This window comes from Procambarus clarkii, chromosome 9, assembly GCF_040958095.1.
Source record: "Procambarus clarkii isolate CNS0578487 chromosome 9, FALCON_Pclarkii_2.0, whole genome shotgun sequence".
NCBI classification, from domain to species: Eukaryota; Metazoa; Arthropoda; class Malacostraca; order Decapoda; family Cambaridae; genus Procambarus; species Procambarus clarkii.
The window spans coordinates 17,855,268-17,915,557 of NC_091158.1; the positions used below are offsets into that span (position 1 = coordinate 17,855,268).

The following is a 60,290-nucleotide window of genomic DNA, read 5'->3' on the forward strand; positions in this document are numbered from 1 at the left end:
CGGCGGGGGTAACCCTTCCATTACTGGATCAATAAAATAAAGATATTTAGTTTTCTAAATTAAGAAAGGTGTTGCTTTCTGTTACCGGAGAGTTGCTGTCACAAACAAATGGCAGCAAAGCGGCCTAAATCCTGTCAAAGTTCCTATTGCACGAACCGTCTGCTGAAAACGTCTTTTCCAGAGTCAAAATGCTGTTGCACATGCCATGTGTTCAAAGTGAGTTTGATGTTAGATTCCTGTTACGTGGTCTGTTTGTTCAGTCATTGTGACACATGTTGGCGACGGTATCTTCCAATATTGTACTGATGTCACTTTGTGCAACCTTATTTTTTTTTCTGGGAAGTATTATTTTCTGATTGTATATGCCTCCAGACTATAGAAAATGGATATTATTCCCATCAAACCTATGCTTAGACAGCTTATGGAAGACGACTGGAAAGTACCCCGAAGGCTGCTGACGTAGGAAACTATGTCGAAGCTCTTGATACTGAATCGGCAGCTTCCCTAAGCTGTCTGAGAAAAACTTCAAAGCAAGGCTTGGGGTGAATAATAGCCATTTTCTAAATTTTGGAAGCATAAGCAAGGAACACAAATTAAGTTAAATTGTGTTATATTAAATGTTTCTACTATATGCTTAGGTTTCTTACCATATAATATGGTGTAACATGATATAAATATATGCACGTTAAAGAATTCAGTTTTATTGGTCAATATTCTTCTTACGGTATTAATTTACGCTGTATGATAACTGTAATCCTTAGTCTAAATAAATGACTGAAATCTCGTTTCGAAAAATAAATATTTTAAATGTAAAATAGCTGTGTATGTACTGTGTATTTATGATAATCAACACATCAACCATGGAACGGCCGCTCCGCTCCCAGCCCTGTCTTCTCAACCCGTCTCTCTCTTCACCACAACAACTGCTGGAGACTGTTTCTAGACAATAGATGGCGCTATTAAAGTAGTACTTGGCATCTGTTAGGAGGCACGCATTGAGGGTGTGGGAGAGGTAACGAGGTGGCCTGCTGCTGTTAACTAGTCAGTCTCTCTACTGTGCTTAGTAACTCGACTTGATCCTCTTAACTTAAAGGTGATTTAGTATGTTTTGTAAGGAAGTTTTGATATTGTGCACTGCAATAATTGGGTTATGGTAATAACTTTCTTAGTGTAGGTTTTTTTTTTATCAAGCGGTTTGCATGAGATTTTTAAGTTACTGAACGCATGGCGATCTGTGAAGGTCAAATGTTAAGGAAATCGGTTTAACATTTATCACAGGTGGCAAGATCTATGATATATTTTAAAGTAATTTTTGACTAAATGCTGATGTACTAGTTTTTCTCGCTTTACGTGACTTGCATTTTTTTTTTTTTTAACGTATCTAATATACTACCTAAAGTATTGCCTAATTTGATTTTACACTTATAAAAAAATAACTTTACCAATTTTTATCCCATATAATAATGCTAGAAAAATCTTGGATATTTAAAAAGGAATTTAAGCTTATTTACGCTGCGATGCGTGAATTTGGCTCAGTTGAGCATTTTCATTGACCATATACACTTTTTATTTGAACATGCAATAAAATATAACTAATATTCCTGAATTTCTCTCAAATGAATCTAAATTGATTCATATAAGCATTATTTTCATAAGGGCAACAAAACTTGCCTAGAGTGTAACATTTTTCTCTAACTTTCTTTAGGAACGGTCAACCAAGGCCCCTCCTACATACTATTACACATTACTAGTGGCCTAAAAGCGCCTTTTAGGCCTACGCCCAACCACTTTACCTGGACAGTCAACATTTTGAATTATTCAGCTGTGCGTAAATAACCTGACCATAAGTGACTGGATACTCTTCCATCCTATCTCAAACCCTTTATAATGAGCACTTAATCCTGAGTGCATGGCACTCGCAAAGTTCCGTTCCCTTCCCCAGGCCTAGTGGACAGTTTAACACTAAAACGCTAAATAAAATAGCACTTGTACATATTTAAAAGCTTTGAGGAAAAACATTTTAAGTCTTACCTTACTGCCATGACTAACTCCATTTCTTTTTTACAGATGGCTCTACTTCCCCTACTGTATCTTTTGTGCATTTTCTCGCAGGTAAAAAAAAAAAAATTTACTTTTTTAGTATAATTATATATAATATAATTTATATATATAATCTACTAAATTTTATTAATAAAATTTATTTAATAGATCCAGGGTCAAGGGTTCGTCCCTTACGGCACCCACGCGCCCCTCCCAGTTATCACTCCAACAACTTCTACAGTCACTGTTCAGGTATGTAATGTTTATTATATATACATACACCAGTTATTTTTAAACTGGTTCTGCCTAACTTTACTTATTCTCTCCAGACAACCCTGACCCACACTCTGCGAGAGACGACTACCTCTGACGTGTGGGTTACAGAGCAGACGGCGATCACCCTGACAGTCACCCAGACAACCACCCAATGGGACTTTGTTCCCCAGTATCCACAGACGGTGACCTCTGTGATAAGGGTCACCTCCACACCGGTAGTGGTTGAGACGGCTACGGTGGGGGTCAACCCAGTGAGCACAATGGTGTCCATCTACAGTCAGTTCGTCACCACCACAGATACTGTTAAATACTGGCAGACCATAACCCACGTCGCTGTCACTCACGAGGTAAGATAGTGCGAAATAATCGTATCTTGTGAGGCTACAGTTGATCTACTGCCTGGGATCTTTAGTCATTGATTTAACTATCTTATCTGATTGCAGATCCAGACGGTGCCTGTGGTAACTACTCAAGAATTGCTGCAGGAGATAGTAACTACGGTCACCCAGATAGTAACGACTACGGTTACCTCCACTACTGCCAGATATTATGCATAATGGAAACTATGAGATTTACTTCAGTTTTGTACCAAATAAATGTTTGAAGACTATGTAATAGATTTAATTTAAAAAATTCCAGACTTAAAATGGGATGTCTCTAGAGTACTAATATCAAATCTAGTAATTATCGGATGAATATTGCTAGTCTTCTAAATTACAAAGCCAGAAGAATTGGTGTCCTAAAATTTTCTAGTACATGATGTCTGTAAGGTGTTTTAGGCCATGAGATTTGATGCAGCCTCGTAAACTTTACCGTCAATGATGGTGTTAAGTATTTTGCGGATCTGGGGATCTACCTGTGCCTCTCCATAGTCTTGCTTCTATGCCTCCTCTAAAATCGGGGAAGGGGGACATAATTTTGATCAAAATTGTCATTGGCTAGAGTATTAAACTCTAGTTCTTGGGTGTTTTAGATAACTAACGGGAATTAGACCGAATAAAGCTTCCGAAGTTAATTGGCCTAATGGTTTCTACCTACAGCAGAGGTAGAGGGGCAAACGTTTGTAGACTTGCCTTGAAGGTATTCCCTTCATACCTTAAAACTAAAGTCTGTTTTGAACCGCACATGTTTACAAAGTGCACTGGGAAGTCTACCACCCCATATTTCTTACATAACGGTACATATAACGTGGAAACTAATACTTAATAAAATAAAAATCGGAGCAATTGACTAAAATGACTGGCATACCTGCTGAGACTTTTTGTATTTTACTCATTGGACTCATTGTGATCCTCATTCTGGCCGGAACATTCTCTAGCGGCAGATATTTACCCAACAGTAAAATGGGGAACCGGGTTAAGCGATTTGTGAGTTTGGTGGGGGGGGGGGGGGGGGTTACGTATTCCGGGAAACGTAGGATTAAGGATTTGCCAGAAACTATACGTGTGCTAGTGGTTGTACAAGAATGTAACAACTCCCGTAGAAATGAATAAAAAAATACAGTACCCATCTACGTGTTTTGAGGGTGTAGATGCCAGGACTTGATAATTTATTGCCAAACCGGCACGGTATTAGACGAAGAATTTTCGTAGGTAAAGATAGAGTTCATTGATACTGTGCCCACTGTTATAAAAACCCAGTCTCCACCCTATCATAGACAATCATAATCAACGCTGAATTAGAGAAGTTACCTAATGGGAAAACTTTTTAATATTCAGTGCCTACATGGTTACTGAAGTCTGAAAAATGGAAGGTTTTATGCCTATGTTAAGAGTGGCTAGCGTACTACGTTTGGTGGTCATTTTACATTGTGAATTTGCCAGTACATTATGGATAACCAGGGGGGAAAACTTCAATGTTATACCCATACAAACACAAGGATGACAGTCTGGATATGTAACAAAAACCCAATTGATAGTTGATAATCAACCTACACATCGTTTATGTACGTCCTTAACCATCATTAACTCGAGGACTTGAGAGGGGAAGATTTAGTGATGAAAAGTAGAATGGAGGGAGATGAAGGTAGAGATAAGATAAGAGTAAGAGCAGATAAGCTAAAAGGAAGGTAAGAAAGAAGAGTAAAGTTGAGAGTTATTTAAAGATCGAAGAATATCTTATTGTTCCACGTTAAAGCTTGTTTAATCTTCCAGCTTGTCACACAAGTTTGTAAAACTTTTCCTTGGACAAATGTGTGAGAAACAAGAATAATTATTATGAAACACAAGTGGTGTGCGAGAGCGCTCTGAATCTGGGACTTTCATTGAACATGTACAAAATCCTGAAAATAACACAATAAATCTGTGTTACACTGTCATATTCACAGAATAATATAGCTAATCTGTAGAAGATGAGTAATAGTGGCTGAAGATAAAGATATATATGAGATTAGTTATGATGACCAAACCACACACTAAAATATGAGGACACGACGTTTCGGTCCGTCAATGGACTTGATAAGGGTCCACAACGGACCGAAACGTCGTCGTCTCATCTTCTGGTGTGTGATTTGGTCAACATATTTCAGCCACGTTATTGTGACTCCTCGTCTGCATTTGGATATACTACATATTTCATACACATCGCAGGAAGCACTCCGTAGCGACTATCTAACTCCCTGGTATCTAGGTGAACAGTATCATCAGGTGAAAGAAGCTCTACCCAAGGCGATGATATGTGACAGTATATAGCCAGGTTATAGACTGTCTCGCATATGATATCAGTTCAAAGAGAAAAAAGTCAATATTCAGCACATAATGGTCAATTTGCCTCGTTCTCTCATAATTTAGGAATTTATTAGTATTATTGTTTAAATAAATAAAATATTATGTTATGTAGTCTGAGGTCAATATTACAGTACAACATTGCGGGCATGTAAGCATGACCTTGTATGTAGCAATGTGTCGTAATATCGAGGATAGCGACCAGGCCGCTGGTGTGAGGGAGGTGTTGACGTAGGCAGCGGCGACTGCAGTAGTCAGTTGCCTCCTGACCTTCACCGAGTTAACATCGTCAACTTGTCTACCGTTTAAAAAGTTTTAGGTCCCGTTTTACATTAATTGTAAGTTGGCGCAAGATTTTAACTGCTTGATAAGTGGGGTTATCGGATGATGTAATATAAGTACATAGAAATGTAACATGATCATTGGATTCTTACAGATGGGGTTGTTTACTGCAGTCTTGGGAGCGTTGGTTCTTTTGGTCGTCGATGTGTCTTGCCAGTATGGACCACTTCAAGTAAGTATTGACTAATATTTAATAATGGGTAATGTTTAGTACTTTCAGTAAACTATAGAAAATCTTAAAGACTTCGATCCCGATGTATCAAAACTAAATTTAGTATAAACTAAATATAACTTTTTTAGATTATCGCGAATATGAATATTCATTAAAGCGGCAATAGTTTCCACAATTGCTTTACCATCTTGAATTTTAATAATTTAACTTTTACTTGCACAACGGAAATAAACTTTGCAAACTTGTTGCATACAAATTTACTGGCAAGATAGGCATTGCCTAACGTAGCACGGGGATAATTTCTAGTCTGAATTGACAGCACATAATTCTCCATAACATCGGTAAATACTTAACTTGCTAATGTAAAAATTAATAAAATTAGTGTTCAAAAAAATCTTTAATTTAATGTATCTTATTTTCCAGAGACCAGACATAAGTTTAGCAGAAAGGCGGCCTTTTCTCGGCAGTACGCTGCACATCGACCAGTTTCCTAGCGAAAACTTTGTCTCTAGCAATTTTCCTGTAGGGCCTCATACCACACAAAGCGGGAGGGTCTCTTTACCCCAGAGAGTGCCTCTAAGTCAACAAATTCCACTTGCATTTCCTGGAGAATCTGGCACTAGTTTCCACACAGGTGGTGGTCAGGTGTCTGGAGCAGTCTTTGGCCAGGGCGTAGGTAGTGGTCAGGTGTCTGGAGCAGTCTTTGGCCAGGGCGTAGGTAGTGGTCAGGTGTCTGGAGCAGTCTTTGGCCAGGGCGTAGGTAGTAGTCAGGCGGCTGGAGAATTCTTTGGCCAGGGCCAAGCTGCAGTACTTGGCAGTGGCCGGTTTAGCCAGGTCAGTGTTCCTCGCGTGACTATTGGCAGCCCTGAAGTTAGAAGAGTGGACGCACTCCTCACCCCAACTGTCACCCAAGTTATCACCATCGACCGCTGCGTCACTGTCACCGACCAGGCCTTCAACAGCGTGGCCGTGACCCTGACTTCCTTCAGCGTGCAGACTGTCACCGTGGGAACACGAGCGGTAAGTGGACTCTGCGATACTGTGCTGACTGTGTGCTATTAATGCTAGAAATGAAATTAATAAAATTTCGTCACAGGTGTTGCAGACGCCCGTCGATGATCGCGTCGCTCTCCAGACATCGGTGTTTGTCCGGCCCGGGACCGTAACATTAACGGAGGTGAAGTCTGACTTCAGGATCGTAACGGAGACTTCTCTAACCCACGTGACCCTCGCCCACACGTCCTACGTCATCAGCCAGTACACCTTCACCACCACGGCCACCCAAGTGTAAGTTGGAAACTGAAGATGGGTTTAATATTGGTTTAAGGCCTAGTTTTAACTTTAAACATGTTATTTCGGTCTTTTAGAATGGCTTCTACTATATGTAATTCGTATTGGTTTTAATGTCTACAAATACCTGACTATTTAATATATATAGACAGGTAACTTCATAAAGTTTGATTACTTTAATTTCAGGATATCCTATACGGCGACTTTGGTGCGTACGAACATCAGCACCCAGAGGACTACCATCACAAACTACCAGACTGTCACCGACACTGTCTTCGTTAACAGCGCCTACGGCTACAGGGCACGATAATCTTTGTACTAGTTATTTATATTGACATAAATGATTTCGCAACAGTTAAAAATTTTATTACAAACCTTCGTTTCCTGGTATGACGCTTTAATTTATGGCCAAAGTGTAGATTGCAAAATGCAGCTGGAACTAGCTTATTATAGCACTCGTAACTTTAACTCTGTAATTTTATTCGGTATTGGCGGTCGGTAGTCTGAATAAATTTCACTAGTCCACCAAATTAGACCATTTACGAATTTTGTTAAATGGCTAAAAATAGTACATTTAGTATTAACGCCCCAATTTTCCTTTAAAGTTAAATAGTATCGGCAAGAGCAAAGTAGCTTATAGCTCGAAGTACTTGTACACGGAGCTCTCAGCAGGAAGATTCTTTCACTGGTTCAGAGCTCTCGTCACCTTGCCGTTGGTGTACGTAACGGGAAAGGTAATACAGCCGTGGTACGTTAATGGCACTATTACATTAAAAGAATGTAGTAGATAATGTCTGTGTGGATGCAAAGTAATTGGTAATATTCGGCAAACAGTACCTCTATGCAACAAACTTGAAACGGTTTTAACAGTATCGTAACTCTTGTTTAATGGACCCTTGACCCTTGTAACCTTGCATATTATTCGTCAATGTTTGTACATTTGAATTTTAAGTCTCTAATACAAATATGTTTTCTAAACAAAACTCCTAGTTTCCCCTTGACTGGCAAGTGATATCTCTAAGAATGCCACCCACAAGTGTATTGTAAATTGCCTGAAGTCACTGGATCTCCACTTCAAATTGCCTTTCTAGGTGAAATGACTTGCTATAAAACCTACAGTACGAAACTTGGGCAGAGGCAAACGCCTTGGTATATGGCAAACCCAGATCATTTGAGCAGAGGCCACCAGAAACTTTTTCAAATTTTCTAATGCAGATAAAGGGGGCAATGTTTTAAGTCGTATTCTCTCAAAATGGTATGGTATAACTTTAGTCTGGTATTTTTAGTTATTCTGGCAGTTGCCAATATTGAAAATGCAACATTTCTAGGAAATGCCAGGTATTAAAACATCGGTTTATACTACTGTAATATTATAGTAGCCATGGCGAATTAAGGCTCGCAAAGTGTAAAGGCATCGTGCACGGAAACTTTAATACAGGGTTTACGGTTTAACCTCTTGCAGTTACTAGGGCAACCACGGTAGCTTGCCGACTGTACTTTTGATCTGAACATTGTATTCGCTGAAACGCTGAACACTGCTTACATTTCTCAGTGTGAATATAATTAAAGTTGAACACCTGTATATCCATTAGAATACGGCAATAATGGAAGTGACCATGAAGTATAAGAATTATTGCTATGAAAATATAAATGAATGTGTAAAGTTTACAAATTTAGTTTATTGGCATTAAAAATCCCAAATTGACAATCGGATTGAAACAAATCAGAGCTACTGGAAGCTGGTCTTCTATAAGGGTTGGTGTCAAAGTTTGAGGCCAGACGCTTGGGGCTTCAAACCCTCAACAAAATTAGACAATTCGCTAGTGTATGATATGAACTTAAGCTGGTTGGGGTCACCAGAATTCAGAATTCAAAAGGTAACACCATGCTAGGGGTCACATATTGAAACCCCCCCCCCCCCCCACAAGTGTTTTGGCACTAGCCGCCAGTTTGAGTTCAAAACAATATTTTCTTACAGTAAAATTCACTTACTCGCTGATCTCAAATCATATTTAATGCTATGCATAATTTGGCCATACTAGCATAAAATACAATGAAAATCCTGAGCTAATAAGGTTTCTCTAGCCTCAAGGTAACTTTTTTTTTATATAGCCTTTCACGAAGCTAAGCTAAGCTTTCACCAGCGACCACCCACACATTAGACAATTGTTTTTTTTAAAGGAGACGAACAAACGCCCAAGTAGAAATATGGATTGATAAATGAATATTGAAATAGCTATATGGATGGATAGATAGATGTATTGAAAGACGTATATATAGATAGATTTATGCATGGATGGATAGATGGGCGGATAAATGGACAGATGTATTCACAGATGGATAGATTGATGGAGAGATGGGAGACAGACCCGGAATACGCCGGGTAACCCCTCGAGAGTGAATCGATAAACTAAAGGTATTTAGTGCTCTAAATACCTTAAAGGTGGTTCTTTATGATACCGGAGAGTTGGTCACAAACAAATGGCAGTGAAGCAGCCTAAATCCTGCAAAAGTTCCTATTGCACGAACTACGTAAAAACATCTGTTTCAGAGTCAAAATTCTGTTGTACATGCCATGTGTTCGAAGTGAGTTTGATGTTAAATTATTCTTACGTGGTCTGTTTGTTCAGTCATAGTGACACATGTTGGCGACGGTATCTTACTATAATTTACTGATCACACTTGGTGCAACCTTATTAATTTTTTTCTGGGAAGTATTATTTTCTGATTGTATATGCCTCTAGACTAAAGAAAATGGATATTATTTCCATCAAACTTTTCTTTGACAGCTTGGGGAAAACGTCTGGAAAGTACCCCGAAGGCTGCTGACGTAGGAAACAACATGTCAAAGCTCTTGATACTGAGTCGGCAGCTTCCCTAAGCTGTCTGAGGCAAAGCTCAAAGCAAGGCTTGGGGTGAATAATAGCCATTTTCTAAACTTTGGAAACATAAGCAAGGAACACAAATTGAGTTAAATTAGTGTTATAATGTTTCTACTATATGCTTAGGTTTCTTACCATATAATATGGTGTAACATGATATAAATATATGCACGTTAAAGAATTCAGTTTTATTGATCAATATTCCTCTTACGGTATTAATTTACGCTGTATGATAACTGTAATCCTTAGTCTAAATAAATGACTGAAATCTTGTTTTGAAAAATAATTAGAAATGTAAAACAGCTGTGTATGTTCTGTGTATTTATGATAATCAATAAATAAACCATAGAAAGGCCGCTCGCTCCCAGCCCTGTTTCTTCTCAACCCGTCCTCGACTCAAGGCCATTACATCCACTGGTCGACCCCACAGACGCATTCATAATTGTTAACATGCTGTTCATTCAAAACGGGAATTTTCTCAAATATAAATTAGTATTATAAAATATTAGAATATTGTGCATATATAGGCATAGGTTAGGTTAGGTGTTTAGATCCTGTTGGTGATTATTTGTATTTGTAGTACGTGGGTGAAGCATTTACAGCGTTGTGGTTCGAACAAAATTCGTCAGTTAAGGACTTTTTCCGGGAGTGTTCGAACGTAATCAGTCGTGAGTCGTGTGTAAACCGTTTTTCATTCATAAACTGGGAGTTTGGCGGGTGGATGGAATCACTTTTTTTTTGGGGGGGGGGGGGGCTTTGTTTGGAGGACAGGCTGCTTCTTTTCCCGTCCCTCTCCTCACCACAATAACTGCTGGTGCAGCCCGTTTTCGCATACAAAGATCCAAGCTCGTTAATCCAGCCGCCCAACCCCCTTGTTTATGAATGAAAAGCGACTTACACACGCCTTACAACTGATGACGTCCGAACACTTCCGGAACAAGTGCTTGGCTCACATCCTCTGTTCGAACCACAATTCTATAAATCCTTCACCCATGTACTTCAAATAGAAATAATCGTTAACATAACCTAACCAAACCAACGCTAAACTATTTTTATCTATAATAATACAAATTCATATATAAGAAGAAACCAATTTTTAGCACACAGAATGTTAAAATTAATGAACGCGTCTGGGGAGGACGACCGCTGCTTTAAACAGCCTGGTGTGAGGACAGGTTGGCTGGTGATTGTTTATAGACAATAGATGGCGTTATTAAAGTAGTACTTGGCATCTGTTAGGAGCCATGAATTTTGGGTATGGGAGAGGCAACGAGGTGGACTGCTGCTGTTCAGTCGTCAGTCTGTCTGCTGCGATTAGTAACTCGACTTCATCATTCTAATTTAAAGGTTAATATTTTGTTTTTTTTATTTGTGTTATTTTGTATGTTTTGGAGAAAAGTGGTATTAATCCACTGTAATAAGGGTATTATAGTAATATTAATGTAAGTTTGAAGAGATCTAGTTTTGGGCACTGTGGATATTCATTTTTTAAGTCTTAAGTTTAATTAACTGTAGAATCTTTTTTAACTAAAAGTTTTAGCGAACTATTTTTAACCCTTTCCCCCCCCCCCCCCCCTTTTACTAAATTTCTAAATGCGCTGTAGTAGAAAAGGATGGGAAGTTCTAATGGTTCCCTTTACAGGCCTACTGTACTTTTATTTTAAAATAAATGCTAGAAACTTTAGTCTTTACAATGTTTGTTTTCCGTCAATGCTGTAAACTTTTCTTAAAGCTTATTGCTATAGCTCGCTATTTTTTTTTCGCCTACAGATGGCTCTACTTCACCTACTTTACCTCGTGTGCTTGGTCTCTAGGGTAAGAACGCTTTAATTTAAATAAATACATACACTCTAAAATTGTTTCAATTTCCTAATATAAAATTTATCGAATAGATCCAGGGTCAGGGGTTCGTCCCTTACGGCACCCACGCTCCCCTCCCAGTCGTCACTCCAACAACTTCTACAGTCACCAGTCAGGTTCGTAAATCGTGTTTTAATCACTGCTTTACCTCCCTCGGTGTGACCTGTTAAACTTTTTTTTTTTTTTTCTCCCTGCAGACAACCCTGACCCACACTCTGCGGGAGACGACGACCTCTGACGTGTGGGTTACAGAGCAGACGGCGATCACCCTGACAGTCACCCAGACAACCACCCAATGGGACTTTGTTCCCCAGTATCCACAGACGGTGACCTCTGTGATAAGGGTCACCTCCACACCGGTAGTGGTTGAGACGGCTACGGTGGGGGTCAACCCAGTGAGCACAATGGTGTCCATCTACAGTCAGTTCGTCACCACCACAGATACTGTTAAATACTGGCAGACCATAACCCACGTCGCTGTCACTCACGAGGTAACTTAATCCTTGGAATAAATAGATTACCGTTAATTGTCAATGGCTAAGTTTTTGTCTAAACTATTTTTTTCTAAACTGCAGATCCAGACGGTGCCTGTAGTAACTACACAAGAACTGCTGCAGGAGATAGTAACTACGGTCACCCATATAGTAACTACTACAGTTACCTCCACCACTGCCAGATATTATGCATAATGAACTACATAGAAGTTAATTTGTACTGTATTAATAAAGAATAGGACGCATTTACTGCACAATTTAGTATTTTCCTTTGTGTAAATTTGTTTGGCCTGCATTGCTTCAGACTTGAGCGTGCACGTAACCTTCAGAAACATTGTTTACCAAGATTTAAGTAAAATTGAGTAACACTCTGCACGGTCCTGTCAAAAGCTACTTGAGATAGCTGGAATTTGCTAGACAAGAAATTGGTATTTCTGTAGCCTTAATATACAAAGCTAGTACCGTTGGTTATCGCAGATAAGTTTACAGGTTAAACATGGTATCGCCACCAAATCTGATATTTAAAGGCAAAGATTTCTCTGCCTGCTGATTTTTAAAGTGTCAAACGTCAATGTGGTGGCAACGCTTTTTTTTTTTTTTTTTTTTTTTTTTAACGGGCAATAAGAACTAATTTACCAAAAATACGGGCTAATACCATCCTGAAATCTAAACATTCTACTTGCTGCCTTCAATACATTAATTTAAAAATGCTGAAAGGTGCCTATCTGCCGGCCCCACCCTACCTCAGTTTGTTTTTGCAGTAATTTTATTGGGATGCAAAGGTGTTAACTTTACTTGGGATTTTTTTTTTAAATCTTTAGCAAAGTTTTCATTGCTTGGTGACTTGTAACAAATCACACGCCTGAAATCTTCTTGGTAGAACTTTACTCCGGTTGAGATCTGAGAAAAGGGCAACCATGAAAACAGGTTTTGGTAAATGCAGTGAATCAGTTGAGCAATAACCATAAATAGCCCCACCTGTAATTTAAAACATTAACATGGTAAAATTTAATGTTGCATGCTCTCTAATATACCAAGGTAGATTCTACGTGAACAGTGCGATGGTTATTAATTTTCCCTACAGATGTAGAACAGCACCTTGCCCTCGTTACACTCGCCGCATCAGAGCGCTCTAAATTATTGTGCGTCGGACATGTCCAGGTTCCAGAATCTAGATATATCTTCGGGAAACTCAACTTGTGAATTTCGGCAAATGCTAAACATTCAACTTTCAAAGACGTTTCCTGCTTTAACCGTTCGTAGACTTTGAGCTTATTCATTGCAGTAAGTACCAATGTGCTTGCTAAACACCATAAAACCTAATTTTATTCAGACTAATATCTAATGTGTTTAGCTTGATATACAATAGATTATCTAATGCATAATGTACAGCTTCGTGGTTAGTTTGAATTTTCTATTTGCTGGGTTCATTATTTCTAAATTACTCCGCACTGCGGTACTGTTTTCCTGAATAAAACTTAGGAACCCTATTACATAAGGAATACACAAATCGAACTTAAGACGTTAAACTTCCTGTACAAATTTTTATTCTTACTTAATTTTAAGCACCTGGAGAGTGTTGACCAAACCACACACTAAAGTCAAGGGACGACAACGTTTCGGTGGTCGTATCTCCTTTGTCATATACCGGGAGCATATAGGTCCACAAAACTTGTACGATAGACATTTTAGATGTGTTAACCGTGATTAGGGCTCCAGTGACTGGAGGTATTTGCCTTTAAGAACAGCGACAACTGCAGAAGGTATTTTGGTATACAAAAAAAATCTTCAATTCAAATTACAAAGATTTAAAAACTTTATTTAATCTCCGTGGGAAAGGAAGGAAAGAAACTGGGAACATTTTTTTTTTTTTTTTGGCATTATCATTCTTTTCTGAAATGATATTAAAGAATTGGTAATTAGCCCAGGGGGAATATATCAAAATAAATCAGTTATCACAAATACAAATAATTCATCAACAAATATAATTTGAATCTCTTGTAGATTGCTAGAAATATTCCGTGCACGACTACAGTGTACCGTAGCCGAGGCACCTTGTGAGCACGGTGTGTGTGACGGCCAGGAGGTCCGTCACCGTAGTCCCTTTCATGTTTACGTTCGTACGCACCAACGTCCTTGTGTACGACACTCTGTAACTAATTCACTTTTCACTCGAGGTAGACTATCAACGTATCATCAACACATTCATTATAAAACCTAAAAAAACTGAATATACAGTACACTCACCTGCATGGTGGTCGTCGTGTCAGTAGGCAGCATGATTACGTACGATGTGTAGGTTGTAGTTAGGTGATGTAGAGCAGTGTCCGTCACGAGGCTGAAGCTAGACTTCACGTGAGTGACGGCCAGTGATGTGGGTCTGGCAGTCAATGATGTTTGCAGAGTAACGTGATCATTAACTGCCGTCTCTACCACCTGTTGAGAACAAAGAAAATGTAGTTTACTCAAACTCAGAAACTCGTTAAGAATATCGTTGACCAGATTACACACTAAGAAGGTGAAGGGACGACGACGTTTCGGTCCGTTCTGGACCATTCTCAAGTCGATTGTGAAGATATTGGTTAAGAATATCTTTAAGCATACGTACCCGGCGTGTTCCAGTGGTGACAGTCTGAACGGTGAGGGAAGTGAGGGTGACAGCCACGCTCTGGAAAGCTTGGTCAGTGAGGGTGACGAAGCGGTCGACGGTGACAAGCTGGGTGACAGTGGGGTGGAAGACTGCGTCCACCCTGCTGACCTGAGGGCTGCCATACCTTGGACCAGCGTCAGAAGGCGGACTGCTACTGCTGCCCGCGGTGACGCGCGGTCCGCTATCAACATCCTTCCCACCAGAAACGTTAATAACTAGACCACTGGAACCAGTCTCTGGTCTGCGGCCAAGCCGGCCGCTGCTATCGCCGATCACGTTCATAGAAGCACCGCTGCCATTAGTTTTGCCGGACCTTACAACTGGACGAGGGCTGGAACGCGAAGTCGGACCGCCACCCCCGCCGCTGGAAGTGACGAAAGCATTCGAGCCGGTACGCAAGTAAGTCCCCTCCGTATGGTGGTCCGGTTGGCTGCTTGAAGCGAAACTATCAGTTGCTAGAGTGTCATTGGTGTCGTCCGAGCTCCTGCTTGGGCCACTGGAGATGCTACCGAGGTTCTGAAAAAGCAATGTGGTTAGTAAATTGTTATACGAACCCTAGTCGGTGCGTTTCAGAAGCTAATTACCAAAGTCTTACCGGTCTATTCCCGAGAAAATCTGGTAATCCTGCCGCAGTTTGGGACGCCAAGCTGCTAACCAGCATTACAAGTATAATGCAATTCATCTGTAATGAGCGAATTAAGCAATAAACTCTAAAACGATAAGAAGGGTGTCGAATAACAATGTTTAATTGCGATAATTAATAACATTTGATTTATTTTAAACAAATAATTTATTATTAGTTTAATTCCCATTATTTAATTCTTTACGGGGGAGTTTTGCGTCGTAGAATAAAAAAGGAATAAGAAAACCTACAGGAAAATTTTGCAGAGTTGGTCGAAATAAAAGTTGAAAAGGAGTAGAGGAGCACCAAGCGGCTGAAGTATTCATTCTCGCTTCGATAGTGTAGTTATGCTACGGCTTGCCGCAGACCTCGTTAGAACTGTGCCATGTTCGGTACCCCCTCTCCCCCTCCCCAGCCTTAACGCAGGTCAAACCCAAACTAGTAAATGTGGATATTTTATATACGTATATATGTCCGAATATGGGAACTCATACTGGGAATTCGCAATAAATCCTACTTTACACACCCAAATGCATAATTATGCCAAATGCCCGAAACGCTTTGCGTAATAGTGGCTTTAGGCATTGTATGTACTAGCTCTACCTATAAGTCAAACAATCCTTGTAAATATTTATTGTATGTATGTACCTTACCTAAATAAAATTGTATTGTATTGTATTGTATTAAAGATCAATATAGCAAAGGCCCAAACTTAACCATTTTTGAAAATAGAACAGCAGTGATTATCTGGGGGGAGACCTCAGACTCCTTCTCTATACCTTCCCTCCATCACTCCCTCCCACCATCCCATAATGACCCACCGCCTATCCACCACCCCCCCCCCCCTCCCTCCAAAAAAAAAACCGGCAAATTACAAAAGTACACACCGACTCTGTCTTCATCCGCTAATATTTTGTTCCTCTGTAAACCGTATGTTCATTCGTCGTAACAAAAAATCGAACAATCGTGTGTCAAGCATATCATTTGCCCATTCATACATTGCAAGGAAACGAACACAGGTTGCAGCAGCGACACCTGCTCATTAACAAGTCAAAGGCTGGTTACAAGCGGTAGTTACAGTCCACTTCATCGTTCCTTGTCCCGGCGATTTGGACCTAATCAGCAAGATTGTTGCAACTGGAGCGTAAATGCAATGATTTATCCTGCTTTAAATGATTCCAATGTTCACTGGAAGTTTTTTTTCCACGTAATTGATTAACATATTTTTTTATATATTTTCTTTTAAGATAGTTACTTTTTTTATTATTATTAGTCGGTCTTATATTATCTATATCGAATTTCTTTCACTTTCTTTGTATAAGAGTTCGTTTATCTCCGAATGTGAAACGAAGTTTTTAAACAGAAAGACATACAAGCGGAGGAAATGACAAGGAGGAGGAGCAGGAGGAGGAGAAAAAGGGATGAAAATGAGAAGGGGGGGGGGGGGAAAGAGAAGGAGAAAAAAGGTCAAACAAATTTTCTACTTTTCACCAGAATCAGCTGATAGGATATTTTTTTGTGAGAACTGGCCAACCGCAGTCAGAATTAGGCTTCTCGTTTGCTGCCTTCGAAGTTGCAACCCGTCCTTAGACAACCCGTCCTTAGACAACCCGTCCTTAGACAACCCGTCCTTAGACAATCCGTCCTTAGACAATCCGTCCTTAGACAATCCGTCCTAAGACAACCCGTCCTAAGACAACCCGTCCTAAGACAACCCGTCCTAAGACAACCCGTCCTAAGACAACCCGTCCTAAGACAACCCGTCCTAAGACAACCCGTCCTAAGACAACCCGTCCTAAGACAACCCGTCCTTAGACAACCCGTCCTTAGACAACCCGTCCTTAGACAACCCGTCCTTAGACAACCCGTCCTTAGACAACCCGTCCTTAGACAACCCGTCCTTAGACAACCCGTCCTTAGACAATCCGTCCTTAGACAACCCGTCCTTAGACAACCCGTCCTAAGGCAACCTGTCCTCACACCAGGCTGTTTAAAGCAGCGGTCGTCCTCCCCAGACGCATTCATCAATTTTAACATACTGTGTATTAAAAAACGGTTTGTTCTCATATATAAATTTATATTATTATACATAAAAATATATTATTATACATAGAATATACATATTCTATGTATAGTTAGGCATAGGTTAGGTTAGGTGTTTAGGTTCCGTTGTCGATTATTTGCATTTGAAGTATGTGCGTGAAGCCTTTATAGCAACCCGTCCTCGACTCAAATTCATTACATCCAGTGGTCGACCCCACAGACATATTCATAAATTTTATCATTCTGTTCATGCAGAGCAGGAATTTTCTCATATATAAATTAATATCAAAATATATTAGCATATTGTGCATATATAAGCATAGGTTAGGTTAGGTGATTAGGTTCTGTTGGCGATTATTTGTATTTGTAGTACGTGGGTGAAGCATTTATAGCGTTGTGGTTCGAACAAAATTCGTCAGTGAAGCACTTGTTCCGGAACTGTTCGAACGTCATTAGTTGTGAGTCGTGTGTAAACTGTTTTTCATTCATAAACAGGGGGTTTGGCGTGTGCATGGAATGGACTTTGATCTTCGTTTATGAGGACAGGCTGTCGGAATTGTGGTACTCGTTGCAAGGCTGCGAGTTCGTCTTACGTTCGTCTTATGTTCGATCGTGAACTTACGACTCGTTCACGAGTCGTAAACCAGCATGAAGAAACCTTTATAATTATTCTCTGCCTACAGTAAACATATATATTTATATATATTCATTATAATACTTTCACATAAAACACATATACCCATATATATATATATATATATATATATATATATATATATATATATATATATATATATATATATATATATATATACACGTGTGCACACTCACAGAAGCAATAACGTCTTAATTTACCTTAAATTTAAAAAGGCTGCTTTAATTGCATCAATTTATATTGTCGATTCATATGAATATAGCTGACTTTCCTTGGATGTATCACACTGCATTAATAGATTAGAATAGTTATGTATATTTTATCTTCGTCAGAGAGAGACGTTGAGCGAGAATCCTTCTCGTGCTTAAGTAAATCATTGCAAGTAAAGGCTGTTGTCTTGCCTCATTTAACCAAGAGAAAATGTATCAACCTCTCTCCCTCTCCTTTCTTGCCCTTTATGTCTCCCTTTTCATTCTTCCTGTTAATCTCTCTCTCTGTCTCTCTCTCTCTCTCTCTCTCTCTCTCTCTCTCTCTCTCTCTCTCTCTCTCTCTCTCTCTCTCTCTCTAATCCCTCCTTCAGAGAGAAACCTTAAATATTTAAATGTCGTCTGGAGGGATTAGAGACCCAGGCAAATGCCAAGGGAAAATATTTGCGTATCATATTGCCGGAGCTTTCTGCTTTATGCCCCGGCCGCCAGACCCATTGTGAGGCAGGGCGGGGGAACACACGCCAGCCTTAAACTGTGGTTGTGGTCTGTCTTGAAGAACTACGGCTGTAGTCAGCCTTGAGAAACTGTTGTTGTTGTTGGTCAGTCTTGAAGACCTGCAGTATACCTCGGTGAACACGGGAGGTGTGAATGTATACACATCTAACTGGGATTCCAGTGGTTGAGTTTGAGCTCTTGGGCCCCTGACTATAAACCTTCAGACGACTATCAACTTTCAAGCCTTTCATGACGTTTATTAATTGTTTTTATTTTCAAGTATGTTTCCTGATTGTTCATTGACAATCGCCGTGGTTTTTGAATTCCATATAGTTTGTTTTTCCTTAATTATTCCCACGAGGTTTGTATATATCTGAATCCTGTTTCAAGCTAGTTTCCAAATTCTAGTTTGCAAACAGTGTAGTTAATGTGTTGAACAAATTACCCGGTAACATAATAGATGTAGGGTCACTTGATAGTTTCAAGCGTAGGTTAGACGTGTATATATGAATGAGATTGGGTGGATATAAACAGGACCAGCCACGTATGGACCAATAGGCAATCTGAAATTTTCTTAATTCCTATGTTCGTGTTATCTTATATTCTTTACACGATGCATTTTTTTTTTTGGGGGGGGGGAGGGGGGACGATTAAACTGTCAAAAAATAGGTGTTAAGTGCAAATTAAAGCACTCTAATATTGACGTTTTCTAAGCATCGTTCCTACGTTAGCAAAAAATTGCATTTTTTACGTAATGTGAAAACCGTGAAAATGGGCTCTCTCTATATAGAACTTTGATTTCTCCGTTAAACCTCAAGCCTCTTAAAAACTATCACTTTTTTATTTTCCAATATACGCCTCTATGTCTTTATTCTGTAACAGACGCTTTCGAAACTTAGCCAGAGAACTCTCTATTTTTTTCTTTTTTGCCCTTTTCTCTCCATGGCCGAGTAAAGAAAAGTTGAAACTTGTCGAACTTGGAAGTTTCATTATTCAGTCCACACACGACCTAATGTAGCGTTACTCAAACTTTTCCCTGGTAACGAAGACAAAGTTGCATACGTGTCGGCACCTCTGTAAAGTTGGTGAAATAAAGAGACAGACGACTTTATTTTGTTTTAGGGGTGGGAGTAGAAGGAGAAGGATGGGGGTCGAGGGAGAAGGGGGGGGTGGGGAGAGGAGAGGGAGAGGAGTGGGAGAGGGAGGAGAAATGGAAAGGGGGGGGGAGGGAAGGAGGATTGTGGACCTGAGGTGGGGGGGGGGGGTTATTTTAAGACATGCGTACGCTCATACAACACACACACACACACACACACACACACACACACACACACACACACACACACATCTGAGTCACGACCAAAGACTGAGAAACTGCGACTCGTCACACTGAATTTAACGAGAGAAAACATGACAAAAAAATTCTTCTTCTTGACATAGAAGATTGCAAAATAAATTGAAAGACAAGACAAAGAAGCAATGTTTATTGCAAGGAACGGCAAGCAGGATGCAAATGTGTCACAGAGGCCCCCCCCCCCCCCCCGAAAAAAAGTATTTTTTTAGTGTAAAAGTTATAAATAATTGGAATGGATTAAAGAAGAGTTTGTGGGGCAGCACAATGCATAATTTGAAGAGTAAATAAAATAAGGACGCTGAAGGAACCGAGTCATTGCATTAAACTAAATGATGATCTGAATTATAAGCTTAAAGCTGATGCTTGGTCCTGCAAGCACAGCTTACTCATCTAGGTGAGACGTACTCACCTAGATGAGTACGTCTAGGTGAGTACACGCACTCTCATGAGTGCGTGTACTCATCTCAGCCATCTCATCACCAGGTCTTCACGACAGTCCTTGCACTCTTGTATATAATCTTCAAATATCCACTTGCAACATATATTTGAATATTGCAAATAAGATACCAATAATTCCTAATGAGCCACAAAGGGTAAATTTGTGTCAAGATGTTGAATTGATTTTTATGGCCGTGTAATTCAAAATTAGCCGCTTTGTAATATTTTTCTTGCAAGATAAGTTTGTGAACTTTGGATCGGAACCTTCAAAACTTTTTTTGACATTTTTTTAGAGAATAACACAAAGGTTCCAAAATTGTGAAAAGAAAAATGTAACATTGATCTGAGTGGAATAAAAATAATCTACCATATGGCAAAACTTGTTGAATACTTACAGTAACACAATTATTCTTTATGGAAACTTCAATTTACCGAAGATTTGCTTCAAACAAAATAGAAATAATTTTTCATAATTAAAATATTATTATTCTTACAAAATATTTAAAAAATATTTCAAAAAAATATTATCGTGTACATATTTATATATATTTAATATCAGAACAATTATTATTTGTAGAAATATTAGTATTAGTATTATTAATACAAATATTACTAATACACACACGAGAGATGGAGACCTAGCCAGTAGTGTTCCTGTCTGGCTTGTGTCGCCTCCAACTCCTTGTGCCTTGTTAAGTAAACTTATCTTCTGGGCGTGAGTTTGAAATGTAAGTTGGCATAATTCTTGCTACAACTTCGATTGGCAACTTATTCCAGGGAGGGGAAACGTGTGTGTGTGTGTGTGTGTGTGTGTGTGTGTGTGTGTGTGTTTCACGTATCAGCAGGACCGAACTGAAAGTTCTTGGGTTCCGCATCGCTAGCGGTCGCTTGTCTAGTGTACTAACTTCCGACCTATTTTGTTCTGTCATGTCACTCATACATACTCTCTCCCTCTCCCTCTCCCTCTCTCTCTCTCTCTCTCTCTCTCTCTCTCTCTCTCTCTCTCTCTCTCTCTCTCTCTCTCTCTCTCTCTCTCTCTCTCTCTCCCTCTCTCGTGAGAGTAGTGGGAAAATGGAATGCACTTAAGGAGCAGGTTGTGGAAGCAAATTCTATTCATAATTTTAAAACTAGGTATGTTAGGGAAATAGGACCGGAGTCATTGCTGTAAACAGCCGATGGCTCGAAAGGCGGGATCCAAGAGTCAGTGCTCGATCTGCAGACATAAATAGGTGAGTACACACACATACGCAGAGTTGGGTGATTGATAGTTGAGAGGCGGGACCAAAGAGCCAGAGCTCAAGCCCCCGCAAGCACAACTAGCTGAGTACAACTAGGTAAGGGGGTCCTTGCGGCCAAGCGGACAGCGTTCGGCATTCGCAATCCAGCGGCAATCAAGGCGCGCGCGCACTAGCTCGCGCGTGCTCAACAGTCTACAATCTCATCTATCCGGCTGCAACATTCGTCCTCCCTCACCATCCATCCTCACCATCTCCTCCACTCTCACCATCCCCCTCCGTCTCACAATACATTTGACGTAGGTTCGGAGTCTATCTAATATCTCTGTGGCAGACCAAAAGTCCTTAATAACTCCTTAGGAGCTTGTAAGATAGAGATTAATTACCTCCTTAATGAAGGTAATTATGGCAGTTTCATGGGAAGTAAATTGGCGTAAGAGCAAAATGAAGTCTCTTTGTTATGATCAGAGAAGACGGAGGAAGACAGACGGACCCACAGAAAGACAGAAATAGAGACAGAGAGACTGGCTAATATGAAAAGAAATAGAAAATGAGATTAAACGACAGGAATTTAAAAAAAAGGGGGATAATGTCTCAACTTGCCGGATAAAATTCACGAATATATTCGGATTTACGAAAAAATACAGATTGTGACATAAACAGACAGGTAGGCAAACAGACAGACAGACAGACAGACAGTACAGTCCGACAGATACGGTTAGATCCACCTGTCCACCATCTTCCTGTCACTACCCACTTCTCGAAGGCGTTAAGGAAGGATAAGCCGTCCGGTGACATAATGATCGTGTACTCACCAAGTTGTACTTGCGGGGGTTGAGCTCTGGCTCTTTGGTCCCGCCTCTCAGCCGTCAATCAACTGGTGTACAGGTGCCTGAGCCTACTGGGGTCTATCATATCTTCGCTTGAAACTATGTATGGAGTCTGCCTCCACCACATCACTACTGCCAAAGTGTTATGGTCTTGTGTTATGTACACGATAAAATCTAATCCTTTTTAATTTAAAGTTTTGTTTGAGCTCTCTCGTTCTGTCTCTCTCTCTCTCTCTCTCTCTCGTTCTGTCTCTCTCTCTCTCTCTCTCTCTCTCTCTCTCTCTCTCTCTCTCTCTCTCTCTCTCTCTCTCTCTCTCTCTCTCTCATCCTCTTTAACCCAGCTGGCCACTAAGAGATAATTACCAAGCAGTGTGGGAAGCAGGTGTGTGCGTCTCAAGGTATCAAGGTAAGCACTCAGACAACATAATATATGTCATGTATATATATACCTCCTGCTGACAGCCACAGTAATGGGAGAACTGTGCAGATGTATCGTACCAATTATATATTATATATCTTGGAGTCCCACGTCCAGCCCGAGAACAGTTCCGGAGCTGGACTTAAGTATCAAGTTGGTTTGTGATATCCATTAATTAATTTTTTTTTCCTTGTCGAGTAAGGTCCTTAATAGCTGTTTGCCTCACGGTAATTTAAGCCATAGGTTGTGGAGACTGAGGAGAGAGCCTTAGGCTTTTTATATTTTCATAACTTTTCTTTGGGTAGAATTCGTATCAGTACCAATTGTCAGAAAAAAAAGTCTTTGTCATCTGATGTTTGTAATGTACTATTAAGATATTTATTGTTTTACTTCCCTTTTCCTCTCTACTCTTTCCTCCCTCTTTTCTCTCCTCCTCCTTCACCCTAGACCCCCCTTTTCCATCTCCATCTTCCACTTCCTCATACTCACCCTGCTGCAATCCCATCCCATCTGTTCCTCCCATTCTTCAAGCTCTGCTCAACGCCCATTTCTATGCATTCCGACCCTTTAGTAAGCACGCATATACAGTAAATATTCCCAACGAATCATGGACGTTATTCACCACAAGACATATATATATATATATATATATATATATATATATATATATATATATATATATATATATATATATATATATATATATATATATATAATATATATAATATATATATATATTATATTGTTTACACCTCGAAGTTTATGTCATTAAAGTTCAATTGTTGTACCATCTGGAACTTCCATGCTGATTCTAACTCTGATTCACACGTTATTGCAGGGGACAACGACTAATGACTGATTAGTCGTTGAGATGTAATTCTCGACCTAACCACACACTCAGACCTTGAGAAAGCACTCAGGAGAGTACGAAAGACTTGGTGTAAATTTTTACATAAATTTCACAAATTACATAAGTGTCGGGTTTTTATCCTATGTTGTTATATCTGTGAGAAAACATTACCATTACTTAATAATAATCACAATGAAGGCGAAGGAGACGCCCAATACAGTTACACAAGTATTGAGTCTTTCAGTCACCTTCAATCATACACTTCGGAATGGTAGTTTCTTACTACTGCTTTGGAGTTGCCTCGTATGGGCCAATAGGCTCGCTGCAGTTCTTGTTATTACTACTATCCCCTCTACTACACCTTACTTTGCTCCTCAGCTCTCTCTTGCCTATTTATTGCCTGTCTCTACTTCATCACAATCGACTTGAGAATGGTCCAGGACGGACCGAAACGTCGTCGTCCCTTTACCTTCTAGTGTGTGTGGTCTGGTCAACTTACTTTAGCCACGTTATTGTAATTCATCGCCTGTATAAGTGATGTAGCTGGTCTGTGTATTTTCTACAGGAAAAAAAGACGATTTAATAATATCAAACTAAACCAATGTGGAAGAGAAGCTAGGTGGAGGGGCGGGCTTCTGGATTCTCTTCTTCAGGGCACCTCACAGCTGGGTGGACAGCGCTTCGGATTCGTAGTCCTGAGGTTCCGGGTTCGATCCCCGTTGGAGACGGAGACAAATGGGCAAAATGTTCCTTGCACCCTGATGTCCCTGTTACCTAGCAGTAAATAGGTACCTGGGAGTTAGACAGGTGCTACGGGCTGCTTCCTGGGGGGAGGGGGTTGTATCAATAAGGAGGCCTGGTCGAGGACCGGGCCACGGGGACGCTAAGTCCCGAAATCATCTCAAGATAACCTCTATAACTCTCTCCCTCAGTAATAAACGACCACGAAAGAGATTAACAATGTCAACACACAAAAAACTATGTTCTCTTTGGATGAACGCAAAGCTCTTAGCATTTTGTTATTTTTATTAATATTTGTATTATTATTTATATCATTATCTTCATCTTCATCATTATCATCATATTGAAGGTCGGGAGCTGGAAGAAGATTCCATTGTGTCCAACTCATCATTCATTTTTTTCCTTCAGTGTAATATGGGAAAAATGAGGTCGGAGCCCTTCCTCATTATCGGAACTTTATGAATCTTCCAACTTTTTTCATTTTTTCTTGTCATATTTCTTTTCAATACCACTAGGAAATTTGTACGGTAGAGAACCGCCGAAATCTCTCTCTATCTATCTCTCTCTCTCTCTCTGAAGTGACAAACTACGTTCATCTATTACTCGTCAGTGTCTAATCCCAATGAAAATTAGGAAACAAACTTCTGAAATGTCTGCCCACAATCGTTCCATAGTTCCACTAACGAAGGGAACGCAAATGACATTTCAGCAGTTCCATTCGGTAACTGATTAAAAGTATTATCTGTGGTAACGGCCGTGCCTAGAGGAAGGAATCTGGGGTCGCTTCCCGAGTAAAAATTTCAAAGTTTGTTTTTTTTTCTAAATGACTTTTTGATAATATCATCTAATTAAACTTGTGTCATTTGATTACGGAGTTAGATTATACATATATATGTATGTGCGTCTGGATAATGGAGATAATATTTCCAAATATATGGGTGAGACTGGAAATTAAGTAATTGAACTTTGATCTTCCTTTCTACGACATGCTATAAAACATTATGTTTTTGGATATACATTATAAAGTTTTCATCTGTATGTTGACCAGACCAAACACTAGAAGTTGAAGGTTTTCAACTTCTTTCAACAGAAGTTTTCATCTGTATCTATAAAAGGAAATGGCTATCTGTATTTCTGTTTGTACGAGGTTGGAAACTAGATGCCAGGGGATAGACTCACTCAGCTGTATTGCAGTTAGGCTGTCCTGGGCCACCCCCGGGTACCCATCTAGTGAATAAATGAATAATTATCTGTTCAAAACTATAAACAAGACTGGGAACAACACGGCTTGGATACTAAAGGAATCACGTTGACAACCCCATATTCCCTAAAAAGATCCACTTTACAAATAGTTAAACTACAGGCAAACGTAGATTCAGAAAAAAATCATCCCCTCTTTCATAAAGGAATTAAGCTAACTCGAGTGTCTTTTGATAATCATAAAATGTCCCCGAACCTCTCTTCTGTGAGTGATCTTGCCTCATCCCTCAATCATTCCCTGCATCCACTGCTTACACACACACCAGGTACTCTTCAAGAAATGTATCAATTCCAAAAGTGGGTTAGAGTAACCAAAATATTCTGAGCGGCTCAGGTTATAGTTACAAATGCTAGTGTCTGATCTACATCTCTTAAAAGAAGAGTTGACCTTCCTCAAAGTGGAGTTTTATCCCGTGAAAATGATCGAGTTTCATGCAAAGATATCATGACGTATATATAGTGAATCACCTAATGCTCATCTCTATATATTTATATTTGTCTTGGTGTGCAGTAAAGCAACTTCCTCAGAGTGTGTGTTGAGACTTCTTACGTTATAATTCACGTGATGGAATATATTGCCACGAGGAGCTGCGAAAGAGAGAGTATATATATGAAAAATGAGAGCTTGGAGAGACATAGAGAGAGAGAGAGAGAGAGAGAGAGAGAGAGGTGTGAAAGTGACGTCTCCTGCAGGAGTAGGGTCCTGTAGTGGAGTCCTGTCACGGAGTGTGGAGTTGGAGGGATAGTGACCCTTTTATGGAGTGGGAGGGATAGTCACTCCTGAATTCCTGAGTGTGGAATGAGTTAATTCCAGGAGAAGACTAGGAATGAACTGTGTTTGGAGACCGTTGTTTGAGGAGAGGACTCCATTGTAATTTGCTTAATGGACATTCACAAGAATTTAGTTTGAGCTGATCAGGGACCGAGGCTCCGTCTCCACAGCTGTGCGCGTGAATGTTTGTATCACTTATATCTATTTTCTAGGATAGCTTCAGCTCTTGAGCCCCGCCTCCCAGTCGCCAGCCGTCTCCTGAAATGGTTCTTGATTCTCTTGCTTCTTATCATTCCTATTCTTTAAGTTATGTATGGAGCAAGTTTCAATTTCATATGCATTTGGTTAATTACTCTTGCTCAGTATTTTGATATTGAATAAGAGCTTGTTTATATTACAATGGTTCGTCATAGCTTATAATCCATCAACATCCAGTATAATCGTCCTAGTCTATTTTATCTTAAAAATGTACTTCCCTTTTTAAAGTTTCAATTAATGTTTGTATGTTGTAATCACGACGCCTCCAATTCTTCCTTTGTTCCAGCTTGATAAGATTTATTTCCCATGAACCATTTCTAGTAGTTCAGCCCTCGTAGTTCGTAGACTACTCTTGTAGAAAGCCTCTCGACTCTAAAATTTTGTTCAATTTTTTTTATAATTTAGCATAGAGTGCAATAATATTCGTCTAACACAGACAGCGTTCAACTTCCTGAGAGTGTGAATATACAGGCAGGAGACTGTGAACATGTGAATGCTATGGCAATGTTCTCCACTATTGGGTTATCACATTTTTCTTGTTTGCAGTCGTTTGGAAAAGTTGTTCGAGATTGTAATTAGACAGGATTGTCCTACTGGGAGCGTTGCTTGGCCCCCATTGGTCATCTTGCAGGAAGAGGTTTAACACTTTCATGGTTATTGATTTTAGGAGTGCATCATAGTCTGTTAATTTTGGACTGTCGAAGGAGGGAGTACACCTTAAGAAATAGGTAAGCTTGGGCAAAGCCATCATAGCTTATATATATATATATATATATATATATATATATATATATATATATATATATATATATATATATATATATATATATAATAAAGCAGCTTACTCGTTGTAAAAACCAAAACTTTGAATATTCATAATAGATTTGTGCTCGCATTAATCATTTCACTCTTGCCCGTTTACATATATACATATATACTGAATTTGCCATGAGGAGTAATGTGTGATCCGGGGATAGCTTTTTTGAAGTCCGGGATCATGCGGCTTGCTACGGGTGTTGGGTAGAATGTTGCATGCAGGACAGTCACAATGACAAGCATTCAACTGATGAGCAAACTTTCTGTGTGCCTGGGTACATACACACACACACACACACACACACACACACACACACACACACACACACACACACACACACACACACACACACACACACACACACACACACAGGGACAGTCCCTTTTGCAGCTGAAGATTTCTATCAACAACACCTTCGCCATCGAACTGCGACTCCTTTCAACCCCCCTTCCCCTAATCCACCAACTACCCCCAATCCATCCATCTCGCTAATCTCCGAGTCCTCCCTCTCCCTTCCTGGCAGGGTACACTCTGATCTCTGCAAACAGGAAAAGGGATGAGATAGATTTATAATACAAACACACGCCTCCATCAGCGTGGGCCGGAGGTGTTTGCATGGCTGGTCCGGCGTAACGCGAGACTCGAACTGGTTAAATGCATTCCAGGAAGCGAGGTCGTGCTGATGGGCCAGTGGATGGGAATCTGAAGGAGGTAGCAAGGGAAGGAGGGGACTAGGGGACGAACCGTGGGCCACGTGGATTTGGGGACCCACACGAGTTGGATATGTTGCCTGCAATAAAGCTAGTTTATTAGGCCCGTGGGTCAGGTGGGGGTTGTACCCCTTAAGCTCAGTGGGTGTAAGAACATGGGTTTAGTGTGGGTAAGATCGTGGGGTCCAGGGGCTGTGAGAACGTGCGTTTAGTGGATGCAAATACTTGAGTTTAGGGAGGTATTGACAGCTCAGACTGGGTGAGATTAGGATAGGGGATGTGAGAACAGGGATTCTTAGTGTACTCCAAGCAACAGCCTGTTGGACCAAGCTATCACAAGTCAAGCCTGGCCTCGGTTCAGACTTGGGGAGTATAAGAACTCCTAGAACCACATCAAGCAGGTATCAAGCAGGTACTCCAAGTATCAGCTGCAGAGGGCAGGAGTTTGTGTAGGTCAAAGGGGTCGGTATATCTGTCATAGGAATAGGTGAAGGACACTATGAAGGGGTGAAGTGGCTATGAACTCGAAGTACTTGAAATTCTATGTAATAGACAGGAATCGACTGTAGGGATGAGTCTTTAGGAGTGGGTGGACTGGACGATAATTAAGCTACTTGTGTCAGCCATATTTAATGTACTCTGATAACGTCTGGATAAATGACGTTGTTGATGGCTTGCTGCCTGACAAGGACGTTCTCAAACGTTTGCTTCAAACCGGATTTATTGATCATAAAGAAACTTGAGAATCACCGAAATAAAATATATCTCGAGACGAGACTTGTATTCAATCTCTCTCTGTCTCTCTTCTATAATTAACAAGACGTGTATGTCAAACCCAAAATAATTTTCGCAATTTTTTTACATATTTAGAACTACACATGTCACACACATAATTAGCATATCAAAGAGAATTAGAAAAAGTAAATTATCTAATAATGGTTATATCACTTTAATGAATATTATACAAAATTTAGTTTATATTAGGTTATTTTCAGTAATTTGGCTTCTCAGTAAAACATTTTACTAGTGAACTATGGCCATATTAGTAGCTAGCGAGCATCAGTGAGAGAGCTAGCAGAAAAATAGCAGCCGGGGGGCCCCTGTGTAGTACTATTAATAACTTGGATTTGCATAGCTCTGCTCTTAGCTGTTTCAATGTTTGTTCTTATGCACTGATAGATACAATTATTTCAATAGACAAAATATGAAGTTTTATTATGTTCAGCTCAAACAAACTTAACAGCCTAACCGAGCTTAAAAATGCCGATTATTTAATAAGTACTGCCTAACATTAGCCAAAATTAAAGAAATAATAAATAATTACTTGGAAAATTATTTACTCATGTGCATATCTTTGTGTTTATTGACATAAGTATTCAATATTTTATACAGCGAACTTGTCATGTTTTATGGCTTAAGTATATATATACACACACACATATATATATATATATATCTTAAGATCGTTTCCTCTGTTAAATTATCTTTCTCCATTTCACCTTTCTATATTTATCTTCGCCTGTCTTCTTCTTTCAATCCATTCCTTTTCATTTTCACCTTTTTTATCCAAAACTTATTCTCATTCTTTCTTATTTATTGTTATTGTTCTCCCTATTTTTCCCTTCACTTCTTGCTCTCTCTCTCTCTCTCTCTCTCTCTCTCTCTCTCTCTCTCTCTCTCTCTCTCTCTCTCTCTCTCTCTCTCTCTCTCTCTCTCTCTCTCTCTCTCTCTCTCCGGCTGTCCAATATCAGGGTTGGGTACAGATGACGTCTTCCGTTTCTCCTATTGGTCGATTGACGACTCTGGGAGCATCCACACCTGCCGGCGGGTGTGTGAGGTGTAGGGGGGGGGAGGTGAGAAGGGATGGGAAGGAGAGAGAGAGAGAGAGAGAGAGAGAGAGAGAGAGAAAGAGAGAGAGAGAGAGAGAGAGAGAGAGAGAGAGAGAGAGAGAGAGAGAGAGAGAGAGAGAGAGAGAGAGAGAGAGAAAACACCTTATTTCCAGCTTTCGTATTGGCTTCAGCGATTGTGAAGTGGACATTTAGGGAGGGGTGGTGGTGTGCAGGAGAAAGGTTTGTGTGTGGGAGGGGTAAAAGGCCGTGACACCCTCTCTCATGTTCTACATGTTCGTTGTCTTGAAGGGGGCCCCCGGGTTCGATTCCCGATTTAGGGTTCTGGGTTTGTGTAAAAGAAGAAATTATCAAGCGCCAAGCCATTATGGCTATATAGCACATGGAAGGGGTCAGGATAAGGATCTGGGATGGGACGGGAGGAAGGAATGGTGTCCAACCACTTGTGGACGGTCGGGGATTGAACACCGACCTGCATGAAGCGAGACCGTCGCTTTACCGTTCAGCCCAAGTGGTTGGGCTGGGTTTGTGAGAGCATATTTGTAAATTTATCTTCATTCTGTTCTGTTAATCTCTCTTTTCCTGTCTGTTGCTATCCCTCTCTCTCTCTGTTTCATTTGGGAAAAATATTCTACTCTTGATACTATCGAACACATTGTGCAATATGAAACAAGAGAAGCAAAAATATAAAATTTTTGTCCAGAGGATCATGTCACCTTTAATATGTATAATGAACTAAATTAGTCCCCGCATTTATAACAAATCGACTGAGTCCTTACGGCGACAAAATAAGTCATAGAGAAAATTTATAGACAGTAAATAATGTGAACTTTGCAAACTACACAGGTTTATAGTTAAAAGTGTAATTTAAATATTAAATGCATGCATGGCGAAACAAAGACAGTCCACTAAACTCCCTTACAAACATCAACCTCAAACAGAGAAACAAAAACACTAACGCTTAACAGAGACACACACACACGCGCGCCTCTTACAAAGAAAACACACACTCGGATCCTTTACAAATAAACACTTTAACCCTTCACACACACACACACACACACCCAGTTACACAAACAAATGTTCTTCTAGTATACTCTCTATGACGTTTAGGCTACCGTCTCTCTCTCTCTCTCTCTCTCTCTCTCTCTCTCTCTCTCTCTCTCTCTCTCTCTCTCTCTCTCTCTCTCTCTCTCTCTCTCTCTCTCTCCGTAAGAAATGTCTACCATTAGTTCCCATTAATATTTTGCCAAGTTGCATTTTTCTGTGAGCGGCGTAATGGAAGATTCTTTAATGATTTCCTGATGGTGTGTCGCTGTATTGACTGTGGGAGGGATGTGGGGGGAGTGTGTGGGGGTGGGAAGGGGCTGTGGGAGGAATGTGCGATGCTTGTGGGGTGTAGGTGTGAGGTTGGGGGGCGAGGAGGCGGCGAGGAGTTGGATGTAGGATGCATGAGGGAGTGTAAGGATTGGTGTGAGGGGGGGATTGTGGGTAGGGTGTTGGGGTGCTTGAGAGGGGCGTAAGAATCAGTGTGAAGGGGGGTAGAAGTAACGATACACTTGGCAGTTTCGGTGATGAGGGTTGTCTATGGTTGTGGTAGTGGGTGTGAAATGGTGGTAGCTGTAGGGCTGATTGCGGTAGCAGAGGTGGTGGTAGTTTCTGAGGCCTCGATTGAGGAAAGGTAGCAGCTGAGAGTAGCTGCTACCTGTAGTTTAATCTGAGGACTGAGATTAAATGGGTGGTGCAGGAGGGGTTGTGATGGTGGATATTCGTGTCCACACCCCCACACGGCTGGACGCCCCACACACCTGCTCGCCCACACAGTAGCCCGCCAACCCCCCTATAAGCCGCCTACACCGGCGTCTACCGACCCTCCCACACACACGGTTGGGCACCCACATGTCTATAGCCACACATATGCATCGGAGCCCACGCCTCGTCCTCCCCACACCCGTCTACAACCGCGAGAACAGTTCCAAAGAGCACAGTAAACTGCACGCCGTTTAGTTTACGGTGGCGAGTTCCGCCGTACTGCGAGGAATTTAGCTTGTAGCGAAATGAAACGTGGATTTTCAGACGCCGAAGTAGCGATGGGTGCCTCTGTTCCTGCGCCAGAGTGGTCCCAATAGGATTGTTGGCGATATAGTATGCACTGGAAATTTTCCCCGCCGGGATAGGGTCCATATTCCTTGACTTTAAACACATAAAACTCTTTCAAACTGGCAATACGTCTATAAAATTCGACGAGATAAAGAGTGTAAAGGTATTGCTTAGAAAAGTAATATGTTTTACCCAGATTTCTGACAGCTCTCTCTCTCTCTCTCTCTCTCTCTCTCTCTCTCTCTCTCTCTCTCTCTCTCTCTCTCTCTCTCTCTCTCTCTCTCTCTCTCTCTCTCTCTCTCTCTTTCTCTCGCCAATCCCAAATTTCACACCGCTCCTCTTCTTTTGCCTCTCGCATCTTTCCATCACCGGGTTCGCCGCCCAAGGGAGGCATAAAACGCGATAAATATGAGGCACAGGACAGGGTGTGAAGGCCCCTCCAGTCCAGCTAGAAGCGTTTCGTTGGTGGGGGAGAGAAATATAGGTAGAGAGAGAGAGAGAGAGAGAGAGAGAGAGAGAGAGAGAGAGAGAGAGAGAGAGAGAGAGAGAGAGAGAGAGAGAGAAAAGGAAATATAATTATCAGGAGAAAGCGCGAAGCCATTACGAGTGAGAGAGACAGAGAGAGAAACTTTCAATTGTGCTTGAGAGAGAAAATTTGACTATTTTCCGAAGCCTCCACATGCTCCTGGCCTCCAGAATGTCCCGTTCAGTCTTCCCTATACTGTGTTAACTGCTTCTGTTACCGTCCCTCTCCTCCTGTCATTTTTACTCTGGTGTGTGTGCTTCTGTCCTCCTCCTTCCTTGCTTCAGCTTTGACTCTGTCCCATCGCCCGCCACAGATCGCATTCACAGTATTTCTCCCTGTCTAATCCTTCATCGAAATTGCATAATATTTTTCTCGTGTTACTGCATTTTGTGACGTCAAATTTAATTTCACAATGTGTCATACTTCCACGTTCTGCTTGCAGTAAAGTACTTTTTATTTATTTTATTATTTATTTTTAGAATGTAGTGCATAAGCAGACGATGAGTCACAATAACATGGCTGAAGATATGATGACTGAACCACACATCAAAAGTTGGAAAAACGGCGACGTTTCGGTCTGTCTAGGACCAATATAATATCGTATGTGATAATGGTCCAGGTAGGACCGAAACGTCGTCGCTTCTTCATCTTCTGATGTGTGGCCTGGTCACCATGTAGTACACAACCTTAGACCTTATTGATATCCTTATTCAAGTTATTTTCGTGTATTTTTTTGCATTTGCATAAGTGTATATGGTAGATCATATATATAAATATATATATATATATATATATATATATATATATATATATATATATATATATATATATATATATATATATATATATATATATATATAAAGAGAGAGAGAGAGAGAGAGAGAGAGAGAGAGAGAGAGAGAGAGAGAGAGAGAGAGAGAGAGAGAGAGAGAGAAATTGTGAGGCAAGATAGAGACTAAAAATATCACAGAAAGGAAAAATATCACATTTTATTTAAAAAGAGATGCCATTGTAGAAGTGCCAGAGTCAAAATAATAACTGCAATTAAAATAGCAGGCTTCAGAGCCAAACCAAATCAATTTAATTAAAACGAGAGGCATTTAGGGGCAACAACAAGAAAATTAAGCAGAAAAATTAAGAAAATATTTCATCACTTCAACAAAATCTATTTTGACATATATCAGTCATACGATGCTTTTTCTTTTTTTGTTTAATATCACCTCCTATTCTGAATGGTAGTAGTGGTTGGGAAGGTTTGATGAAACGGTAGAAAGGAAGGGATGGAATAAAATTGGTTGATGGTTGAGGTTGACCAGACCACACACTAGAAGGAATGGTCCTGGACCATTCTCAAGTCGATTGTGACTTGAGAATGGTCCAGGACGGACCGAAACGTGCATGGACGCATTCACATCTAGTGCAGGAGTCACAATCGACTTGAGAATGATCCAGGACGGACCGAAACGTCGTCGTCCCTTCACCTTCTAGTGGGTGGTCTGGTCAACTTACTTTAGCCACGTTAATGTGACTCATCGCCTGCACATGGTTGAGGTTGATGGTAAAGGAATGGTGGTTGAGAATCATAGTTGGAATGACGATTGAGAGAGAATGGTTGAGTATGGTAGCATAGGGTGACAGGTGGTAAACATCGATCACACTCCGTCACCCACACTCCTATCACACTTGATGACGTGTAAAATAAACCTCTTCACATACTTCAATACCATAAAAACCAATGTGGACACAGACATGCAATATTGAACATGCAAGATAAATCACAGTCGTAAATACTTATTTAAGTATTCAACCATCTAGCTATGTATACGTGTGTACACATATACTCACCTAGTTGTGCTTTCGGGGGTTGAGCATTGGCTCTTTGGTCCCGTCATTCAACTGTCAATCATCTGGTGTATAGATTCCTGAGCCTACTGGCCTCTATTATATCTACTTTTGAAACACCCTTGAATGCGAGTATATGTGTATATACATGAATCCCCATATGTGCGTCCATGCACGGGTAAGTGAATATGAATATACATGCATACATTTTCTCGGGACATATAGAGCCAGCGGTATAGAGTTAGGCCACCGCAGGGGGAAGAGCATTTAACTCTAACCCTCACTAATCGCTTCGCCGCAATGACAAATCCCACAATTTAGAGGGACTCTACAAACCTTGTCTATTGTTACTGATTGCATTTCACGTGCCCGTACGAACGGACAGCCGTACGCAGGCCCTAAATCACGAAAGGAAAGAAACAAAAGAGTGATCTAGTACAGGAAATCATCAACGAATGCATAGACGAGAAGAAATTCACGAACAAGTCAATTTCCTTAACAACTTTTCTTATTAAGGCCACTCTATAGCTCGGTCGATAGAGCTTCGGCTTCACACGCGTGGGGGTCCGCGGTTCAAGCCTCCTAGAGCAAACGGATTGTCACGAACAAGTGAAAACATTAAATAATTAAATAATTATTATTAAATAATAAAATAATTAAATTATATTTATTAAATTAAATAATAAAAGAGAACATTGTGTAATAGTTTATTTATTATGGTGAGGAACATGGCTCATTCCTAGTGATGATTCCTACAGACGATGAGCCACATTAACGTGGCTGAAGATATGATGACCAAACTATTCACCAGAAGACTTGGAGACGACGACGTTTCGGTCCGTCTTGGACTTGAAATTATAATGACATATTGATGCGTGCTTTTTGCGTCAGTAGCCATGTTACAAAAGAGAGAGAGAGAGAGAGAGAGAGAGAGAGAGAGAGAGAGAGAGAGAGAGAGAGAGAGAGAGAATACAGAGACATATCTGAGGGGATCGAGTTAGCCTCACAAGTACGTTATAGTTACAGTGATAATAGCAGTGTGTTGTGTGAATGGCTACACAGTTGTGAAGGTACTGTGTTGAGGAGACAGTTACTGTGATGAAGATCGTGTGTATTTGCAGATAATTACGCCTGAGGTGGTGAGTAGCCTGTATATGGCCTCAGTCTGGTATCTAAGCTCTAAACGTTTATTTGGGATTAAAAACTGTGAAGTAGTGTGATTAAAATGCAAACAGCTTAGAGAACTCTTATAAAAAGAAGCACACTTATTTTTACAACGTTAGTAAGAATTATGTACGTATATGAGAAGGGTTAAGCCCGGTGAAGCTGGATATTTACTAGAAAGTTATGTGGGTGGTGATTGTGTGGTGGATTGGTGGCGGTGGTTGTGTGTGGGGGGGGGGAGGAGGTAGTTGAGATGGTGTGGTTTTGATGTGGGGGTAATGGTGGTGTGGGAATATTGGTTGTGTGGTGTGGTAATGATGTGGTGTTGTAGTGATTGTGGTGGTGGGGATAGTGTGGTGGGGATGTGTGCAATTTGTGGTGGTGGTGATTATGGTGGTGGTGGAGATGATGGTGGTGGTGGTGTGCTGGTGGTAATGGTTACGGAATTGATGTGTTTATGGTGATGATGGGGGCGTGGTGGTAGTGGTGATGTTGTGGTAGTGGTGATGTGGTGGTGGTGATGTTGTGGTAGTGGTGGTGGCAGTGATGTGATGATTGTGTTGAGGATGTTGTTACAAGCAGAAAAACACTTGGTAGAGACTCTATTAAAGATCACATTTTGTATATTAGAGCTATAACAAATCTAAATAATAGAATTTTTACAAAATATAATTATCTTCAATTAAAACCCACTTTATGTTTTTTCAAACATCATTGTTTAACACTTTGTTCCTGTTGATATTTGTTTGTTATATTCTTAGTTGTTGTTCTAATTTTTATTTAATTATTACCATTATTGCTAAAATAATTATTTTTATTATTATTATTATTATTATTATCAATAGTAGTAGTATTTTTTTTAAATTGACAAGGCAAATTATCTGTCCTCTTGTATTGTGAAGAATTAAAGTAATTCGTTCAGTAAGTACGTATCAATTAAGTATGAAATACAGTAATCCGTTCATGTGTATACAATAACTGAATGTCAACTTGTATACAAACTAATTATACATGTGTTATATATATATACATACTAGATATACATGTAATAATACTTTCCCCTCTACGTATACTGTGTGTGAAGGCATTAACTTCAGCAACACCTGTCCGGTAGTGGATTGTGTTCATGTCATACGGATTGTGAGAGTGCTGTGTGTTATATCGGATCAGCCAACAATCACTGGTGCTGATTTTGGAATATGGTGTAAATGTTTCGGATTTAGTATATATATATATATATATATATATATATATATATATATATATATATATATATATATATATATATATATATATATATGTGTGTGTATATCACGAAAATAAACACGTGATTAAGAATGTGACAATGTCAGACCACGGAGGAAAAATGAAACAGGAAATTTCCTTAAGTACTTTCGTATATTAAATACATCTTCAGAAGGTTGTATTTAGACCTTCTGAAGATGTATTTAATATACGAAAGTACTTAAGGAAATTTCCTGTTTCATTTTTCCTCCGTGGTCTGACATTGTCATATATATATATATATATATATATATATATATATATATATATATATATATATATATATATATATATATATATATATATATATATATATTCAGTTTTTACTCACTTCATTTAACATCAAAACTGATTAGAAATGTTGAATTTCATCCTTGTTTGTGAGTCTGTGTAAGGAGATGTGTTTTTATTGTGTTTTTATTGTGTTTTTATTGTGTTTTTATTCACCATTTGTTTACATATGTTTAAATTTTTGTTCGTATATTTATTTCAAAGTTATTAGTAGTTAGTGAATACATAGGAAGGTGAGAAGGTACGGAGGAGAAAATTTAGGAGTAGAGTGGAACAGAACATTAAGAGAGAAATAGTGGAGAACATTAAGGGGAAAGGAAGTGAAGAACATTAAGGGGATAGGGAGTCAAGCAGAACGTTAAGGTGAGAGGTAATGGAGGAAAAGGACAGTGTGAAGGACAGGTTAAAACACAATCCTAGATCAAACAGCAGGAAAAAAAACATGGGACACAAAGTTAGTAGAGGTATTGGAAAGGAATTTCCAAACAAACAAAAGATCACTCAAAGCAAAAAGGAGAAGATACAATTAGCCTTATGAACGTAATGTTCATCTAAAATGAGAAGAAACTTTTGAACTTAGAGCATGAAACCCCATTAGGGGACATTGACCATTGCATCTCGGATACAGTTATTATTCAATTTACAATTGCACAAATTATCTGAAGGTATACTAGTAATTATGGTTAAAGGGAGAACAACGTAAAGTTCCAGTTTAAATTACTTCAATTTCCTGGTGTAAATTAGAAAAGTTCCAGGTGGATATTGAGTAAAGTTCCAGGTGTAAATTACGTAAAGCTCGATGAGCAAATTACATAAAGTTCCAGATATAAATTACTTAAAGTTCCAGGTACAAATTGCATGAAGTTTCAGATATAAATTACCTAAAATTCCTGGCGTAAATTACCTAAAAGTTCCAGGTACGAACAATTGAAGGCCAAACAAATTCGTCACATATTTTGTACGCAATCAATCAATCCATTAAAAATGTAACGTAATTAATACAAATGAAAGCAACTGAATATTGACGCTTTCGCTGCCACAGCCTCGATAAGTGGCATGGGAGGCACAACAGTTGCATTTTTTACGGAGTGGCAAACTGAGAGAACGGGGCTCGAACCACGCCCAATGTTCCTGGGCTCCGAACCCATTCAGTCTCTGTTATGTTAATTGCACTTTCCCGTTATGCAAATTAAATTACCAAACTTCCGTACACATTTATCTACGCCGAGGCTGTACCAGCAGTGTAATGGAGGTAGTGGGGTTTGGAGAGAACATTGTGGGAGAGAGAGAGAGAGAGAGAGAGAGAGAGAGAGAGAGAGAGAGAGAGAGAGAGAGAGAGAGAGAGAGAGAGAGAGGGGCACTGACAGACAGATATGCAGACAGAACATAATTATAGACCGTGAGTGACTACGGGCCAAGATCAGAGGGCATGTATACAGTAAGCCAAGAAAAGAGGTAGAAACGACAGCTTGGGTTCTTCTCACATGTCAAAAACGACCCTTTTTCTCTTTCTGAGTCGTCTAGTCGTCACCTAGCACGACTGACTCACAGACCTACCACTCTCGATTTCAGAACTTTACTGCGTTTTGTATCTTGTGTAACCTAAGAAATTATTATCAAAGAAAAACTTAATGTGAGCATTTCAAAGCAAAATTTGTTTTACATATAAACTAAATAACATATTGTGTGTATCCTGTTTAAACAGAATCGTTTAATTACGACACAAATCCCATTTAGTTAATTACCATCCTATGAATGATCAAGATATTTACTAAACCAAGAATCTGTTCACTTAAAGATATAATCAATGAAGCATTATCGAGAGACAGTAGTCTACACTAGCAACAAGTAAACTCACTGTGCAATAAACATCGTAAATACATCCGAGGGGGACAAATACAACACCTGAAGGTAAGGTGTTGATGAAACACCTACACAATCTAATAACTATAAGTCTCGTCTACTTTACTAATACACACGAAGGTATTTCACACATGTTTGATCCTCTATGTAGGATGGCTCAACTGCGGGTACAATGACTTATTTGTGAGTAGAATGACTCATTTGTGAGTAGAATGACTCACTTGTGTGTAGGGTGTATGAACTGTGGGATAAAAGAAGAGGGGGAGTAATGATTCGCCTGTAAATAGAATGACTCACCTGTGAATAGCATAATTCTACATGCGAGTGCTGTGACGTACCTGTGAGTACTGTAACTCATCTATATGAAGGTAATAACTCACTCGTGAAAGGACTCACATACTTGAGAGTAGAAGAACTCACCTACTAGCTATGATCTCCCGGGTACAGGCCTGACCCCCCACCCCCTACCCCCCCCCCACCCTCAATATCCATTACAATAAGCCTTTTCCACTAAAATCTAAGCTTAAGAGTTGGCGGAACAAGGCCTTATACACAGGAAAGGCTGTTCAATTATAACGAGCTACACATTTGTCAAAGGGAAGATCAAGAGGGTTTGAAAAGGATAGAGGGAAAACGGAACAGGAAAAACCGCACCCACACCTAAAGGAGAGAGAGAGAGAGAGAGAGAGAGAGAGAGAGAGAGAGAGAGAGAGAGAGAGAGAGAGAGAGAGAGAGAGAGAGGGGCAGAAACCGCATATATGAGAATAAAAAGGAGAAACTTTATTATTTGAAGATGACATTACAACCAAGACTAAGATCCAAGACAACCAAGACATGCACAGCCACATATGATTTTTTTTTTAAAGGTAAACGGATATATTTATCAGATAAATATGTGCGTGAAGTACTCAAGGAAAAGAGCCTAGGAAGGATGTATAAAAGAGCTAATACTTCCAATAAAGGATCTGAACTCAGCCTTTGGATAAGACGTAGACTGTGGGCCCCAGATGGCATATTTCATCGTGGGTAAGGAAAGAGTAAACTGGGAGGTCCTAAAACTACCCTTTGTAGTGCTCTTTAGGTCATCGCTTCGTACGAACGACCCTACCATGAACGAACGACCCCCATTACACACGAACGACGACGAGATAGGGAAGACAGCTCATACAGTCTCTGTATATAACATCGGAGGAAGATGGACAAGCTGAACTGCTCCCCAGTGTCATCAACAGCCAATTCCTACAAGGTGCTCAACAGGCTCAAGAGATGACAATTGCAACACTACGAAAGTATGTAATGTGTATAAAAGAAAAGCACTAATTTAGTGAAGGCAGATCAGAGAAGCAAAAATATATATATATATATATATATATATATATATATATATATATATATATATATATATATCGTCAGAAAGCGTTTGACAGTCTTACTTAAAAAAGTGTTGTACAGACTTGAGAAACCAGACTAGAAGGACTGGACAAGTTCTGGGTCTGGGGGTAAAAGTTGGAGAGCCGATTAACTACAGATAAAGTGCCTCGGGGAGCGGATTTTTTTATTTTTTGGACAGGAATCGGATTCGATTCCTGATATATGTCAACCATTTGACAGATGAAATTGAATCACACTTCACACTTACTCGTCAATGATGCTACGAGGCGTGTATCGAGAAATTAATCTCGTTCACAGTGCACACATATAGGTAAACACAATCAGGCAAGCACGCCCCCAATATGTATATACACACACACATGCAACGCATTAACAAAAACATAACTGAAAACACACATAAAAAACATGTAATAAGGCAGACAGGCAATAATAAAAGCACTCACAAAGACACACACACATGCCAACAAACACACAAAGTGCCAGAGGATCAGGTGTGGGGGAGAGGAGGCGTGTGGGGAGGGGGTTAAATTGTGTAAAAATCAAGTGCATATGTGTGGGTGGATCTTGTTAAACCCTTTAGGTTCCAGTGGCTAGCACGAGCATAGATGAGAGGAAAGATCGTGATCATTTTTGTCTGCGTGGGTGAATGTTTATATGAACGTGTTTCCATGGCAGTGAAAAGGTGAATTGTGTGTGTATGTGTGTGTGAGTGTGTGTGTGTGAGAGTGTGTGTGTGTGTGTGTGTGTGTGTGCGTGTGTGTGTGTGTGTGTGTGTGTGTGTGTGTGTGTGTGTGTGTGTGTGTTGCGGGTTTGCTTGCAATGGAAGGGAAGAGGCAGCTCATATTCGTGTTTCAATAAAAGAGGTAAGTTTTAAATGCGTGAGAATGTGGTAGAAGGGTTAATTAGTATCAACCTGGGGAATGGGACTGGTTAAAGATATTTTCTGAGTGCAATAAAGTCAATCTCATTTTCAAGAGTAGTAAAGTGGTTGATTTTTGTAAGGGATAATTTACGTAAATGTCAAATGGTCTCGCAAATATGAGTAGACTATGAAATATGTTATGAAGATTTACAGGTAAATTGTGCTCCCGCTGATGGAGAAAAGGTCTGGTTTCCTTGGAAGAGGAAGGCTATTCCCACAGGCTATTATGGAAAGGAAAAAAGTTATCTCTATTTTAAATAAAATAATGTTTAAATAGAGCTTCGGCCTTACATGGTTAGAGTCACCTAGAGCTCAGGTGAATCAAATTACCTCTATGTGGAATGGGGCTATTCAAGGCAGCTCCAATACAGGAGCTGTTACATATATATATATATATATATATATATATATATATATATATATATATATATATATATATATATATATATATATATATATATATATATATATATATATATATATTGTGTGGTATTTATTCTTATCTTTCAGTCGTGTTCATCTTACTAGCAGCCTGTATATCAATCTCAAATTATGCTCTCATAATCTCTCTCTCTCTCTCTCTCTCTCTCTCTCTCTCTCTCTCTCTCTCTCTCTCTCTCTCTCTCTCTCTAGGAGTCAAGTTCTGATTTCCGGGATCAGCTTTGCAATTCTTCTCTGCACATTTTCACAAGAATTATCTATCTATAGATATAGATATCTATAATCATCTATCCATCCTATCGCCGTCGTGCCTGTGGTGGACAAGTCATGGCGGCTCGTAAAAAGGGTCAATTCAACTTTGGTCATAAGGGGTCAACTCTGCTATCGTGGGAGGGAGTAAAACTGTTTTGCGTTGGAGAGTGTTAGCCTTGAGTGCATGGGAGTAAATGCTATTTGCGTGGGATGAACGAAGTCGAGAGTGCACGGGAAGAGTTTCGGATTCTATGCTTCCGATGCTGGAGCTAAGAGCGTGGGAGAGAAACATACTTGGAAGTTTTTATGTCTTTTAAGTGTTGGACGAGACTAAAATTTTAAAATGCTAGGGAAGGGAGTTCATAATGTCTTGAAACTATGCAGGCGATGAGTCACAATAACGTGGCTAAATTATGTTGACCAGACCACACACTAGAAGGTGAAGGGACGACGACGTTTCGGTCCGTCCTGGACCATTCTATGGTCCAGGACGGATCGACACAATCGACTTGAGAATAGTCCAGGACGGACCGAAACGTCGTCGTCCCTTCACCTGCTAGTTTGTGGTCTTGAAACTATATATATATGTAAAACACTTTGGCGGCTTTCGAGTGATAAAACGTTCGAACTTGCAAGGAAAATGAAAAGTATTTAAGTTCGGGTAAGTCGAATTTAAATAAGAGACGCTAAACCCTATTACTGTGGGAAGTACTAGGGGAAAACTACCCATTGGAAGACATGTATGAATGATCTCAATGAAACGAAAGTCGAGAACTATTCAATAGATAAATATATTCCGGAATATAGAATATGAACTACTTCTTTATCATTTTCTTAGAAAACTGAACCGTTTGCATATTACGAATAAGAAGTTTGTGTCTACGGGTATCATTAGTGTTGGGAGATGAGAGAGAGGCTAATGATACAGATTAGGATGCAAAAAAAGATTAATCATAGATATTAAATTTTGCTTTACCTAATTATCTATGGCACTACAATGTGAATGTCAAAATTTTGATTGTTTATTAAATTACATTAAGAGTTATCAGGCCTTTGCCTATACTGAGAGAGAGAGAGAGAGAGAGAGAGAGAGAGAGAGAGAGAGAGAGAGAGAGAGAGAGAGAGAGAGAGAGAGAGAGTAGTGTTCCAAGGATAACCGCACTTTACTCTTGTAAGCTATTTCTATTTCCTGTGACAACGATATTAAAACGACGAAATTCCTGGGTTGGTATTTTATTGCGAGTAAACACGCAAGGGCCACTTTTGACATTATATTTTGCGTTTAAAAGCAACAGTATTTTTAAAAATAAATTAGGAACAGGGAGTAACATTCAGAGAATATTTAGAACATTGATATAAAGCGGTCCCGCTCGAAATTAAGGTCCTATAAATTGTACGAACTTCAAAGATCAATAAAACTCAGAAGAGAGTTCAAGGAAATAATGCGATTAATAAACTTTGCTGTTTCCCAGATAATCTGGTAATTAGATCATGCTACTAAATTGTTGAATTGGATCTTTTTTGTATTCGAGGACTTGAACTGCCAGCACCTGGCCGTGTATTTGACACGAGGTGCGTTAAGCCCGAATTACGGATAAATATAGCACGTCAAAAGTGTAGATATTGATGCGAATGATTCTCTCTCTCTCTCTCTCTCTCTCTCTCTCTCTCTCTCTCTCTCTCTCTCTCTCTCTCTCTCTCTCTCTCTCTCTCTCTCTCTCTCTGTTCAATCCCCCAGCCATCAAAGTAGCGGTTGTACCATTCACTCCCTCCCGTCCCATCCCAAATCCTTATCCTGACCACTATCAAGTGCTATATAGTCGAAATGACTTACTCTTTCCTCGGGGCACCGCTCCTGTGCCAGGTAAGTCCACTACGGGCTCACCATAGCCCGTGCTACTTGGAACTTGTTCCGAGTAGCTGAATCTATAACAACAACTCTTTCCTCTGATAATTCCGTTCACTCTCATGTCGATTATAACTCTAGCATTATCGTCTATGAATATACATAATGGTGGATGCATACACTGGCGACTGTGGAATAACTTAGCTTATATTGCACTTATATAACCTCCCCCCCCCCTTAAGTCCAACCACTTGGGGTGGACGGTAGAGCGACGGTCTCGCTTCATGCAAGGTCGGCGTTCAATCCCCGACCGTCCAAGTGGTTGGGGCATCATTCCTTCCCACCGTCCCATCCCAAATCCGTATCCTGACCCCTTCCCAGTGCTATATTGTAGTAATGGCTTGGCGCTTTCCCCCCTGATAGTTCCCTTCCCTTCCCCCCCCCCTTAAGATTATCGCAAATATTGTCATAGTAAACAAAGACAATATCTCCCGAGTTATTATCAAAACACTGTTGATATTATTACTGTCAATACCACTTTGAATATTACCTCCCTCAGTCCTAGTTAATTTAACAGGAGCGTTATTGGTACCATTGCCAGCATCAGTACTGCCAGTATGTTAAATAACAGTACTACGACCATTATCAACAGTACTACCAACGCTTCAGGCTAAAACAACAGACAACAGAGTATTTCACCGACGTTTCTCTCAGCAGTTCTCAGACAAATCAGCTCATTGAACCCCGAAGTGCGTGTAATTCCCAATCTCATCGCTGGTGACTTTTTATTCCCCTGTGCCACAGCAATGGCGTTAGCAGGAACACTAACAAAGCTGTGTGATGGGGCTGCTTTGGTGTGTGTGTGTGTGTGTGTGTGTGTGTGTGTGTGTGTGTGTGTGTGTGTGTGTGTGTGTGTGTGTGTGTGTGTGTGCTTCACTCGAGGTAGAATGTGTATCCTAACCATCTTTTTTTTCCTCTCCTACACGTCAATTACTTCCAAATGTTTGGGGTGTCAATCGCAAGAAGGTAAAAGGAATATTTATTTCGCTCGTTGGATCATTTGGATAGATCATTTTGGCTGGATCGTTTCACGTTAATAGAGTTCATTGGTGACGTCACCAGATCCTGATTTTCATCCTGATTTTGACCTGATTCTCATCCCGATTCTGATGCAGATTCTGAACCTTTTTTTTTTACTGGAGCCTTATTTGGATAAACATCGTTTTGTATCTCGGTGTTGTATTTTGTGTTTTTATTTTGTTTTGTTGTGTTTATAAACACAAACACGTGTCCCTTTGCTTCACGCGAGAACTGTAATTCGTTAAAAAAAACACGGCTGCCTGAGGAACCTAATGCTGAAAGCTTGGAAATCAAGCTTTGAACTGTTTCGTTATTTTACTAGTGTGAGATCTGACTAGATTTTTTTGGGGGGGTGGGGGCCGGGGGGGCGGTCTAGTTCCAACAACCAGTCTATCCGACCCAAATCACTGCTCGTGTATGAAACTAAAACACATTTAGTCAATGCCTTTCGTCTGGCAATGACACCCATCTGTGTCATGGAGAGAGAGAGAGAGAGAGAGAGAGAGAGAGAGAGAGAGAGAGAGAGAGAGAGAGAGAGAGAGAGAGAGAGAGAGAGAGACTGACTGTCAGAAAGAGCAGCAAGGTAAACATCAAACACTCTGTTAACAAACTAACCAATCAGCTTCATTAGTACATTTTTGGGGGGCGAACAGACAAACACAAATAAACACTATCCAAAATATTATTACTAAAAGTTCAAAGTCTTGATAAACACACCACAGCAAATACCAATATATATGTATATTGGTATATGTTTATATTTTAATATGTATACTTGCAAATTAGATGCTCATGCAAATCGAGTCAACAGGCAGCCCACCTAACTTATCACAAGTGGGAGAGGAGGTTGACTGCTCCAAGGATGAGAAAGGCAACAGAGAGTGAAGGACGCTGGGTCAGCAGAGAGTGAATGATGTTGCTGAGTAAGCAGAGAGAGTGAATGTTGCTGAGTCAGCAGAGAGTGAATGGTGAAATGATAGAGAAAAGTAATAGTGATGAGCATAGATTTCCTGACTGTAGCCTCCAACGCTGCGGACCGCGAATCTATCCACTATTCTTAGCGTGTAAGATGCAAGTTAGTGAGCCACACCCTCCCTCCCCTCTTCAAGTTAGAGCCACACCACTGCTCTTCAAGTTAATGAGCCACACCACCGCTCCCCAAAAGTTATATTGAGCCAGACCATTTACATCCTCTTTTGTCGCCTTCCTGAAAGCATTTATCTGACCAGAAAGCTTAGCCATTGATTTAGAAGGTGGCCAGGGATGGCTTTATGTGTGAAGCAGTTGATCAAGACATCACTTAAGAAGAAAATGACCGATATCCTTTCTTCGGCTGTTTTAAAAACTTTGTTAAATATTTTATTGAGAGTGTGTTTTATTGAAAACATTTTATATATATATATATATATATATATATATATATATATATATATATATATATATATATATATATATATATATATATATATATATATATATATATATATGATGTTATATATATATATGATATTTCTGTATATATATATATATATATATATATATATATATATATATATACAGAAATTGCTTAGTTCTTGCTTGGAACAAGCACATGTAGCAAGCAGAAATAATAATAATAATAATAATAATAAAACTGAACATGAAGAAAAACCAGTTTTCCAAACAGGAAGGAAAAAAAAACAGAAAAAAATTCAACAAAAAATACAAAAACAAAAAAACAGAAACACATATATAGATAAACATTAAAAATAAAAAGTTATCGTCTAGTATGCATACCTATTTATACTTATCATTTTAACTCCAAGAAAATACCCCAAAAAAGAGAAAAAAGAGCCATGATTTTCCCACTAGTTTAACAAGAGAACGAGTCAGCACACAGTGATGACAGACGGTAAAAATCAGGGGATAAGAGAGAGAGCGAGCGAATCATGGATGCCAAATGCAATATATGTAGTCCCGACAGGCATTCAGAAACGGTAATATTCCACTTTGTCTGCTCGTGTCGGATATTTCATATTTTCAGCTGAAAACTCGAGCGACATTATGCAAACAGGAAATTTTATTTGGCAAACTGGGCAACTCTCTCTCTGTCTCTGTCTCTGTCTCTCTCTCTCTCTCTCTCTCTCTCTCTCTCTCTCTCTCTCTCTCTCTCTCTCTCTCTCTCTCTCTCTCTGTTCAATCCCCCAGCCATCAAAGTAGCGGTTGTACCATTCACTCCCTCCCGTCCCATCCCAAATCCTTATCCTGACCACTATCAAGTGCTATATAGTCGAAATGACTTACTCTTTCCTCGGGGCACCGCTCCTGTGCCAGGTAAGTCCACTACGGGCTCACCATAGCCCGTGCTACTTGGAACTTGTTCCGAGTAGCTGAATCTATAACAACAACTCTTTCCTCTGATAATTCCGTTCACTCTCATGTCGATTATAACTCTAGCATTATCGTCTATGAATATACATAATGGTGGATGCATACACTGGCGACTGTGGAATAACTTAGCTTATATTGCACTTATATAACCTCCCCCCCCCCTTAAGTCCAACCACTTGGGGTGGACGGTAGAGCGACGGTCTCGCTTCATGCAAGGTCGGCGTTCAATCCCCGACCGTCCAAGTGGTTGGGGCATCATTCCTTCCCACCGTCCCATCCCAAATCCGTATCCTGACCCCTTCCCAGTGCTATATTGTAGTAATGGCTTGGCGCTTTCCCCCCTGATAGTTCCCTTCCCTTCCCCCCCCCCTTAAGATTATCGCAAATATTGTCATAGTAAACAAAGACAATATCTCCCGAGTTATTATCAAAACACTGTTGATATTATTACTGTCAATACCACTTTGAATATTACCTCCCTCAGTCCTAGTTAATTTAACAGGAGCGTTATTGGTACCATTGCCAGCATCAGTACTGCCAGTATGTTAAATAACAGTACTACGACCATTATCAACAGTACTACCAACGCTTCAGGCTAAAACAACAGACAACAGAGTATTTCACCGACGTTTCTCTCAGCAGTTCTCAGACAAATCAGCTCATTGAACCCCGAAGTGCGTGTAATTCCCAATCTCATCGCTGGTGACTTTTTATTCCCCTGTGCCACAGCAATGGCGTTAGCAGGAACACTAACAAAGCTGTGTGATGGGGCTGCTTTGGTGTGTGTGTGTGTGTGTGTGTGTGTGTGTGTGTGTGTGTGTGTGTGTGTGTGTGTGTGTGTGTGTGTGTGTGTGTGTGTGTGTGTGTGTGTGTGTGTGCTTCACTCGAGGTAGAATGTGTATCCTAACCATCTTTTTTTTCCTCTCCTACACGTCAATTACTTCCAAATGTTTGGGGTGTCAATCGCAAGAAGGTAAAAGGAATATTTATTTCGCTCGTTGGATCATTTGGATAGATCATTTTGGCTGGATCGTTTCACGTTAATAGAGTTCATTGGTGACGTCACCAGATCCTGATTTTCATCCTGATTTTGACCTGATTCTCATCCCGATTCTGATGCAGATTCTGAACCTTTTTTTTTTACTGGAGCCTTATTTGGATAAACATCGTTTTGTATCTCGGTGTTGTATTTTGTGTTTTTATTTTGTTTTGTTGTGTTTATAAACACAAACACGTGTCCCTTTGCTTCACGCGAGAACTGTAATTCGTTAAAAAAAACACGGCTGCCTGAGGAACCTAATGCTGAAAGCTTGGAAATCAAGCTTTGAACTGTTTCGTTATTTTACTAGTGTGAGATCTGACTAGATTTTTTTGGGGGGGTGGGGGCCGGGGGGGCGGTCTAGTTCCAACAACCAGTCTATCCGACCCAAATCACTGCTCGTGTATGAAACTAAAACACATTTAGTCAATGCCTTTCGTCTGGCAATGACACCCATCTGTGTCATGGAGAGAGAGAGAGAGAGAGAGAGAGAGAGAGAGAGAGAGAGAGAGAGAGAGAGAGAGAGAGAGAGAGAGAGAGAGAGACTGACTGTCAGAAAGAGCAGCAAGGTAAACATCAAACACTCTGTTAACAAACTAACCAATCAGCTTCATTAGTACATTTTTGGGGGGCGAACAGACAAACACAAATAAACACTATCCAAAATATTATTACTAAAAGTTCAAAGTCTTGATAAACACACCACAGCAAATACCAATATATATGTATATTGGTATATGTTTATATTTTAATATGTATACTTGCAAATTAGATGCTCATGCAAATCGAGTCAACAGGCAGCCCACCTAACTTATCACAAGTGGGAGAGGAGGTTGACTGCTCCAAGGATGAGAAAGGCAACAGAGAGTGAAGGACGCTGGGTCAGCAGAGAGTGAATGATGTTGCTGAGTAAGCAGAGAGAGTGAATGTTGCTGAGTCAGCAGAGAGTGAATGGTGAAATGATAGAGAAAAGTAATAGTGATGAGCATAGATTTCCTGACTGTAGCCTCCAACGCTGCGGACCGCGAATCTATCCACTATTCTTAGCGTGTAAGATGCAAGTTAGTGAGCCACACCCTCCCCCCCCTCTCCAAGTTAGTGCCACACCACTGCTCTTCAAGTTAGTGAGCCACACCACCGCTCCCCAAAAGTTATATTGAGCCAGACCATTTACAACCTCTTTTGTCGCCTTCCTGAAAGCATTTATCTGACCAGAAAGCTTAGCCATTGATTTAGAAGGTGGCCAGGGATGGCTTTATGTGTGAAGCAGTTGATCAAGACATCACTTAAGAAGAAAATGACCGATATCCTTCCTTCGGCTGTTTTAAAAGCTTTGTTCAATATTTTATTGAGAATGTGTTTTATTGAAAACATATATATATATATATATATATATATATATATATATATATATATATATATATATATATATATATATATATATATATATATATATATACAGAAATTGCTTAGTTCTTGCTTGGAACAAGCACATGTAGCAAGCAGAAATAATAATAATAATAATAATAAAACTGAACATGAAGAAAAACCAGTTTTCCAAACAGGAAGGAAAAAAAAACAGAAAAAAATTAAACAAAAAATACAAAAACAAAAAAACAGAAACACATATATAGATAAACATTAAAAATAAAAAGTTATCGTCTAGTATGCATACCTATTTATACTTATCATTTTAACTCCAAGAAAATACCCCCAAAAAAGAGAAAAAAAGAGCCATGATTTTCCCACTAGTTTAACAAGAGAACGAGTCAGCACACAGTGATGACAGACGGTAAAAATCAGGGGATAAGAGAGAGAGCGAGCGAATCATGGATGCCAAATGCAATATATGTAGTCCCGACAGGCATTCAGAAACGGTAATATTCCACTTTGTCTGCTCGTGTCGGATATTTCATATTTTCAGCTGAAAACTCGAGCGACATTATGCAAACAGGAAATTTTATTTGGCAAACTGGGCAACTCTCTTTCTCACTCTTTCTCTGTCTCTGTCTCTCTCTCTCTCTCTCTCTCTCTCTCTCTCTCTCTCTCTCTCTCTCTCTCTCTCTCTCTCTCTCTCTCTCTCTCTCTCTCTCTCTCTCTCTTGGTAAAATTTAATACATCCTGTCTTCCTCTCTCATTCCCTTATTTCCTCCTTCCCATATTCATTCATTTATTCCCTATCTTGTTCCCCACCCATATTCACTCCTTCCCTCCCTTATTCACTCCTTTCCTTTCTTTGTTATTCCTTCCCTCCCTTATTAACTACCTCCTCCCTCTCTTATTCATTTTCTCCCCTCCACCCTTTCCTTTTCATTCCTTCCTTCCTTCCCTTCTTTTTCATTCCCTCCCTTCCTCCCTTTCTCTATTTGCCGCTTTATACCTTTAACACATCCATCTCTCCCTTCCTCACTCCATTCTTTCCCCCCTCTCTCATTCTTTCCATCCTTCTCTTCCTCACTTATTCCCCTCCCTCCTACGTTACCTCCCTACCTTCCTCCCTCAATCCCTATCTCTCCCTCCCTCTCTTAGTCAGTTCCCTCACACGGCTTAATAACCGTTCAGGACTGACCGAAACGTCCTCAATTCTTCATTTTTGTTTTTCAATTTTTCAACCTTCATCCACATTATTGTGACTTATTGTCTGTTCTCTTTTTGAGCTTCCTTCAATTTCCTTCTTTCGCCGCTCTCCCACAGCTCCCCCATCCACCTTTCCCTTTTTCTACTTTTCCATTGCCTTCTTTTCTCTTCTCTTTCCCCCTCTTTCAATGGTATCTGCCTCAGTCTCTTCCTCGTTCTCCTTTCAAGCTCTTCAACACAAATTTATATCCTTCTGTATTCATTTATTGATATCATTCTGGATTCAAACATTGATTTTATCCTCTTTGTGCACTTTGGAAATCTCGTATGTTTCCGTTTCTCGCCAAAGGCACAGATTCGGTCTCTTGATTCGTGTTTTAAAGCGTGGATCAAACCATTGGCTTCTGATCTGCGTCATGGAGTAGTACGTGGACTCCTTTCTTGCGTCGTGGACTAGCCTATGGACTCCTTTCCTGCGTCAAAACCTAGCCTCTGGAGTACATTCCTGTGTCATGAAGTAGTCTCTGAACTCCTTTCCTGCGTCATTGACTAGCTCATGGACTCCTTTCCTGCGTCATGAAGCAGTCCATGGACTCCTTTCCTGCGTCATGAAGCAGTCCATGGACTCCTTTCCTGCGTCATGAAGCAGCCTCTGGAGTACATTTCTGCGTCATGAAGCAGTCCCATGGACTCCTTTCCTGTGTCATGAAGCAGCCCCATGGACTCCTTTCCTGCGTCATGAACCAGCCCTATGGACTCCTTTCCTGCGTCATGAACCAGCCCCATGGACTCCTTTCCTGCATCATGAACCAGCCCCATGGACTCCTTTCCTGCGTCATGAACCAGCCCCATGGACTCCTTTCCTGCGTCATGAACCAGCCCCATGGACTTCTTTCCTGCGTCATGAACCAGCCCCATGGACTCCTTTCCTGCGTCATGAACCAGCCCCATGGACTTCTTACCTGAGCTATGGACTAGTCCATGAACTTTTTACCGGCGTCATTCCAGTATCAAGCGATGCAACGCACCGTTGTTGGGTGTGCATTCTCCGTTCTCAATGTTCCCTGCTCTCGTATTTGCAACGGAACTAATGCCGAAGTTGCTTCCGTTGATGTGGGATTTTGTTATGTATATTTGTTGAATGCTGGAGGTTGTTGTGGATCGAGGCGGGAGGAGAGTTATTTATTTTTTATTTATTTTTTTTTTATTTTATTATTTTCTACCACAGACGTGGCCACACATTTACAATGCTAACCAGCATATATACATTTGAGAGTGGAGGAGAGTGGATGTCTTGTGTGTGTGTGTGTGTGTGTGTGTGTGTGTGTGTGTGTGTGTGTGTGTGTGTGTGTGTGTGTGTGTGTGTGTGTGCGTGTGTGTGTGAGTGTGTGTGTGTGTGTGTGTGTGTGTGTGTGTGTGTGTGTGTGTGTGTGTGTGTGCGTGTGCGTGTGCGTGTGCGTGTGAGTGTGAGTGTGAGTGTGAGTGTGAGTGTGTGTGTGTGTGTGTGTGTGTGTGTGTGTGTGTGTGTGTGTGTTGGTAACGTTTTTACTCTCATTTTGGTTTTTATGTTTTTTTGGTTTAATGGTGAATATGCCTCAGTGGTGATGGACTCAGGTGAGGTGTTTGTGTGTATTTGTTTGTTTGTGTGTGTTGCTTATTAAAATGCATGTGTTGAAGTTTGTCCTTTTACTTCTCGTGTGTTTGTGTTTGTGTGTGTGTGCGTGTGCGCGCGTGTGAGCGCGTGTGTGTGTGTCTTTGGTAAATTTCTTTTCAAGTTTTTTTTTTTCATTTCTTTCCTTCTGAAAGTTGATGTTTTCTTAAAGATGCTGATGTTTATGGATATCCATGAAGAATGGACTGGACGGTAGAGCGTAGGTCTTGTATTGTACAGAGTCGGCGTTCTATCTCTCCGATGGTCCAGTAAGTGGTTGGGCAACGTTCTCTTTGCCCTCCTTCTCATATCCCAGCTTCTTGTTCTCGTATCTCAGCTTTTAGTCCTCATATTCCAGCTCCTTGTCCTCATATCTCTGCTCCTTTTCTTCATATCCCAGCTCCTTGTCCTCGTATCCCTTTCATTTGCTATATAGTCACATTGATAGTTTTATCCTGTTAATTATCTACCTATTCCGAATGGCATTTTCTGAAAGGCTTTTTAAAATTCTCATAAGTAACCACCAGTCTCGAATCTTCAAAGAAGAGATCAAAAAAATTCTTTCGAAATTCACCAAGATGTCTTACTCTCTCTCCAAAAATGTTTTTCGCCTCTCTAAAGTGGGAGGGGGGGGGCCAGCTTACCCTCGGCTGACTTTCACATTTCCTCCAACAGATGGCAGCACTCCACAGGCTCCCAGGCAAGCCGGAGTGACCTCATCAAGAGGTCTCATTTCTCCAGCAAATGACCTCAGTTTCTCTAGCGGGTGACAGACCCCAGCCCTTAGGGTTGACAACTTTCTTTGGTTTAATCTAATCTATGTAAGTTGAAGAAGGGTTCCGATACTGGCAAGTAAATTAAGGCGGCACAGGCTAATGACATTATGTCTTGAATATCTTCATCTGAAAGTATAAGACCCGATGATTATTTTATGCAATCCATATATTATTTTTAGAGTCCATGGATGATTCTTAAGTCTGAAAGAGAAAGGGGGGATTGGGTAATATTCAGAATGTACTATATTCACTTCTCATTCATGCTTATACTCGTTTTCGTGCAGTGAAAAAGGTTCTGTAGGAACTTTCCGTCAGTAGGTCACTAGAGTTGTTTTTACGAGTGCAAAACACTCTTACATTCGAGTAAGTCTTACACTCGCTTCCTTCTACTTACCACTCAATTTCCTCCTCATTCTTATACATTTCCCAGTCCATTACTCTCTTTTCCTTTCCCCCCTTTCCCTATCACTCTCATTTTCCCTTCACTCCTTCCGGATTCCTTTTCTCCCTTCTGCCTATTCTTTTACTCATAATTTCTCTCTTTCCTCTCCGAGAAAAAACAAGAGAGTAATTATCACCAAGAAATTTATAAAATCAAATTACAAATACAAATAAAAATCTCTGATACAGAGATTTTCATTTGTAATGTTTTCAGAATCACTACAACTAATTTCAGGTGTGTGAAGGCTGTTATTAACTGTATCTTGGTTGATACGCAACCAAAAAAAAAAATACATTAATATCTTTTTCTTCCTATGGTCACCTTTTCAATAGATATTTTCTTTATCTTCCTACGACCATATTTTTATCTACATTAGCTGTCTCTTCCATTGTTTTTTATAGCCATCTTGGGTTTTCTCTCTCTCTTTCTCTCTCTCTTTCTGTCTCTCTCTCTCTCTCTCTCTCTCTCTCTCTCTCTCTCTCTCTCTCTCTCTCTCTCTCTCTCTCTCTCTGGTAATGTGTTAGAGAAGGGTAAGACTTGGAGGAGAAGGTGATAAATTCTCCGAGACAAGTCTGTCTTCCCAGCCTCGAACTAGGGCCAGGTAAGCAGTCCTGAGAGGACGATGCACTGAAACACCTGCGATTGTGTTTCCGACTCACGAGACAACGGTCTGTAAAGCTTGAAGGAGGGGGGGGGGAGGAGCTGGCTTTTCTTAGCACTGCAAGATGGTGTTTATATTGTCATGTGAGACTATACACATGTTAATATGTGATACTGTATGTACGCTCTTACATGACACTGAACTCAGAGTTTTATATGACACTGCACTCACTACTACACGTCATTGAACTCACATTATGATATGACACAGTACTCACATCATGACATGACACAGTACTCACATCATGACATGACACAGTACTCATATTCTTATATGACACTGTACTCATGCTGTTACGTGACACTGTACTCAAAATATTATATGACAGTGCACTCACAATCTTTCCGAACTCCTGTATATGCACACTATTACATAACACAATATTCACATAAGTTACAACATCTTTAAAAACCTTTTAACATGCAAAGCTGTTTAAAAAAAATGCAGTTTTAATGATTGATGAAGTGCCATTCAGATAATTTTATCTTAATAACACCTCCAAAGTGAGGAATGAGGTAACTTCTGTTTGTTATTTAAATACAATACGTTAAAACAAATTGCTAGGGGCAAGAGAGGGGTAAGAGCGTGCAGGCATTTTAATACTAACAGGTTCGATACCCGGAGAAAAATGCTCGTCATCAACGGGGATTATCCGGAAAATGCATCAAGCGTATCGGATGCGACTCTCATATCCGATACGATATATGAGAGTTCCTCAGACTAGGCCGTAACTCGCCTGGGAAATTAGCGTTCTATATAACGTGATTAATGGGATTAACAGCGAGGCGTCAGCCTGTTGTGTTGTTCCGTGGGTGTGTTCCCTTAGTTCTACCTACATGGGTTGCTCTTACCTGGTCGAGCTTGGTCGAAAGACCTTGTAGACCCACAACTCAGTCGTTCAGTGCAGTGGGTGTTTTTTTCACTCTTTTTTTTTCGTATATTTACTTTAAAAACTGTGTATCAAACTTCAACTTCCTCGTTAAGTAAGTTAACGAGGAAGTTTACTTAATTTAAATCAAAAATTTAAGCCCTCTTGTTGGCGAATCTTAGACGGAAACCCTTTGGCATCTGTTTAGCTTGTCTGTGTTCCCTATTATGTCCCATCGTTCAACTGTGCCTTACCTTTGAAGTTGATGGTATAGATAGTGTAGAAGGTGGTGTGTAGTGGTAGTGGTGGTACAGACAGATGGTGAGTAGTGGTGATGGTGATATAGATGGTCTTGAAGATGGTGTGTAGTGATGGTGGTGAATTAGATGGTGTTGAAGATGCAGATTACGTACATGGATGTGTTTACAGAGTCTTTCTCTCTCTCTCTCTCTCTCTCTCTCTCTCTCTCTCTCTCTCTCTCTCTCTCTCTCTCTCTCTCTCTCTCTCTCTCTCTCTCTCTCTCTCTTCTATATTTGCTAATATTTTGAATAGAGTTTTTCCACATCAAACTGAATATAAAACTTCGTTGAGGCGCACACAATTTCATATATAAATTTTGCAGCTGCATACATTTCAATATTTAATTATCCATTATTCATTCCATATAAATTGTTTCATATTCGCTTAACATGTTAACTGAATATATTTTCTTAAACGATCCATTCCAATAATATATATATATATATATATATATATATATATATATATATATATATATATATATATATATATATATATATATATATATATATAATATATATATATATATATATATATATATATATATATATATATATATATATATATATATATATATATATATATATATTTTAAGACTGTGGCACTCAGCTGGGTTGTAATAAATCTGTTCAGGATCCAGATGGCCATTGATGGTATATTGCAGAAGCCGCCAACCCCGCGACTGTAACACAAATTGGAAGGAAAGAGAGAGATATGGAGCACTAAATATCCCGTTTAATCTATTATCCAACTTTATTTTTGTTTTCTAGCTCGGCTGGATATTGGTCTATAAAATGTCTAGATTTGTGCTATCTTCTCTCGGTTTTTATTTACATGTTCCATCCCATTTTGGTGCTTCTCTTTGTTGTGTAAACATCTTGGATATATCAATAGCTTCCGGTTAACTTCACACGTTCAAACATTATGGCTATTTACTCTTGCAATTGCCAATTAATTTAGAGAATGAGATGTAATGCTTATCACTCAGAGGGAACCTGAGTAATTGGTGAGTCTAAACAGAGATTTTTAGGGTCACCCATCCGGTTATTCCTCACTTAATGCCGGTCTCTCTTGGCTGGTTCAGCTTCTCAGCCACCTCTTAAGATTTTTTTTAAGTGTTATTTTCAATTAAGCTTTGTGTAAAGATCTTTAACACTCGATTGAGCAGGTTTCAAATACATTTATATAATATATTATATGTATTTATTAACATATATTATTTTTTTTTTAAATGTTATTATAAAAATATATCTGTCTGTCTGTCTGTCTTTCTTTCTCTCTCTCTCTCTCTCTCTCTCTCTCTCTCTCTCTCTCTCTCTCTCTCTCTCTCTCTCTCTCTCTCTCTCTCTCTCTTAGAGAAAATTCTCCATAATCACATTTGCATTAATCGTTCTGTCATCCCAACCATCAAATAGGATTTCAGAGTCTCATAAGTTCATTACGAGCCGAGATAAGCAGGATATGCTTTTCATATCTAGAAGTGAGGAGAGAGAGAGAGAGAGAGAGAGAGAGAGAGAGAGAGAGAGAGAGAGAGAGAGAGAAAGAGAGAGAGAGAGAGAGAGGACAAAATGACTGTTGAGTGGTGACCTTGTGTGACTTTATATCACCTTTAATACACATGTTTTTTCCAAAGCGTTATCCATATTTTTTAACGTCTGCATTTTCCAGTATCACAACACCGCCAGAGTGTCTGACGTGTCTCAGATGCTGGAGTCTGACGTCTTCTCCAGCCTCCAGCATCACCAGATCCTCTGCCACATCTCAAATGATGGAGTCTGACATCTTCACCAGCTTCCAGCATCATCAGAGCGTCTGCCACATCTCAAATGATGGAGTCTGACATCTTCACCAGCTTCCAGCATCATCAGAGCGTCTGCCACATCTCAAATGATGGAGTCTGACATCTTCACCAGCTTCCAGCATCATCAGAGCGTCTGCCATCTGGATTAGATTAAAGACCCTCCCTGATGAACATGTAATAAAAATATTATCTCCCCTTGGCAAGATTAAACTCATTATCTCGCTACGGGTCAGTTAGTGTTGATAGATGACACATGGTAGGCAAGTGAGGGGAAGGAGGGGATGTGAGGGGAGAACAGCAAGGTTAGGTAAGTAATGAGAGAGCAAGGAGACTAGGAAAGTAAGGGGGAGGAAAATGATGAAAGGAGAATAAGAGATAATAAGGAAAGAAACAGAAGGGATTGGAATGATTACACCTGAACTACAGCTGTAACAAAGGCGAAGAATAATCCTAGACAGCTGTATTTTTAACGGACTCGACCAATGCGTAATAAAGTGCGACGTATCAGCACAAATTAAAGCGTCGTAATATTGACTTTTTTGATGCATCGGTCTCGAAAGGATAAGTTGGTTGCTTTGGATCGCACGTTCCCGGTTGGATTTTTTTTTTACGGTGGTAAAACGGGTTTAGGATTTAAGGGAGGAAGATATAGTTTAGGCATAAATAATCCCGAACTTCTAAAGCAGAGAGCACCAAAAATCTAAGCAAATTCTAGTAGAGATTCATCAGATACTCGATCGTAAAGAGACTGAACCCAAGAGCTATGGTCTCATTAGTAAATTAAGCACTAATCGATTAGCGCACAAATTCTCATTTATCCACACTACAATACACACACCCGCTCCCGCCCCCCCTCCTAACCCCTCTCGCGCCTATCCTTACTCTCTATCCTCTATCCATGCTATGCTAATCACTCAACTATCCTATGACGACTTTACTCTTCCGACCCGTCCTATCCAAGCCCCGGCTCACTTAACCTGTTTCCAGAAAATTAGATTTCGCCGCACCTCGGCCCCCGACCAGCTTTTATCATCGCAAACCCCGGCAATACCGACGTAATCAACTCCCTCCACTACCCCAGGCGGGGTTTTTTTCCGGGTGGAAGATTACGGCAATTACTCCGACCGTAATTGTTGTTCCTCCTTTCCCACCTACCCCCCTCTCCCTTCCCTTCTCCCCCTTCCCTTGTTCCCCTTCTCTCTCTCTCTCTCACTCTTCCTTCTACCCCTTCTCTCTCTCTCTCCCTTTTCATTCGTGCTGTATAGTCGTAATGGCTGGGCGCTTACCTCCTGATAATTCACTCCCCATCCCTTTTCATTCTACCCTTTTCCCCCCCTCTCCCTCTTTACCGTTTTCCTTCCCCTCTCCTATTCCGTCTACCCCTTTTCCTCCTTATGCTCGTTGAACCACAAGGAAAAAGTTACGGTGAACAGCTGTATGCGATCTTGATTGTCACTGTCATGGACAGTGATTGTCATGAGTGGTGACTGTCACAGACATACATATATATATATATATATATATATATATATATATATATATATATATATATATATATATATATATGTCGTACCTAGTAGCCAGAACTCACTTTTCAGCCTACAATGCAAGGCCCAATTTGCCTAATAAGCCAAGTTTTCATGAATTAATATATTTTCTCTAATTTTTTTCTTATGCAATGATAAAGCTACCTATTTCATTATGTAAGAGGTCATTTTTTTTTTATTGGAGTTAAAATTAACGTAGATATATGACCGAACCTAACCAACCCTACCTAACCTAACCTAACCTATCTTTATAGGTTAGGTTAGGTTAGGTAGCCGAAAAAGTTAGGTTAGGTTAGGTTAGGTAGGTTAGGTAGTCGAAAAGCAATTAATTCATGAAAACTTGGCTTATTAGGCAAATCGGGCCTTGCATAGTAGGCTCAGAAGTGAGTTCTGGCTACTAGGTACGACATATATATATATATATATATATATATATATATATATATATATATATATATATATATATATATATATATATATATATATATATATATATATATATATATATATATATATATACACCCAATGTCCTTGCTATACATATTGTCCCCCAGGCCATATGCTAGGTTCGGTCTGAATATTGGCCTACACAATACTGGAGAAGAAAGAGTAGGGGTTGGGCTCATATTGCAGTACTTCGGATGTGAGATATAGACGTGGGGAGAGAGTAAGAAAACTGGAATTTCCATGCTTGCTGTCTCGAGGACATTTATTTCCCCTTGTCTGCATAAAAATGATGTATGGTAAATTGTATTTTGGGGGCAGGATATGGTGGGGTATTGAGGTGGGGGAAGAGGAGGGGGCATGGGAGTATAATGTAATATACTTGTGTGTGTGTGTTTGGGTGTGTGTAAGTGTGGGTGTGTGTGTGTGTTTGGGTGTGTGTAAGTGTGGGTGTGAGTGTGTGTGTGTGTGTTTTGGTGTGTGTGTGGGTGTGGGTGTGAGTGTTAATTACCACGCGTTCTCACCACG

General features: G+C 40.0%; 4 protein-coding genes across 12 annotated transcripts; 3 read left to right on the forward strand and 1 right to left on the reverse strand.

The window, feature by feature from the left end:
- The first annotated feature begins 988 nt into the window (after positions 1–988).
- On the forward strand, positions 989–2,926 carry LOC123766117 (hepatitis A virus cellular receptor 1-like). The gene is made up of 5 exons (XM_045754984.2): positions 989–1,093; positions 2,068–2,112; positions 2,209–2,292; positions 2,370–2,663; positions 2,760–2,926. The coding sequence occupies exons 2-5, from the start codon at positions 2,068–2,070 to the stop codon at positions 2,871–2,873; spliced, it is 537 nt and encodes a 178-aa protein (XP_045610940.1). The 5' UTR covers positions 989–1,093; the 3' UTR covers positions 2,874–2,926.
- Positions 2,927–5,222: 2,296 nt separating this feature from the next.
- Positions 5,223–7,197, forward strand: LOC138349463 (uncharacterized). The gene is made up of 5 exons (XM_045754957.2): positions 5,223–5,377; positions 5,476–5,553; positions 5,977–6,573; positions 6,650–6,840; positions 7,030–7,197. The coding sequence occupies exons 2-5, from the start codon at positions 5,476–5,478 to the stop codon at positions 7,151–7,153; spliced, it is 990 nt and encodes a 329-aa protein (XP_045610913.2). The 5' UTR covers positions 5,223–5,377; the 3' UTR covers positions 7,154–7,197.
- A 3,762-nt stretch (positions 7,198–10,959) lies between these two features.
- LOC123766112 (chondroitin proteoglycan 1-like) lies at positions 10,960–12,328 on the forward strand. 3 transcript variants are annotated; one of them, XM_045754975.2, is made up of 5 exons: positions 10,960–11,072; positions 11,496–11,540; positions 11,618–11,701; positions 11,783–12,076; positions 12,161–12,328. In XM_045754975.2, exons 1-5 carry the CDS (start codon positions 10,983–10,985, stop codon positions 12,272–12,274), a joined length of 627 nt encoding a protein of 208 aa, XP_045610931.1. In that variant the 5' UTR covers positions 10,960–10,982; the 3' UTR covers positions 12,275–12,328. The 3 variants fall into 3 exon arrangements, with proteins under 3 accessions (XP_045610931.1, XP_069177299.1, XP_045610932.1); XM_045754976.2 differs by having other exon boundaries at positions 10,965–11,072; positions 11,624–11,701; XM_069321198.1 differs by lacking the exon at positions 11,618–11,701 and having other exon boundaries at positions 10,962–11,072.
- Positions 12,329–13,871: 1,543 nt separating this feature from the next.
- LOC123766327 (uncharacterized) lies at positions 13,872–17,088 on the reverse strand. 7 transcript variants are annotated; one of them, XM_069321204.1, is made up of 5 exons: positions 16,239–17,088; positions 15,325–15,411; positions 14,688–15,245; positions 14,327–14,515; positions 13,872–14,235 (listed from the first exon to the last, which is right to left on the reverse strand). In XM_069321204.1, exons 1-5 carry the CDS (start codon positions 16,251–16,253, stop codon positions 14,035–14,037), a joined length of 1,050 nt encoding a protein of 349 aa, XP_069177305.1. In that variant the 5' UTR covers positions 16,254–17,088; the 3' UTR covers positions 13,872–14,034. The 7 variants fall into 7 exon arrangements, with proteins under 7 accessions (XP_069177305.1, XP_045611356.1, XP_045611355.1 ...); XM_045755400.2 differs by having other exon boundaries at positions 16,843–17,085; XM_045755399.2 differs by lacking the exon at positions 16,239–17,088 and adding an exon at positions 15,603–15,761 and having other exon boundaries at positions 13,872–14,229.
- Positions 17,089–60,290: the final 43,202 nt, after the last annotated feature.

Excerpts from the sequence above, each read along its gene's own strand:
- LOC123766327 (XM_045755398.2), bottom strand. The coding sequence starts at position 15,677 with ATGAATACTTCAGCCGCTTGGTGCTCCTCTACTCCTTTTCAACTTTTA. Across the intron at positions 15,412-15,602 it reads CAACTCTGCAAAATTTTCCT|ATGAATTGCATTATACTTGT; the intron begins GTAGGTTTTCTT and ends CGCTCATTACAG. Across the intron at positions 15,246-15,324 it reads ATTTTCTCGGGAATAGACCG|AACCTCGGTAGCATCTCCAG; the intron begins GTAAGACTTTGG and ends TTGCTTTTTCAG.
- LOC123766117 (XM_045754984.2), top strand. The coding sequence starts at position 2,068 with ATGGCTCTACTTCCCCTACTGTATCTTTTGTGCATTTTCTCGCAG. Across the intron at positions 2,113-2,208 it reads TTTTGTGCATTTTCTCGCAG|ATCCAGGGTCAAGGGTTCGT; the intron begins GTAAAAAAAAAA and ends TTTATTTAATAG. Across the intron at positions 2,293-2,369 it reads CTTCTACAGTCACTGTTCAG|ACAACCCTGACCCACACTCT; the intron begins GTATGTAATGTT and ends TATTCTCTCCAG.
- LOC138349463 (XM_045754957.2), top strand. The coding sequence starts at position 5,476 with ATGGGGTTGTTTACTGCAGTCTTGGGAGCGTTGGTTCTTTTGGTCGTC. Across the intron at positions 5,554-5,976 it reads GCCAGTATGGACCACTTCAA|AGACCAGACATAAGTTTAGC; the intron begins GTAAGTATTGAC and ends CTTATTTTCCAG. Across the intron at positions 6,574-6,649 it reads TCACCGTGGGAACACGAGCG|GTGTTGCAGACGCCCGTCGA; the intron begins GTAAGTGGACTC and ends ATTTCGTCACAG.
- LOC123766112 (XM_045754975.2), top strand. The coding sequence starts at position 10,983 with ATGGGAGAGGCAACGAGGTGGACTGCTGCTGTTCAGTCGTCAGTCTGT. Across the intron at positions 11,702-11,782 it reads CTTCTACAGTCACCAGTCAG|ACAACCCTGACCCACACTCT; the intron begins GTTCGTAAATCG and ends TTCTCCCTGCAG. Across the intron at positions 12,077-12,160 it reads ACGTCGCTGTCACTCACGAG|ATCCAGACGGTGCCTGTAGT; the intron begins GTAACTTAATCC and ends TCTAAACTGCAG.